This window comes from Crotalus tigris, unplaced genomic scaffold (assembly GCF_016545835.1).
Source record: "Crotalus tigris isolate CLP2741 ecotype Arizona unplaced genomic scaffold, ASM1654583v1 scf7180000018165.1400786, whole genome shotgun sequence".
Classification (NCBI taxonomy): Eukaryota; Metazoa; Chordata; class Lepidosauria; order Squamata; family Viperidae; genus Crotalus; species Crotalus tigris.
This window is the reverse complement of record NW_024096859.1, coordinates 1-72,089: the sequence shown is the minus strand read 5'-3', so window position 1 is coordinate 72,089 and position 72,089 is coordinate 1. Positions and strand designations below refer to the sequence as shown.

The 72,089-nt window shown below is 39.1% G+C and overlaps 1 protein-coding gene across 1 annotated transcript; it reads right to left on the bottom strand.

Moving 5' to 3' along the window:
- Window positions 1-43,769: 43,769 nt before the first annotated feature.
- Window positions 43,770-65,427, bottom strand: CNPY1 (canopy FGF signaling regulator 1). Its single transcript, XM_039348628.1, has 4 exons — window positions 65,303-65,427; window positions 51,220-51,423; window positions 49,351-49,447; window positions 43,770-44,616 (listed from the first exon to the last, which is right to left on the bottom strand). Exons 1-4 carry the CDS (start codon window positions 65,303-65,305, stop codon window positions 44,579-44,581), a joined length of 342 nt encoding a protein of 113 aa, XP_039204562.1. The 5' UTR covers window positions 65,306-65,427; the 3' UTR covers window positions 43,770-44,578.
- Window positions 65,428-72,089: the final 6,662 nt, after the last annotated feature.

Here is a 72,089-nt window from a genome sequence, read left to right as displayed (position 1 = left end):
TTGATAATATCCCCTACTGTGAAATCAGGAGGACCAAGCTTAAAAAGAGGTCTTTTTCCATTACGGCCCTGTTTTGTGGAACAATCTTCCATTGGGGGCTAGATTCACTCTGACCTTTTGAAGCAGATTAAAACTCTTTTAGGGGCTTTTAAATTAGTTAGGATTATACCTCTTGAACTGTGTTCTGATTACTAATGATTGTTGCTTTTATAACTTGCATTTATTGCTCCATTTTGTACACTGAATTTTAGTTTATATAAACCAGACTGGGTGTTTTACAAACTGCGTGTGACGTCCACCCCTTTGACTGCCCCTGTCTGGCCCATGGTGGTGGCAGTGGCCATGGTGGTGGTGATAGTAGGGTCAAGGGGATGCAAGGATGGGCCAAGGGACAGCGGCAGGGCGTCAGCAGCAACCATGACATAAGTTTTCACTACACACATACTGATACCTACACGCTCACTGTAGATTTCTTTTGTGCAAATTAATTACTGTATTTTCCGGCATATAAGACGACTCGGTGTATAAGATGACCCCCCGACTTTGGAGAAGATTTGCATGGTTAGAAAGTCATCTTATAGGCTGGAAAATACAGTATTTTCCGGCGTATAAGACGACTGGGTGTATAAGAAAACCCCCAACTTTGGAGAAGATTTGCATGGTTTAGAAAGTTGTCTTATACGCTGGAAAATACGGTAAGAGCCAGTTTGATCTAATGATTAAAGCTTCAAGCTAGAGCAGTGCTTCTCAACGTTTGTGTGACGGCGACCCCCGTCACACAAACGTTCTGCGCATGCGCAGCGCTGCACGCATGGGGACAGGGCCCCAATGCGCGGTGCGCATGCGCGGCGCCTCCCATGTGCGAAGCGCATGTGCGCTGCCCCCTTGCGTGACGTGCGTGCACGGCAGCGCCCCCATGCGCGGCGCGCATGCGCGGCGGCGCCCCCATGCGCGGCGCGCTTGCACGGTGCCACGAAAAATGGCGGATCGCCACCTTTGGCGACCCCCGAAAAACGGTCGATCGACCCCAAATGGGGTCGCGACCCATAGGTTGAGAACCGCTGAGCTAGAGACTAGGAGCCTGTGAGTTCTAGTCTTGCCTTAGGCATGAAAACTGGTTGGATGACTTTGGGCCAATCACCAGGAGACTCTGAGTTCTAGTCCTGCCTTAGGCACAAAAACTCAGCCCAACTCATCTCACAAGGTTGTTATTGTGGGGAAAATAGGAAGAGAAAGGAGTATTAGGTGTTTGCTGCCTTGAGTTACGTATTTATAAACAAACAAACAAGCAAGCAAACACATACATAAATACATATATACATACATACATACACACACTAGTCAAATATTTGCCATCTTTTGTTCAGACTGAGCTTCAGTTCATTAAGTTCAAACAAGATTTTCTGCAATAAAGTGAAATAATAATAGATTGAATTATTTCTGCTATGTTGTGATAGATCTTATTTATTTTCTGTTTGTCTCAGGGAAATAATTTTGCCTTTAAAGATGTGTAATTTTAGAAACACATGGTGTCCTTTGTTAGTGGCTGAGTTCTGGCCTCTTTTCCTTCTAAGATGTGAAATATTCAAATGATCAGGTCTTGCCTTTTATGAAAAAGTTCAAAGCAGCAGACAGTTCAGAAACAATAAAATCACAATTAAAAAGAGACAGAAAAGATAGCATAAAGATAGCATAACCAAAAAGAACAGAGTGGGAAAACTAAGCACTCTTGTACATAGCATGTACAATGTGTGTGGGTTGACACACCAGGGTGCCATGTCTTGACCCCGCACACATAGTTAATGTTTTTCTCATATTAATGCAACACATTTAAGGATTTCCTCTTTCCTGACCCATTTAGTTCTAAATCACATGATTTTAATTCTATAGCTATAATTAGCTATAGAATTAAGTCCCATGCTATAGCTAGGCTATGAGACTTATCTATACCATTGAATGGGCTGATTGGCACAAAAAATTATTTACTTTGAAGGTGATAACACTGGCTCCCAAGACACAGAGATCCTAGGTACATTTATTGTATGCTTTTTGTACATCATCTTAATCTACACACAGAGTAAAAATACAAAATAAAATTAAAATTAATTTCCACTCTTGGGCATCCTCTAGATCAGTGGTTCTCAACCTGTGGGTCGGGACCCCATTTGGGGTCGAACGACCATTTCACGGGGGTCGCCAAACAATGCAGTCCGCCATTTTTTCCCCTTTTCCTTAGCTGTGCTACTCCCTTTTATTCTATTGGCTTTTGAAAGCCAATAGAATAGATTCTCATGAATAGAGTCTAATTCTATTGGCTTTCAAAAGCCAATAGGAATTGTCCAGGCTGTCTCTGCCCTGCTGAGCCCACCAAAAGTTCCATTCTGCAAACGGTGCTGCAAGTTGTCTGCAGCGAAGGCGAGCTGTCTGGAAGTTTCCACCCCTCCCTGCTGAGCAACTACTAAAAATGTAAGTAAAAGAGGGCCAGGGGTGGGAGCTGGGAGGCCAGCAGGCACAGGGAGGGTTGCTGGCGCGCGTGGGGCCCGGCGAGTGCCTTACCTCCCTTGGGCTGGGCCAGCTGGTGGCCAGCCGGTGGTTGGCCTGCACCATCTGTGCCGCTTGCCGGCGCTCCCGGGCAGCAGAGGGGGTGGCACCATGTATGCGCAGCGCTCCTGGGCAGGGAAAGTCCTCGACTTATGACCAGTTGGGTAGTCCTCAACTTACGACCGGTTGGGTAGTCCTCAACTTACGACCGGTTGGGGTCGCAGCATTAAAAAGGTTGAGAACCACTGCTCTAGATGACCACTAGGAATATTCAGCCCTATTAAGGCAGAGGTTCCCGACCTTTTGTGCACCAGGGACCGGTTTCATGGAGAAAGCTTTTTCCATGGACCAGAGAGTGTGTGGTTGTGTGTGCTGCCTGCATCTTATGGATAGGGCTTTGCTTGTTTGTGTGGACCAGTTGGTGGCATGCCATGGCCCGGTACCGGTCCATGGACCGGGGGTGGGACCCCTATATTAAGGGATGGTGGAGTAGTATTGTTTAAACAACTTTATAAAATGCCAGACTTGTTATCCATGTTTTGCTAATCTCAAAATTTGGATTAATAAAATATTCATTTACGCACATTTGAACTGTCTCCAGAATTTAGAAAAATTAGCCAGTCTAAAGTATGAACTGGCAACCAGTGAAAAGTTCATATTAAAATGAAACAATTTTATTGCCTCCACAGATTTTTTAAACTTGTTTCAAAATAATGGGTCTTAATTTTTCAAGCCATATGATTTCGATTCAAAATACCTGTATAATTATCTTTTTTCACATCATTCTGCCTCTACTGGAAAGGCCATTTCCATGATTACTATCCAATAAAAAGTATTTTGATTTAGGTTCCTGATTTTAATCTTTTAAATTTTATATTTCTCTTATATTTTGATAGGATATTTATGAGAAAAATTGCCTAAAGATGCAGCTATAGAAATACATTAATATTTTCCCAGAATTAAAATATATACTTTGAACTTAACTCATTTATGATTTTATTGGTTGTTGCAATTGATTTCTTGTAGGTTTTTAAAATCTATTTGTATTGCTTTAAACAAAAAAGAACAAAAGAGCGAAACACAGAAATAATAGTGATATGATACACATTGTCAAAGAGAAGAGAAAAAGGACATAAAAAGCTATAACAATACTAAGGCAAACAATCTTAAATATCAAAGATCAAACTGAAATTGTTGCTTTCTTTCCCAATATAATTGCAAATGTTAGTGTCTAACCAGTCTCATATTTATATCATATCACAATTCCCAATTGTGGGGAATTATGTGTGAGAGAGAGCTTTTTCTTTAACTTGATTTAATATTCTTCTTATAGATGTCCTGGAAGGGAAATAGCTCTATGGTGAGAAAAATTGCAAATAAATTTAATAAATCAGCAAATAATATATATGAAATCTGGTACTGCACCTGTGATACACACAGAAATTATAGCCCATGTTCTTCTGTATTGTTTGTTCTACAGGAACATTCATAACCAGTTGATCACCCCTTTTTAATTTAAATTTCTGGGGCATTATGACAACTTTTATCTGTGCTATTTATTAAATAATTGAGATCAATATATTTTTAAATAAATTTTGCTACATTATGTCTAAATTTTCTCCACAAATGGTTGCTAATAGTTCTTGTGTTTGGGGATAGTTTTGTGTTGTTAATTTTATAGATTTGTATTTTTATTGGAAAATGACCAAAATAAAAGTCCAGCTTTCTGCCATAAAAAATGCTGCAAGAAAAATGTGAAAAATAGAACAAAAAAGAAATGTAATTATATGTTACTATAACAAAAAAGCTACAATTCTATATATAATTATCGAATGCAAATATAATTCAAGACATACATTCAAAAGTATATTTCTGATTTATATAACCATCTAGTTATAAAAAAAAATACTATATTTTGTATAACTGAGTCCTCTATTTCATTATTCTTGTCCCTATAAAGTCTGGAGAAAAATGAATGAATTGTATATAGGCAATTCATTCATAAATGGTAATTACAATCACCTCCTTAATGCATTGACTGAAAGGGGCCATACATTTATTTCTCCAATGCTGCAGTACCAGTCTTTTGGCCTTAATAAGGGAATAGATAACCCCATTACATTGTTGGGTGTCAAATTTCAAGTCCCAAGTATATAGTTCAATAAAATATTCTCTGAGAATGTTGGCTTTTGATACACAATCATTATAATAATAATTGCATAATCCACTACATTCTTCCAAAACCTGATAAGTGTAATACAGGGTCCCCAACCCCAGGTCCATGGAACAGTACCGGGCCATGGCATGCTAGCAACCGGTCCACACAAACACGCAAAGCCCCATCTGCGGGGTGCAGGCAGCACACAAAATTAGGCACACTCCGGTCCGCAGAAAAACCTCTCTCCATGCAACTAGTGGTGCCCAAAAGGTTGGGGACTTCTGATGTAGCACATTGTTTTGCATGCCCAAAGAATGGCATGTGTAACAGATTTTCTGCATGAGTCCATTGGTTGATGGTCTGCTTCCAGATCCAGTTCAAGTTGTTGGTTATGATTTCTAAATCCCTACATGGCATGGGGCCAGGTTACTTGTGGAATTGTCTCCACCCCATCCCATCGTCCCATCCCATCTAGTCAGGTAGGGAAGGTATGTCTTGGACCCAATTTTGATTGGCAGGGTCTAGGAAGAGAGCTGTCTCTGCTGTTGTCCCCTTCCTGTGAAATATTCTACTTCCCCAGGAAGTGAGGCAGGCCCCCATGCTCCTGACTTTTCCTGGAAGAGTAAAAACGTGGTTCTAAAGCCAAGAGGCTGGATAGTGCCCTGAAAGTCCTCCCTCTGCCTTAAATTAACTTTGAATTAACTTTACACTGGCTGTTAACTCATCTTTGCCTTTTAAATTCTATATACTGGTTTTATGGTTTGATTTTGCTGGTACCCTGCCCAGGGTCCCTCTGCAAGTAAGATGGGCAGTTGTAAAAATCTGGTAAATAAAAAAAATAAAACAAAATTGTAAAAACATGCATTTTAAAGAAGCGTTAACTTCATTACAGTACATCTCCAACCAAATGCTGTCGTGGACAGTCTTTTTCCATGCAAATGTAATGGAGTCCAATAAAGCAAGATTATGCAGCTGCACAATTATAATGGAACATCAACACAACTCACTTCTTTAGAGAGACCACAGCAGAATGGCTGGGCAGAGATTGGAGGGGAGGGGGGAAAAGCAGTCATGCTTGCATTAAGCTGAAATTGATAAATTGCCTCTGCTCTCATCTGCCAAGGAATACATGATTTTGCTCCTGGCAAAGTTTTAGATTTTACACATCTTGCAGTTACCACTGAATGCTGCTAGTTTCAGGGAGGAACAATATTTTAACAACCTTGCAACACAACTGTAGCCTGTCTCACTCATAGACTTAAGGAGTGAGAAAAAGAGAATGTTGTAGGGATGCAGGATTCTGCCACAACATATTTGTAATGGATTTGGGTACGAAGAAGGAAAGGCTTAAAGTCAGGTTCCAGGCCTGTAGTTACCCCTAAAACTAACTGAATTAAATGTTATTGTCTATCAGCTGCATTCTGGAGAGATTGTTGACATCAGCTACATCTTTTTTTTTTCTCTCCCTAGGATGGAGATGAAAAAAGTTAAGAATTATCCCTTGCAATTTGCACCAGGATGACAGACTGTGATAACATTTTGAATAGTGAGATGGGCAGTATATACATTTAATAAATAAATAAAAATAAAAATAATGAACTTCCGTCTTATATCTTGCACCAAGTTAGAGAAAAGGATCGAGTCTCATAACTTTATTAATCGATTGTTAAAACTTTTGGAGAGGGTCAAAAAAAGGTTCAACTTTTTCCTTGAGTGAGATGCTATATAAACTTGAATCTTTTCATTTCAGCAATTGGCTTTTCTTCTGTTTCAAGGTTCTGTAGAGAAAACATCTGTCCTTGCTTGTGTGTCACAACCTTTTAGATATTTGTAGACTATGATCATATTATTTTGGCCTGTGTAGACCAGACCAAGAAATTGACTTCATAGGAAGGCTAAAACTACCTTAAGACTAGTTGTGGTAACAGAATCACTTTGCTTTACTTCCTCCACCTCTTAACAGAATAAGAGAGTTGGAAGGGACCTTGGAGGTCTTCTAATCCAACCCTCTGCTCAAGCAGGACATCCTATACCATCTCAGACAAATGGTTGTTCAATCTCTTCTTCAAAAACCTCCAGTGTTGGAGCGTCCACAACCTCTGGAGGCAGGTTGTTCCACTGATGAATTGTTCTCACTATCCGAAAATTTCTCCTCAGTTCTAGGTTGCTTCTCTCCTTGATTAGTTTCCATCCGTTGCTTCCTATCGTGCCTTGTACTCTTATACATCTTATACTCATATGAATTAGGAAGATGTCTGAGCCGTTTTGCATTTCTGGTTATTTTGGACATACATGTTTTTTTCCTTTTATTGCTTTGGTAATTCATCTCACCCATCTCAGTCAAGGTCATTTTTTTTACTCTCTACAGCTTTCCTCTGAGTCCACATCTCCAGTCAACAGACGGAGGATGGACAGCATATCTGGGTGTACTGAATCATCAACTTGAAAACAAGAAAGCCATATATTGGTAAGATTGAAACACTATTCATTTCAGCAATGGCCTTTGTAGATTCTGTTCATGTAACCTTGCAAAGTTAGAATGATACTTCTGGATCCAACTGAACCTTCTTGCAAGGTGGACCTCAATCTTGCAAATCTGAAAGTACATCTCTCTTTCTTCACCTCCATGGTCTGAGAAATTAGGGAGGGTCCCTTCCAAGGTGCCTCCATTCCTTTTGCAGACTCAGTTGCCATTTGTCTGACTGTTGCCTAGTCTGCAGCTTTCCCTCTTCCCTCCCAAGGCCATTCCCACACACCATTACACTCTTTTAGAAAATTAAAAGAAAAATACCCACCTCTATCTATGGTATAACACAACAGTGCTAGTTATATTATAGATAATGTACTTATAATACTAACATAGTTACTGTAGTGCAAGGCACAGGTAGTCCTCAAGTAGTGACTATAATTAAGTCTAAAATTTGTGTTGCTAAATGAGACAGTTATGAATTTTGCCCCACTTTACGACCTTTCTTGTTGTGGCTGCAGTTGTTAAGTTAGTAACATGGTTGTTAAATGAATCTGGCTCCCCCACTGATCTTGCTTATCAGAAGGTCACAAAAGGTGATCACATGACACAGCAATAGTCATAAATATGAACCATTTGCCAAGCATCTGAACTTTGATCACATGACCAAGAGACCCTGCAATGGTTGTAGTGTGAAAAACAGTATGTCACTTTTTTCATCACCATTGCAACTTTGGACAGTCACTAAATGAAATGTTGTAAACTGAGGACTGCCTGTATACAATGCAAACATTTGGAGATAGTAAAGACACATCTGTGACAGCTTTTGCCATTGAACATAACATTTGCCAGGGCGGAAGATAGTTGTATATGCATATATGTGTGTATGTGTTGCTCTCTTGGAATGCACGAATCCATCAGTGCACTTGCTTTGTGCACAACCCACATCAATAGCATCACAGCTTATATAGAAGAAGATTTGGTTAGATATCCCCCCCCCCCGTGAAAGCAAGCTGTGCATTACGCAAGTACAAAATCATTTCTCTGGCTACTTGATCGCAGTTACATTCATTCATGCCGATGACACTAAGTTGGCAACTGGTTCAAGCTGTTTTGTGACCACCAGCTCATGCAGTCTGCATTTGAATAATAAACTGTCCCATAACAAATGCAGCAGCTCAAACATTATTCCCAGGAATTAACTGAAAAGTAAATCTGAATAATGTGGGGGGGAAATAGCATGGATTAGATACATCATCTAAACACAGAAAGTTGACCGGCTATGACATTTACTTAATTTTCCCCTTTAACTACCCCCAAAAATCTTCCTCTGTTCTTTTCATTTCTTTTCATCCAAATACCATTTCTTGATTTTTACTAGGAAACCCTAGAATACTATTATTCATTCACTTGAAAAATAATTAGAGAAAATCAAAACTTTCAAATTGTTTAAGAGGTGTTATGAAACCTGATCTAGTCAGATTTGTTTTGCAGAGAGCTGGGTTAAAAATCCTTTCTACTATGTCTTGTCTTTCACTTCTTCTAAGCAGTTTTCATTTCCAATTATTTCATTTCACACATATTTAGAATTATCTCCTATTCTTTGAAAAATACCAAAAATAATTATTGATTGTTCTGTACTGAAACATAGTAAATTGCAAATTTACAATAGAACCGAGTTGTGTTTCTTTCATTCCGTTTCTTCTCATCCTAATATTGAGTTACAACTCATTAAAGAACTATTGTCGTATTCTTTTATTTTAATCATTAATATTTCATTGGTGCTCTAGGATTTACTTTACTTTTACTGATCATAAGGTAAGCTTTTTATGCAGTGTCAACATCATTCTGTCCTTCTCTGAATTTAATTTAATTTGTTAAACTTGTATTCTGCCTGATTATAAATTAATTTTTACTAGTTGAGAATTTATGATGATGAAGATTCTTTAGTTTAGATATTTGTTTACTATTACAAATCTTACTTTATATTATGGCTTCAACTAAAAAAAAACCACTTAAATAGGTGTCATAGATTTTATGGAATTCGTTTCTCCCTATGTTTGTTTTTGTTATTTGGTTCTACAGATAATCTCTGAGAGAAAATCTATTTATGTGGTCACTAAGAGTCAACAATAACTTAATGACTATCAATCTACAGATAATTAACAAGAGTTAATTATTTGTGTTTTGGACAGGAAAGCCAGCTGATCAGATTTAAGGAAAAGGGATATACACAAGAGTATGAGAGCAGTTAACAAGATTTTTTTCTTTCAGTTTTTTAAAATTACAACAGAACACAAATTTAACAAGAAACATTGTATAAATAATTGCCAAAAGCCTAAAAATTGTATATGGCCACCAGAGTATTGTATTGAATATAAAGGTTACTTATATTCATGTAAGTATTTTGCTGTTTCGTGCCATGTTAATCCTATTTAATTATTTAATTTAAACAGAATATTTTTTAAAAAAAAGAGACAGAGAAGGGAAATTGTTACTGAACCCAAGTAAAATTTAACTCATGGGGAATTTAATTAATTTAATTAATGCAGATTTAGTGTGTTTAATTATTACGGAAGTAGCCATTTCAAGTAGATAGTTTCAGATACACGTTTCTGTCTATAAACATTGCAGAAGCTTAATGCTTATAGCTTTCTCCTTCCTTAAAAGTAACCATTCCATCCTTCATATTGAACTAATTCTGGATCCTTCTTGAAGATTGGTTTCACATGAATTTCATCCCCCCTCTTACCGAGTTATTCATTCTCTGTTTAGATCCACCTGACCATATCATCTGTGGTATGATGGACTTTGAAGCCTGATGAGCACGATAGCCCAGACAGATGCTGCAGATCTCATGTTTTTACTAACTCTGGCAGGCCGAGGAAGTTCCAATCAAATCACACGATACAGCCTTGTTTTCTGCCGTCCATTGTTGGACTGTTCTGGATCTGTTCCTTCTTCTCTTCATGACCAGGGATTTGGCTTTGCCCTGCATTTCTCTTTAACCTGCTTTTATATCCTTCCAATTTGCCTGAATAGCTTGTTCAGCAGCCAAATCTTAGAAAGAGCCGAAATGTCAGCACAATGTAGCTCTGGCTTTGTATGCCATTTCAAATTCTCTAGTTCTAATTCTCCCTTTCTCTCTTACCCAACTTTCTTTCAAACTCAGTGGTCAAAACACATTCTCTCTTTGACTTACTCGTTAGTGAGACAATCTTCTGCCTTCCCTGCAAATTTGCTTGGCCTTTGAGGTGCCTTTTTCATTTTTTTCCCCCCTTTCTGTTTTTCTGCTGGGCATCCTTTGGAGCATTGCAGTAGAGAGCTGGTGTCATGGGTTAGCTCATTATTGACTTCCAATCCTTCTGGACTTTTATTTTATCCTAGCATTGGCACCATATGGCAGCTATGGCAATGGAATATGTCACTGTATTCATTTTCTGCCTTGATTCTGCATTGCTGAATAACTCCACCTTGATCTGGTGTAAAAATATAGCATTTGCAAGGCGAGGCAAGCAAGCATGATGGAAACAAATTTAAATCTACTTATTTTTGAAACAAGCAACAAACCTGAGTCTATTTATCTGTTCTGCTTATCCATTCTTGTAATAATAATAGTAGTAAAGTTGGAAGGGACCTTGGAGGTCATCTAGTCCAACCCCCTGCTCAGGCAGGAAACCCTACACCATTTCGGACAAATGGCTGTCCAGTCTCTTCTTAAAAACTTCCAGTGTTGGAGCATTTACTGCTTCTGGAGGCAGGCTGTTCCACTGATTAATTGTTCTCACTGTCAGGAAGTTTCTCCTTAGTTCTAGGTTGCTTCTCTCCTTGATTAGTTTCCACCCGTTGCTTCTTGTCCTGCCTTCAGGTGCTTTGGAAAATAGCTTAATTCCCTCTTCTTTATGGCAGCCCCTGAGATATTGGAATACTGCTATCATGTCCCCCCTTGTCCTTCTCTTCGTTAAACTAGACATACCCAATTCTAGCAACCGTTCCTTATATGTTTTAGCCTCCAGTCCCCTAATCATCTTTGTTGCTCTTCTCTGTACTCTTTCTAGAGTCTCAACATCTTTTTTACATCGTGGTGACCAAAACTGGATGCAGTATTCCAAGTGTGGCCTTACCAAGGCATTGAAGAGTGGTATTAATACTTCTTGATTCTATCCCTCTGTTAATGCAGCCTAGCACTGTGTTGGCCTTTTTGGCAGCTGCAGCAGACTGCTGGCTCATATTTAGGTGATTGTCTACTAGGCGTTACATTTGCAAAGATTCTGCCTGAATCTTTGCAAACGTAACGCCCCTGGATGCAACACCACTTGCTCCTAAAATCAGGAGGAGTCAGGTACCAGTTTTATCTGATAGCATTTTTTAAACAGAAGCCAGCTGGGAAGTTTGCAAATGGCAATCACCTGACTTTGGACTTTGCAACTGTCGTAAATACGTGCCAGTTGCCAAATGCCTGAATTTTGATCACATGAGCATGGGGATACTGTAATGATGGTAAGTAAAAGGACTTGTTGTAAGTCCATTTTACAAGTACCATTGTAACTTCAAATGGTTGTGAAATGTGTGAATGTAAATCGAGGCATATCTGTATAGGAAATCATGCATCTTCTACAATGGTGCAGAATGATCGGGTGAGGCTTCCACTACTGAAGCTTTCAACCACTTGCCTCTTAAAGATTCATCATGACCAATATATGGGCCTCCCTATGTTACCGATAGTCTTCGACTTAGGACCACAATGGAGCTCAAAATTTCTGTTGTTATGTGAGACATTTGAGAAGTGAGTTTTGCCCCATTTTACGACTTTTCTTGCTGCAGTTGTTAAGTGAATCACTGCAGTTGTTAAGTTAGTAGCAGAATTGTTAAATGGATCTGGCATCCCCATTGATGGTCACAAACAGTGATCACGTGACCCTAGGGACACTGCGATCGTCATAAAATAGATGCCAGAGGCCAAATGTCTGAATATTGATCACGTGACCATGAGGGTACAGTAAAGGCCATAAGTGTGAAAAACAAGCATAGGTCACGTTTATCAGTGCTGTTGACCACTAAATAAATTGTTATAAGTCAAGGACTGCCTGCTTTTCAGGAGAGCACATTCTTGGAGTGCACTTTTAATTTAGTCGACAGCATATTATCACACTTTGCACATATCAGGAATAAGCTCTTTGGATTTGCATTAATTCATATTGATCAGATTTTCAAACATTATTCGAAGTCTGGTGAATGGCCGTATGGCTTATTCAAAAAATTGTGCATGATGAAACAATGAAGGAATTAAGTCAACAAAATACACTTAGTTATTTGACACCACAATTCATTAGTAAAAAATGATAATAAGCTCTCATTTTGGACAAACTGCATGAAGACACATTTATTTATTAAATTTATATGCGATCCATCTCACTAATAAAGCAACTTAATTGTGAAATGTACAAACCTTTGATCAACACATTGATGCTTGTGAAATGTGCTGATTTGCTATTTATTGTATTGCAATAAAGGCAACTTTGGCAATTCTTCCCTGAGGCAAATTAAACCCACAAATCAATGAAATTATATCTTAAATCTGCTGATTTATTCTTATTTCTCTCAAATAGGATTGGCCACCCATCCCACGTACCTTGCATGTGTGACACCGGTTAAAAAAAGGTGGGGTTCAAATCACATCACTATGGCCATCATCTTGACTTTTTGGGTCACCCTGTGGACACCCCATTTCCACCCAAGGACATCTTGAAGTGTGTCATCCAACAGTAGAAATATCTAGAAAGAGTACAGAGAAGAGCAACAAAGATGATTAGGGGACTGGAGGCTAAAACATATAAAAAACCGGTTGCTGGAATTGGGTATGTCGAGTTTAACAAAGAGAAGGACGAAGGGGGACATGATAGCAGTGTTCCAATATCTCAGGGGCTGCCACAAAGAAGAGGGAGTCAAATTATTCTCCAAAGCGTCTGAAGGCAGGACAGGAAGCAACGGATAGAAACTAATCAAGGAGAGAAGCAACCTAGAACTAAGGAGAAACTTCCTGACAGAACAATCAACCAGTGGAACAACTTGCCTCCAGAAGTGGTGAATGCTCTAACACTGGAAGTTTTTAAGAAGAGACAGCCATTTGTCTGAAATGGTATAGGGTTTCCTGCCTGAGCAGGGGGTTGGACTAGACGACCTCCAAGGTCCCTTCCAACTTTATTATTATTATTATACTTATTTATCAGGGGAAGAAGAATATATTCTTCATGTGTTAATTTCCTTTCAGAAAATCTCCCAAGCACCTAGAGCAGCAACTTTTAGATGTGTAGACCTCAAATCCCAGAATTTATTTATTTATTTTATTTATTTATGAGACTTATATACCGCTTTAAGTGCAAGCACTCTCTAAGCAGTGTACACCAGTAAGCAATGTATATATATATATATATATATTTACATTGCCCCCAACAATCTGGGTCCTCATTTTGCCTACCTCGGAAGGATGGAAGGCTGAGTCAACCTTGAGCTGGTGAGATTTGAACTGCTGACCTGCTGAACACAGTCAGCTAAAGTGGCCTACAGTACTGCACTCTAACTGCTGTGCCACCTCCAACCAACATTATTCTCCAACCAACATTGCTAGTTGGGGGATTCTGGGAGTTGAAGTCCACAAATCCTAGAGGTGTTGAGGTTGCAAAAACTAGCATAAAAAATGTTATCTTATTTTGAGGTTTGGGGCTGTTTTTTCCCAGATTCATCCACATCCCCTATTTGAGGAAAGAATAATGATCAAATTTTACTTTTCCCAAAACTTTGTGCATGAAATCTTTAATATAATTTCTGCATATGAAAATATCATCCAGTAAACAGATATTTACCCATTTTCAGATATGTATTTAAAACCATATAATTCCAAGTACAGATAGTTCTCTACTTACAACCATTTTTTTAGTGACCATTCAAAGTTACGGCACTCAAAAAAGTAGCTTACAAACATTCCTTGCGCTCTCAACCATCACAGCATCTTCACAATCGAGTGATCAAAATTTAAGTGCTTGGCAGCCAGCATGTTGTAGTATGCAATAGTTGCAGCATCCTGGAGTCATGTGATGGCCATTTACAAACTTCCCACCTGGCTTCTGGAAAACAAAGTTAATGGGGAAAGCCAGAATTTTTTAACAATCACACAATTCACTTAACTGCAATGATTTGTTTAATAACAATGGCAAAAAATGTCATAAAACTGGGCATGACTCACTTGTTTGGGAAGAAAGTTCTAATCTTTACTCATAGTCTATGATTTATCTGTTGGAATTATTGATTATCTGGCCTGTTAGGCTGAGTCATCAGCTGCAGTAGGCCAAGGTATGAGGAAGTCAGAAGTAAAAAAGATTTTGTTGGTGCCGTGTGTAACAGCTGTATAGTAGCGTGTGCAAAACAAAGTTAGCACGTGTAATATGCTAATATGCTGTGTCATAACAAATGTGGTTGGTGTAAGGTGGTCACCAGGTGCCTATAAACCCGCCTTCTGATAACACAATAAAAGGGATGCTTCGTCTTTGTTCGAGGCTCCCATCCCGAGGAAACCACATGTTCGTGTCTGTTCTTCAACACCCATGGGAGACCGCTAGGCGCGAGAAAACCCACAACTGGTGACCCCGACGTGATTTGGTACCCTCTTACTCACTCAGCGGAAGAGCTTACTGCAACTCAGGGCTGGTCGTCAGAGCTAGACGAAGCACCCTCCCAAAACATTACCGTGAGTATGGGGACAGGATTCTCTAAGCCTCAGGTTGCGCACCTCCCAGAACTTAGGGAATTGACCAAGTCATCAATAATTGTTTTGAAAAACAATGGGAAAGATTTGTTGCTTCCCACTAAAAGGGATTTGATCCTCCTCTTAAAATATGTATATCTAAATTGCCTTGCATAGCCCGAAAGAGGATCCCTAAAAATGTCTGTGTGGGTTAAATTAGGAAAGTATTTTCATGAATGACCAGGATGTGTAAAACTGTGACTGTTAACTGTTTCAAATCCAAAGGAAAAAGAATTTTAAAGTCTGTTAGAAATTCTGCTTAAAATAAGCCACAAAAAGGAAAAACCTCACTCTGTTTGTCTGGCCAACAGAGTGAAGAAAAAGAAATGTGTTTGTTTGTTTGTTTGTTTTCCTCTTTCTCTCTGTGTACTCTCAAGAACAGCCTTAAGTTAGTAGGAGGGATTGTTTTAAGTTTATCTGTTGGAAAAGTTTCACTTGCATTTACTGTATGTGTTTTATCTATCCTTTTTTCGTATCCTATCACTTATTGGTGATGCTACTATGAAACTTTTCTTATCCCAAATATATAAGCATTTCTCAATCTCTAAAATGATGTGGTCTATTTTAGAATAAATGTTCTCCTACCCTTGGCAAGTTGCACACCTTAAAATATTAGGCTTTTAAAATTATTTAGAGTTTTCAGCATTTTCAAACTGCCTGCAAGCTACCCCCCTTCCAATTCTATTCCTGTCTTTTGTTCTCCATACCTTTTGTCTGCCTCTCCTGGTAGAGTCCACCCAGAAAAGGGAAGGGGAGACCTTGTTCTTGTATCTTTCAGCCCTGAAACCCTCTCCCAAGCCTTTGGAAGCAGAACACATAGACCCAGATGCTGCCTCCATCCATTTGAGCCACGGAATTGAGTTTGAATCCAGCCATCCACTAAAAAGCCACCATGCATCTTCCCAAGTCCTACCATTTCCCCAGATGCCTGTGAGAGCTGCAGAAGGAAGGTGGTGCCATGTGAAGCCTCAGAAGAGAAAATTAAGACTGTGGGGGGAGGGTGGAAACTCATTGTAAACTTTTCTTTCTTGCCCCATTTGTATTGTAACAAGCCAATTGAATGTATTAATGGAGAGATGGCATTTAGGAATAGTGGCAGAACAAGTACTGAACACCTTGGACTTCTATCTGGTGGGAGGGAAAACTTTTCCAGAATGTTTGTATTGCCTGTTTTGTAGAAATAGCTGCATATGCACACATACACCATTCACACCATTCAGAGTCTATCCCCTCCACCTACCTTTAGTAAAGTTCCCCCCAGGCTGATTTTTGCTCTATTGCACCAAAGCTTTGTGGGACCAACTTCCAACAGATAACAAGGGGGAGGGAACTAGGCCCCCTCAGGTGATTTGCAATTCATATGCCCTGACTAAGGAAGCAACAGGAAAAATCCCAAACTTCAGCCCTGAATATCTTGCACTGTTGAGCTCAGATTGGGATTCCTAGAACTCATTATGTGCAATTTAAAGAAAATTTGATAGACTGGCATATTGGACATTACAAACCTGGATGCACTGAATTAAGAGCTAAGGCAGGAAACAACCCTTGAAATTGGGCAGCCAGTGGTCATGGACTAAGGAAAACCATGGCTGTGAAGAATTTTGGGAGGTATGCAAACCTGACTGGAAGCTAAAGGTGACATCCAACATTTGAAAATGATTGGCACAGAATATTGGATACTATAAATTTCTTTTCCACCTAACAAAATTTTGCCCTGACTTTTAGAACTTTATGGGTGCAAGCTCCCCTTTTGGGAGCCACTAAAGGGATCTTTTTCTGCTGCCTCCATTAATGTCTTATTTTTCTTTTTCTTTTTTTTGCTTAACAGTTTAAAAGCTTGCCTACCAAGTTTCCCTGACCAGATCAATTTTAATGTCATACATTTACACACTTAAGGCACAAAGTGGGGATATTGATGGAAGTTAGCCCCCCCCAGAAGGAAATATTAAAAAGGGCAGAAAAATATATTTTTCCTCAAAAGGACTTTTTAAAACCAAACCTGGCCCCAAATCTATCTCTCTGCCCCAAGCAAGAGCTAGGCCCATACAAATGCAAATGTAATACCATCAGAAAGTTGAAGCCAGAGCAATCAAGAAGACAAAAGAGAAGATCTGCATACCCCACCCAAACTCTAGGAGTCAGCTCCATCACCTGGGAAGCCTACTGCCCCCATGTGCTCTCTCTCTCTCTCTGCCCTTCTCTCTCCTCTGCACTTTCCTGAAGAACCATCTTTCTGCAATAAACTGTAATCTTCAGGAACTGTCACCCACCAACAGGTCAATTTAGTAACTACACCTATCACTGCAGTTCAGCAACCCCTGCTAACCAAACCAGCCTTCACTTTGCCAAGCGACACTGAGGATGACTTCCTATAAAGTGCTACCTCCTTATTTTAAATAAAACAGAAAAGTAGGAGATGTTGGAATTATTGATTATCTGGCCTGTTAGGCTGAGTCATCAGCTGCAGTAGGCCAAGGTATGAGGAAGTCAGAAGTAAAAAAGATTTTGTTGGTGCCGTGTGTAACAGCTGTATAGTAGCGTGTGCAAAACAAAGTTAGCACGTGTAATATGCTAATATGCTGTGTCATAACAAATGTGGTTGGTGTAAGGTGGTCACCAGGTGCCTATAAACCCGCCTTCTGATAACACAATAAAAGGGATGCTTCGGCTTTGTTCGGGGCTCCCATCCCGAGGAAACCACATGTTCGTGTCTGTTCTTCAACACCCATGGGAGACCGCTGGGCGCGAGAAAACCCACATTATCACCTTGTTGCTTGTATGTATAATGAGAGCTTATGCACCGGAGACAAATTCTTTGTGTGCCCAATCACACTTGGCCAATAAAGAACATTCTGTTCTATTCTATTCTGTTCTGTTGTTCCGTCCCGTCCCGTCCCATCCCATCTCTTTCCATTGCATTGCATTGCATTCCATTCTGTTGTCATAACTTGAGGACTACCTGTATCATTCAGCTTTAAGACATTCATATTTAGACAAGATTCTGAGAAGGAATTTTCAGGAAATATCCTACCTCTAAAAATTTCCCACCTAGTGCAGGGATGGCTCCCTTTTGTTGGGTCCTCGGTGTTCTCAGAGCTTGGTTGCTTTTTTGCAGATATTTTATTACCCAATTAGGTTAACTGCATCAGTGCTAAAAGAGTTTGGTCTTGCCCCACTTCCTTCAAGCACTGATGATGTTACATAGTTGGGTAATGAAACATCACGTGAAGTGTTAATACCACTTTACAGTGCCTTGGTAAGGCCACACTTGGAATACTGCATCCAGTTTTGGTCACCACGATGTAGCAGTCTTCCAATATCTCAGGGGCTGCCACAAAGAAGAGAGAGTCAAGCTATTCTCCAAGGTGCCTGAAGGCAGGACAAGAAGCAACGGGTGGAAACTGATCAAGGAGAGAAGCAACCTAAAACTAAGGAGAAACTTCCTGACAGTGAGAACAATTTACCAATGGAACAACCTGCCTCCAGAAGGGGTGAATGCTCCAACACTGGAAGTTTTTAAGAAGAGACTGGATAGCCATTTGTCAGAAATGGTATAGGGCAGTGGTTCTCAACCTATGGGTCGCGACCCCATTTGGGGTCGATCGGCCATTTCACGGGGGTCGCCAAGCAAGGCTGTCCGCCATTTTTTTCCCTTTTCCGGCGGGTGCCTTACCTCCCTTGGGCTGGGCCAGCTGGTGGCCCAGCCGGTGGTTGGCCTGCTCCATTTCTGCCGCTTGCCAGCTGTGCCTCAGCTGGCGCAGGGGGCAGCACCACGCATACGCGGTGCTCCCAGGCAGGGAAAGTCCTTGACTTACGACCGGTTGGGTAGTCCTCAACTTACGACTGGTTTAGTCCTCAACTTACGACCGGTTGGGGGGTCACGGCATTAAAAAGGTTGAGAACCACTGGTATAGGGTTTCCTGCCTGAGCAGGAGGTTGGACTAGATGATCTCCAAGGTCCCTTCCAACTCTATTATTATTATTGTTGTTGTTGTTATTATTATTATTTATCGGAAAACAACCATACTCAGAGAGCACCAACCATGAACTATAAATATTCTCTTCTATGGTAACCTTTTTACTGTTAATGATTTCATATAAAAAAAACCCCAGGTGTAGTGTATCAGTCATGTAGCACCCCCAGAGATGTGGGTCTAACATTCTAGCTCTTTTAATCTTTTCATTTTCTCAAATAAATGAAATCCAGACAGACTGCCAAATCCAACATGCCTTTCCCCCCACCATTTACGATAAGCCCCACTAATGTGGTAGAATGCCAGTATTTTGTCACTGAATTCCAGTGAAGTTTTGGAGCTTAATTAGCCCCAAATTAAATCCCAATTAAGTTGGGAGGCCAAATGTACCTTGCAGGTTGCAAGTTGCTCACCTTGTCACTTATCTGGATACCAAGTGATGGGGAAGACCCCTGGGAATTCCCCCCCCCTCATCCACCCACATCATTCATTGGACTTCACTGTCCCCAAAAAAGCAACAGCTGCTTCATTCTAGGGCAGGGTAGCCGGAGAGTTTCTGCCTAATTCCTCTGAGAAGAAAAGACCCCTGGTTTTCCATTTCCACCGCACCTCTCAACCACTGAACTCTCAAAAAGAAGGGCAAATCTTCTGAATGGGGGACAATTGGGGACAAAACGCCATGAAATGAGGGACACAATGGGAGACATCAAAGTTTCTCCCAACAGTGAAAGAAACTGACCTTCCGTGGCACGTTGAGTGCAGCTGAGTCCTTCGTATGTATGAGGTAAGAACATTATTTCCTTAAGGATTGGGAGAGGGGGAGAGCAAGGGACACTTATTGATAGGAAAATGTAGATGAAGCTTTGAGAGCTGCTGAAGCATTTAATAGATTGTTAATAGATTGATCGACCACATTTTTATTGGGATTTTTTTTTTCCCCTCAGGGAAGTGTTCAGGGGTCTGATGTTAGGAATGAAGGCTGTATCTCCGGGGATATCTGACAGGGAGGACATTTGGATAAATGTGTGTGGGTTGTGCTGAAAATGTTAAAGACACGGCCTTCCTAAATAACAGAATAACAGAATTGGAAGGGACCTTGGAGGTCTTCTAGTCCAACCCCCTGCTAAGGCAGGAAACCCTATACCATTTCAGACTAATGGATGTCCAGTCTCTTCTTGAAAACCTCCAGTGTTGAAACATTCACAATTTCTGGAGGCAGGTTGTTCCACTGGTTAATTGTTCTAACTGTCATGAATTTTCCCGTTAGTTCTAGGTTGCTTCTCTCCTTGATTAGTTTCCATCCGTTGCTTCTTGTCCTGCCTTCAGGCGCCTTGGAGAATAGCTTGACTCCCTCTTCTTTGTGGCAACCCCGAGATACTGGAACGTTGCTATCATGTCACCTTTCACTGCTGTCATGTCCTTTCTTACAATGAGCGACTAGGGATAACCTACTGAGTTGTCAAATCTTGAATGTCTATCAAGCCTTGAATGGTGATCTTGATTGTTTACCAAACCAGCTTCCTGTTTCCCTTGATTTATTGTAAGGTGTTTCTGAAAAGGATTCGTGCTTAGTTTTTGCAAGAAGCTAGCTCTGTTCCTTGCTCTTTTTCTTTTTTTTAAAAAAACCAAACTTCATATTCTCTGAAAATGCAGGAAGGAAGCTTGGATGTAGGCAATATCTGGAATATTCTTTGTCTCCTTAATTCTCACTGTCAGGTGTGGAGGAGAAGCAGACGGTTCCCGTAACAAAGTGAAATTGTTTACAGAGACATGAGAGGTTGGGGGGGGGTTGGCCAGAGAGATTATTGTTAATTCTATGAGTTGCTGTCTGGGAACCTCAGAGCTAATTTTGCTTCGACAATGCCATGCCATGTATTCAATAAACAGTAAGATTTTTGGAAATGGAATGAACCTGGTGATTTATTTGGATCTCCGAGCTGGATGTTGACACCCACCTTATGTTGGCTCTTCTACCTGTTTCACATTTCCCCAGAGTGAAAGTAACCAGTTCCAAGGCATCCTTTCCCCCCACTCCAGTTATTTCTGTAGTTTCACCCTTTGGTCTGTCCTAAAACAGGGTTATCATTCTGGGCTGTCTAACCAAAAGCGGAGAAGCCGAGCCCCTTGAAGGGAATTCCTAGAGCTGGATTCTTTTCACAGCAAGTTTACTTTTGATCAGGAGAGGTTGGCGATCCTTGCAATTGGAATTCAAGGCTTCGAAGTGTTACATTTTTTTTGTGGCAACTCTGCTTCTCAGGTTGTCTTAGGTCAGTGATGGCGAACCTTTTAGAGACCGAGTGCCCAAAAACTGGCCCCGCCCCAGCTCCGCCCCCTGCCCTGCCTGCCCACAGGGCCACTCACCACCTCCAGGGCCTGCCGCAGATTGCCCAGCAGCACCATTGTGGCCACGCCCTCTGTCCACGTCCCGCAGCATCAACTGTGCGCAATGGGGCGTGAGGGCAGAGTCTTGTCTATGCTGCTATATCCTTGGCTGCACTGCTCTGCGTGGGCCACGCTTGGGGGCGACTCTCCTCCAGGGGGGCTGCTGGTGAGGAGGGGGTTGCAGGGCGAGGCAAGGCTGGGGTAATGGCACGTGTACCCATAGAGAGGGCTCCGAGTGCCGCCTCTGGCACCTGTGCCAAAGGTTTGCCACCACTATCTTAGGTTAATGGGGAAGGCAGCACAAAATAGAGTTTGCAGCTCTTAATAGGTTACCTGGATTTGCAACTGAAATACCAGACATCATGATAGCAGAATGCAGATAGCATTCCTGGATATTTTCCTTCTTGCAACATTTTAGGCTATCTGTCACTTTAATATAGACCAGTGGTGGTGAACCTATGACACGGGTGCCCGAGGCGGCACTTGGAGCCCTCTCTGTAGGCACATGTGCCATTGCCTCAGCATTGCCTCTCGCTGTGACCCCCTCCTCTCCAGCAGCCCCCCTGGAAGAGAGTCGCCCCCAAGTGTGGCCCACGCGGAGCAGAGCAGCCAAGGACATGGCAGCCAGGCAGCATAGACAAGACTCTGCCCTCATGCCTCATCACGCACAGTTAATGCTGTGGGGCTCAGGCAGAGGGCGTGGCTGCCATGGCACTGCGGTGGGCTCTGGAGTGGTGAGTAGCCCTGTGGGCAGGTGAGGTGGGGGCAGAGCGGGGGCGGGGCAGGAGATGGAGCTGGGCGGGGCCAGTTTTGGGCACTCAGTCTCTAAAAGGTTCGCCGTCACTGATATAGACAGTCCTTGACTTATGACCACAACTGCCAGCAGAATTTCCCTTGCTAAACAGGTGGTTGTTAAGTGAGTCAAGGCCTGATTTTACCACAGGCTTGTTGTTTTTTTGCCGCATGGAATTTGTGAGGTGGTTCATTCCTCCATTTCTGGTAAGTTGTGCCTCGTTTCCCATCCCAGTCTTCAGTGGCTCTAGCAATTCCTTCAAGGGGAATGGTGGATTGTTAAATAAATCCCCTCTGTGAGGAAGATGGGTGGTTAAAAGTTTGATATATAAAATAAAATAAACCACTGCAGTGTTAAGTGAATCATGAGGTTGTTAAGCAAATCCATTTCCCCTATTGATTTTGCTTTTCAGGAACTGGCTGGGAAGTGCTGATTGATCACACGACATCCTGGATGCTGCAGCCATTGTAAATACATACTGGTTGCCAATCACGCAAATTTGATCTCATGATTGTGGGGATGCTGTGACTGTTGTAAGTATGAGGACTGGCTGAAAGTCACTTTTTCAGTGTTATTGCAACTTCAAACATGCAGTAAATGAATGGTTGCAAATTAAGGATTGCCTGTAGTCAGGTTTTTAAGTTGCCCTGTTGTTATACATATGTTTCTCCAAATAGTTTGCAAAGGAAAAAAAAGAGAGAGCCAATTCTTTGTACTTCTTCCCGTGGAAAAAAAAGAATCTAGGATTATTATTTTTTTTTGTATACAACCAGACAATGTACAAAACATAAAATAAGGCTATGTATGGGAAGTGATGGCCCTACAGGTAATTTATTTTATTTCCTTTTGTGTGCCTTTACCTGTTGTGTGGATAAATAAAAATCCAAGCAGTTCTTCTGGAAGAAGCTGTCAAGCTGCAAGTCCACCATTCCCCTTGAAGGAATTGCTAGAGCCACTGAAGACCGGGAGGGGAAACGAGGCACAACTTCCCAGAAATGGAGGAATGAACCACCTCACAAATTCCATGCGGCATTTGAGAAGAAACACTAGTCCTACCAGGCTTTTGAGTACACTACATTTGACACAGAAGTAAACTGGCTGAGCGACTGATCATGGGCAATGCTGTAGGATCATCACAGTCTGGAGCTGCTGCAGTATCTCTATATCAGGGGTTCTCAACCTTGGCAACTTTAAGACTTGTGGACTTCAACTCCCAGAATTCCACAGCCAGCTGGCTGTGGAATTCTGGGAGTTGAAGTCCACAAGTCTTAAAGTTGCCAAGGTTGAGAACCCCTGCTCTATATGAATGTGTCCTAAGAGACATATTTCAACAGCCTGAGGAGTGTGAACTAATACATGTTGAGTTAGAATAATGTATTTATCGGATAGCAGACTGAACAAGACGATTATGCTTGAGAGTGAGGGAAGGTATCCTGCTCATGTTATGCCTGTCCTCATTAGGGCAGAGAAGCTGATCCATGTCCTAAATGCTACTGTCCATGTACTCATGAGAAGTCTAATACAAGATTTTTATCCCTTCTTTATTACTTAATAGAGAACTCAAGGCAGCAAACATACCTAATCCTTTTTCCTCCTCTTCCGATTTTATCTACAAAAACAACAGCCCTGTGAGGTGAGTTGGGCTGAGAGAGAAGGACTGGTCCAAAGTCACCTTGCCAGCTTTCTTGCCTAAGATGGAACTCCTCAGGATTAGCCCAAAGTCACCCATCTGGCTTTCATGCCTAAGGCAGGACTAGATTCACCTATAGAAGATAATTCATTCTGTACTGATCTGGATACTTTAAACCAGGGCCGGCAACCTCGGCTCTTTTATGACTCATGGACTTCAACTCCCAGAATTCCTGAGTCAGCATAGCTGAATTGAAGTCCATGAGTCATAAAAGAGCCAAGGTTGCCTACCCCTGTTAGATCTTACATTAATGCTGGTGAAAAATCAATATTCTTGTTTAAAAGCAAGATATTATATGTATTTAGTCAATTTATATCAGTGGTTCTCAACCTGTGGGTCGGGACCCCATTTGGGGTTGAACGACCATTTCACGGGGGTCGCCAAACAATGCAGTCCACCATTTTTTCCCCCTTTTCCTTAGCTGGGCTACTCCCTTTTATTCTATTGGCTTTTGAAAGCCAATAGAATAGACTCTCTTGAATAGAGTCTAATTCTATTGGCCTTCAAAAGCCAATAGGAATTGTCCAGGCTATCTCTGCCCTGCTGAGCCTGCCAAAAGTCCCATTCTGCAAATGGTGCTGCACCAGTTGAGTAGTCCTCAACTTACGACCGGTTGAGTAGTCCTCGACTTACGACCGGTTGGGGGTCGCGGCATTAAAAAGGTTGAGAACCACTGATTTATATTGATGATCACCTCAACAAATATCACTTAGGGAGGAGAACAACATTAAAAGGATTAGGGTATCTAGCTAGTGTTTCAATGTATTATAGTTTTTGTATATTTTTTATAATCTGATTTAATAATCCTGTTTGAAAGCCAGAATGTCAGAAACCTATGGACTCTCAATTGCCATTTTGGTAGGTTTAAAATTCACTTTGTCATAAATTACCATGTTCTATTTCCTTTCATCCCTGCATGGTGTTTCTGAAATGGCAGGTAGACGAGGAATAAAGTGAAGACAACATTAAAAAAGTATGCTGAGATACGAGCTTCTAAAAATTTAGAAGCTAATAATGTTGATTACAGTAATGTTATTCTTTAGCTTGAATGGAAAACAAAATGTCAGGTGAGAAAATTAAACACATTATTTTTCATGTTTGACTCTTTCTCATGTTTCTATTAACACTGAGCAACAGATAACTTTGCTCGATCAAGCTAAAATATGTTGACAGGTATCCTGATGATTAAGATGGGAAAATAAGCCATATTCAGCCAAATATTAAAACAAGGCAGGCACAAAGCTCATAACAAAGCAGGCATGGAAGGAGCAGATTAAGCAGAAGACCAAGTTGAAATCTTGAGCAGGCAGCGAAACACCATTAGGGAAGGACAGAAGCCCTATATATCTCCCGTTTAATCAATCGGGTAACTGATTCATCAGTTCATAAAAGGACAGTTAATCAACTGAATTAATTAACTGGTTAATCAGTTAAAACTGGACAATTCATCAACGGGGGATGAACAATTAATTTGCTTTTGTAACAGCTGCTTTCTTATAGGATGGAAAGGAATCGGAGTTTAAACAAGGATTTGCATATGTCGAAGATTGCAAATTCAGCGTATGAAGCTGTGATTCCTAGCAGATTAGTGAGCAGGAAAAAGGGTGAGAGAGGTCACACTTTTGCACCGGCATGATGTGAGGCTCCTGTTGTTGTTTTTTCTCAGTTCACAAACTTGTGTCTTTGATTCGCAGGTAGGACAAAGACTGAAAATCATATTTGTGCTTAAATCTTCAACAAAGCTCTTGTGAGCAATCTGGACCAGGACCCTCCACTGAATTTCCTTCTCTTCTGATGAGCAGCCACCAGCCTAAACATAAAAATGGCAGGTACTTTGATTCTTTTTCTAAGCTGATGTTTTGTCTGCAGCAAATGGACCAAGAGTGGCCTTGATCCTCAAGAACCACTGACTGAAACAAGTGCGGGACTGGAGTTGCAGTATTTGTGGAGAACACCATTCTTCGTATCAAGGACACATTTTCTTCCACTCATGGAAGGGGTTGAGACATTCACTCAGCCGCTTTCTTGAAAGTCAGCTCTTCATCGTCTTGCCTTCTATCCTGAACACTTTTTAGCTGCTGCAGATCTAATGGGAAAAGCTTAACAAAGTACAGGTTTGCAAAATAGTTGCCTTCAGACAAATGTGGCAAACACCTTTTTGCTTCTGACCTGTGATCAGCTGTCAAATATCCTGGACTGCGAAAAAAGTATTAGCTCGTCTAATTAATGCAACAGCCCCTGAAGGTCTTAAAATGATAGGATAAATTTGCAGGCGCTGCTCTTAAGACATTTTCCTCTCCTATTCCTCTCTGGGATACTCTCTAGAAGCCTTCTGGTTATGGCTGCCTAATTTTATTTTATTCCGCCTGGCATGATAATGTATTAAACTGAAACCTCTGATTTTATTTCTTTCTAGATTGCTTTCAACAATAACAGGAGAGGTAATGATAATATTAATAATTAGGGCTGTTTTTACATCTTGCAATGATACCTCAACACCATCAACAAACACATCTGCCTATCCCAGGTCCTTGGGAAGAACTCAATAGGTGGACAAAAATATCAAATCCAGTCTAAACACCTGGCTGACTGTGTAATGGGCATAATAAAAAATTAAAAAGTCTAGAAGAGAAAGAATGGGAGAAAATCATATAACACAAAGACCTGCAAGTAGAATTAGAATGACTGTGGCAAAAGAAAGCAAAGACAGTACCAATAGTAATTGGTGCCTTGGGTGCAATCACAGAACAACTGGAGCCACACTTGAACACCATTGTCATTGACAAAACTACCATCAGTCAATTACAAAAGGCAGCTCTACTCAGAAAAATGTATATGCCGTGGCAATGCTTTTAAGATCATCAAATATCCACATCTGCCTATCCTAGGTCCTAGGGAATCACAGTATAGGTGGTAAAAATGCCACACCCAGTCTAAATATCTGGTTGATTGTGCAGCCAGCTATAATAATAATGTGCACAACCAGCAGATGCAACAATATGAGAAGTTCAAAAAAAAGCAAGCAATTCTTGAATCTCCAGCATTGCGGGAAACATGGAGAAGTTGGCAATCTTTCCTAGTATATTAAACAGAAGAAAAAGAGACCAGATGGAGATGTTTTTAAGATTGGGATTTAAATAACAGCCCAGAAAAGACTTCCCATTCTAGTTGATTGCAGAAGACAAGTGCCCAGTAGACATCCAGTAAGCTTCAGAACATCAACTAAAAAGATGTTTTACAATGAGAAGATCCGTATTGACGAACAGAATCATGCGGGAGAAATGAGTTTTAGTTTCTGCATAAAACTAAGCACCCAACCCAGCTACAGGTAATCCTTGACTTACAACCATTCATTTAGCAACTGTTTAAAATTATAACTGCACTGAAAAAAGTTACTTACAAATAGTCCTTGTACTTACAACCATTGTAGCATCCTCAGAGTCATGTGATCAAAATTTGGGCACTTGGCAAACCAGCGTAGCCATAGTAATAGCAATAGCACTTAAACTTCCTTTGTACTTTATAGCATTCTCTGGGTGGTTTACAATGTCAGCATATTGTCCCACCCAACAATCTGGGTCCTCATTTTACAGACCTTGGAAGGATAAAAAGCTGAGTCAACCTTGAGTCCCGTTAGGATCGAACTCCTGACAGTGGGCAGAGTTTGCCTGCAATGCTGCATTCTAACCACTGCACCGTCAGTATATATTTATGACAATTGCAGCGTCCCAGAGTCATGTGATCACCATTTGTGACTTTCTCGGCCAGCTTCCAACCAGCAAAGTCAAGGGGAGAGGGGAAACCTGGATTCATGTAATGATTCCATGATTTCCAACTACTACTTCTTCTTCTTCTTCTTCTTCTTCTTCTTCTTCTTCTTCTTCTTCTTCTTCTTCTTCTTCTTCTTCTTCTTCTTCTTCTTCTTCTTCTTCTTCTTCTTCTTCTTCTTCTTCTTCTTCTTCTTCTTCTTCTTCTTCTTCTTCTTCTTCTTCTTCTTCTTCTTCTTCTTCTTATTATTATTATTATTATTATTATTATTATTATTATCCAATCCTGGATGTGTTCCTTGAGAAAGCCAAATTTGAAGCCTTCTAAAAATACATTTTGGATCTTCCTTTTCACAAAGATTTACTTCATGTATGTCAGAATCAGGGTTATAAAAGAGGTGATGGATAGTGGCATGAACTGCCACTATCATTTAGCATTTATGGTTTGTCTATAATTTACTGAATGATGGCTAATTTTGGCATTAGGAGGGGAAACTAGTAAGGGAAGATGAATCTTTATTTCTTACAAACATGCCACAAAAATTATTAACTTAAATGTGTAAAAATCTGTCTTGACTAAAGTAGATTTCCATAATCTTTGGTTAAAACAAAACAAAACTGTGGAACAACCTGCCTCCAGAAGCGGTGAATGTTCGAACACTGGAAGTTTTTAAGAAGAGACTGGACAGCCATTTGTCTGAAATGGTATAGGGTTTCCTGTCTGAGCAGGGGGTTGGACTAGATGACCTCTAAGGTCCCTTCTGACTTTATTATTATTATTATTGTCGATCATCGCACAGTCAGCCAGATGTTCAGACTGGATTTGGCATTTTGTCTACCTATCGAGTCCTTACCCAGGACCTGGGATAGGCAGATGTGGATGTTTGATGGTATTACAGATATCGTCGCAGGATGGAAGCAGTTCCTAATAAGGCCGCCTTTTGCAATTGACTAATAGCGAATTTGTCAATGCCAATGGTGTTCAAGTGGTGCTCCAGTTGTTTTGGGATTGCACCCAAGGAGCCTATGACTATTGGTACTACCCTTGCTTGCTTTTGCCACAGTCTTTCTATTTCTATTTGTAGGTCTTTGTATTTTGTTATCTTCTCCAGTTCTTTCTCTTCTATTCTGCTGTCTCCAGGCACTGCCACGTCCACTATCCAGACTTTTTTGTCTTTCTTATCGACAATTGTTAAGTCTGGGGTGTTATGTTGCAGGTGCTTGTCTGTTTGAATTCTGAAGTCCCAGAGCAGTTTAATTTTATCATTTTCTATGACTTTCTCTATTTTATGATCCCACCAGTTTTTGCTTACAGGCAAATGATATTTTTTGCAGATCTTCCAATGCACCATTGTTGCTACTTTGTCATGCCGCTGCTTGTAATCAGTTTGTGCAATCTTCTTGCAACAGCTTACCAAGTGGTCCACTGTTTCTTCAGCTTCTTTGCATAGGCGGCACTTACTGTCTGTTGCTGTCTTCTCAATTTTGACTTTGTATGCATTTGTCCTTAAGGCTTGGTCTTGTGCAGCCAGAATTAGTCCCTTGGTCTCTTTCTTCAATTTTCCTGCTCTTAGCCATTGCCAGGTTTTATTATTATCTGCTTTCCCAGCTATTTTTTTCATGTATTGGCCATGTAGTGCTTTATTATTATTATTATTATTATTGATTGATCATCGCACAGTCAGCCAGATGTTCAGACTGGATTTGGCATTTTGTCTACCTATCGAGTCCTTACCCAGGACCTGGGATAGGCAGAAGTAGATGTTTGATGGTATTACAGGTATCGTCGCAGGATGATGATGATTATTATTATTATTATTATTTACTTGACAATTGCAGTCATTTGCTTAACAATCATGACAAAAAAGATACAGCCAGGTGGAACTCACTTAAGAATTATCTGCTTAGCAATGGAAATTCTGATCCCAATTTTGGTCATAGGTTGAGGACCCTGTATACTATTTAAAGAAAACCAGCTTTTAATTGCTTAAGGCTGGAATATAGAACTATTTCTATCCCAAAATCTGAGGGGCCTTTAGTTTCCTCTGAACTTTTCTTGCAGACATTTCATTACCCAAACTAGGTAACACCATCAGTGCTAGCATGAAACGTCTGCAAAAAAACAACCAAACTCTTTGGGTTTGTCTGCAAGAAAACAACCAAACTCAGAGAGCACCCTCATTTCAATCCTGTGCTACAAATATTCTCTTTTATTGATCCCAAAGCTGACTTAACCTCTTGGATAGTTTTCTGCTGTCAGAATTTGGAGCGAAAATTCTTATTCATGTGCAGACACAAACATACTCTTTGTGGGTGAAAGCTAGGAGGATCAGTTCAGAAGGAAGTGGGAAAATCTGACCAACTTTAGAGGGAAGCTGCATGCATCTTTCGATGAGCACAGATAATTAAAGGGGTGTTTCTCAACCTTGGCAGCTTTTAAGATGTGAGAACTTCAGCTCCTAGAATTCCTTCCCTGCAAGCATGGAGTAATAATCTGTCTTAGAAGAAAGGCTTAGAAGCAGATATTTTCGTGGAGATAGAGGTTGCATATCCCTTTACTCACATAGATGACTGGCATAAGTGTGGCATTGATATCAGCAGTGAATTAAGCTAATTCTTCGGCACCTTATCCATCTACTATTTGCTACTTTTCACTTGTATAGAAGCCTTTTTTTCCTATAATTGCAATGTTTACAATTTAGCATCTCATTTGTGATTCCAGTTTGAAACTGCCTTCCAAGCAAGAATTTCACTTTACTAAAGACAGTCTTTGCCTACTGGCTTGCTATAATTTACCTGTTCAACTTTACCCTTAGTTTGAAGACTTTGCCTCCACCAAAGAGCTAAGCAATGACGCTGTGACTATAGCTTTAGAGCTGGTGTGCTACTCACATGGGCAGTAGGCACCTAAAAACATATTAGATGGCCCTGCAGGTCAGAAGCATCACCCAACCACATCCTTTGTGGAAATGGATGGTGACCCTAAAACAGGAGAATGCATGTGTGGGAATGGGGTGGGATATAGTCTTTGGAAGAGGGACAAGCTAAGAGATTATTGAATTGCCTCTACTTTACGCCCTCTGTACCTGTTGCTGTGACAGCTGCTTCAGTTTACCTAACAGCAGAGTTAGGCCTCCCGAAATAATTTGCCATCGAAAGCAGCGGGATGCTTAATGCTAATTAGCTTTATGGAGTCCAGGCTGCTGGAGAAGAATTTTGCCTCAGAAACTTCTTTGGATATGCAAATAGTCACCTTGGAAAAAATCCTGCTTAGTATCTTATTTTGCAAGGACACAATTTTTATCCACTGGGCTGTTTCTTCTTAAATGTGTAATCCCACTCAATTAGAGATCATGTGGTGAATGGAATTGCATATATATGACAATATTATTGGAAGTCTGGTGAAAGGAACAATTGGCAAACAAATTTGGTTACATGTTCTACAGGATTCATTGAGGACAGAAGAGCAACCAAGAATGAGAGAGGGAGACAGCAATTTCAAGTAATAAATGAAATTTGCAATGAATGCCAAAAGTATGTGCTGTGGGAGATTTCTTTCTTTCTTTCTTTCTTTCTTTCTTTCTTTCTTTCTTTCTTTCTTTCTTTCTTTCTTTCTTTCTTTCTTTCCTTCCTTCCTTCCTTCCTTCCTTCCTTCCTTCCTTCCTTCCTCCGTCTTTCTTTCTTTCTTTCTTTCTTTTTCTTTCTTTCTTTCTTTTTTCCTTCCTTCCTTTCTCCCTCCCTCCCTCCCTCCTTCCTTCCTCTCTCTCCCTCCCTCTTTCTTTCTTTCTTTCTTTCTTTCTTTCTTTCTTTCTTTCTTTCTTTCTTTCTTTCTTTCTTTCTTTTCCTCCCTCCTTTTCTTTTTCCTTCTTTTTCTCTCTCCCTCTCATACACACACACAGACACACACACACACACCATGCAGTTTTGCATCCATTAAAAAATAAATGCCAAGTAAAGAATGAGCAAACTTTTATTCATTTCTGATGTAGTTAATATTCTTGGATTTCTTTTGATAAAATTGGAATGTATTTTTTAAAAAAACACCTCTGCAATTCTAGGAATCCTTGTTCTCTTCCTCCAATAATCTCTGCATCGTTCCTCCTTTGCTTTGCTATCTGCCTTTTTTTCAGGATGGGTGGGGGATATATATTTTCCTCATCTCTCTCTTTCTCTCCTGCACAGACATTGTTATCTAAAATATCAAAATATTATATCCCCATCTCTGCTCCTCTGCCACAAAGCCACTTCCTCAGGAAGTTTGAAATGGATATTAATATTTAACTTCTAACTTTTGAGATCTTTTATATCCACTGCCTGATTTAATTAGATCCCAATATTCTGTTGCACCAACAATGGAGTGTTAGGTGCTAGTTTATTAGCATTCCCACTTTAGAGGAACTAAGGCAGCTTCAAGGTTCTTTTATGACAAGTTCTTGAAGGCAGCCAAATTCCTTTCTGTAAATATATTTAAAAGGACCAAGAAGCTCTTTGCATCCCCAGGATTTTCAAATAAGGTTTGTAGGTTGTACCTTCACTGTCTCTTTATGTTCTTCTCAGTGCAAATTACTTTCCTCAGTGGCACTCTGTTCATCTTTACTACAAATACATAAAACAGCTTTCTTCGGGCATTCTGAAGCCTTCCAAAACATTGTTGTATCCCAGGAAATTAAGGGGTTTTAGTCCTTCATCTCTGCAATCTTGCCTTAGTTAAGATGATTTTTGTGGAAACCTTCCAGAAAAGATCCTATGGGACATATTTCAGCTTGCCTTGTTTTGAAGGTAGACCTATAAGAGGAGTATGGCTTGTTGGATACAAAGGCTTTGTATTCTAGTGGGGAAATCAAAGGCTCCTGTTGGCTTTTCAGTTCAACTAGATATTCTGGTTGGCTTATTGCCATTTCTCTCACTGTTTGATCCATTTAAAAAGTGGGATGATCACAAAGTCTGGGAAATTAAAGAAGCTGGAAGGATGGGAAAGGGAGAGAGAGAGACAGAGACAGAACCCCATTTATAATGGACAAGATGCAGAACATTTGTGAGAAAAAAGAAAACTTTGTGAAACTTCTGGAAAAATTAGACAGAACAATTGATCCCTGATTATTTTCCAGTGTCCTATCCATTTTTCCACTGTTATTCTTTTATTTGCCTTGAACAGTTTAGCCCAAACAGGTAGGGATGTTAGAGCTTTTAAAAACTTTATAAATTGACTTTTATCCTCTCTCATCTGCATCTTCATAAATGCCTACATATACACCTGTACTGTAATAAAGACACATGTCAACAGATAGACTCCATTATGCAAATACAAAAGTTTTTAAAGCTAAGGTTAGATGTTGAAGAAAATTTCCAGTTTAGATAATCTCACCCATACAGTTTAGCAGATCAGACTTGGAGATTGATAGTGTAATTTTTTGCAGATTTGTTTTGATCTAAATCCCTTTATGGAGTGTCTCCTTTCAAAGAATTTAATATATAATTAATTTAACCTGGTGATTGAATTCACCTATTTTTTAGGTTTGTACACTGAATTAATCAGTTTTCTAAATGAGTTAGTCACCTCCCGAACCTTTTCCTTCGTTACCCAAAGTTGCTTACCTAAATGTCTTGTCAAACTTTGAGGACTAATCACAAATCCTTTCCTTCAGCATCAATGTCACTTTGAAACCTGGCTGAAGGAATGGTCATAACTTGAGGACTGCCTGTATTATAAAAACAATATCACTGAATAATCTTCGTGTCATTTCAATAAATTACAATTGGTAATAACATCAATTTTTGTCTTAATGGAAATTCTTTTGGAGAATTTTGAATACCGTACATTTTGGTTCATATCTAAGTCAATTTAAATGTCCCTATTGTGATGAGTAATTAGTTTGTGTGTTGCTATCTAAAGAAAAACCACTTTTATTCAATTTTGGATAATTTCCCAGGTTTGGAAAGCACTAGTCTAGCATGATTTTCCCAAAACCTGCTGGATCAAACACTAATCAAACGTAGCATGTTGAGTGAAAGCATCTACTAAGTCTTTACCTGATCTGCTAGGTCAGAGATCCCCAGGCCCCGGTCCATGGAGCAGTACCGGGCCGTGGCATGCCAGCAACCGATCCACACAAACAAGCAAAGTCCCATCCGCGGGATGCAGGCAGCACACAAAACCACGCCTCCTCCGGTCCGTGGAAAAACCACTCTCCACGGAACCGGTCCCTGGTGCCCAAAAAGTTGGGGACCTCTGTGCTTGGTGAGTTGTGTGAATTCAATTCAATTCAATTTGCCCAAAAATACATGCAGATTTTTTCAGGATGTTCTAGACATTTTTTACTTACAGCTAGTTCTCAACTTTCAACCATTTGTTTTGTGACTGTTTGAAGCTATGGTGCTGAAAAAATGAGTGTTTTCACACTTACAACCATTGCAACATCCTTGTGGTCACATAATCATAATTTGATGCTTGGCAATTGGCTCATATTTATGATGGTCACCGTGTCCCGGGGTCATATGATCCCCTTTTATGATTTTCTGACAAGCAAAGTCAATGGGGAAGACAGATTTACTTTACAACTCTGTTACTAACTAAACAATTGCAGTGATTCACTCAACAACTGTGGCAGGAAATGTAAAATGTGGCAAAACTCATTTAACTGTTTCACTTAGCAGCATAAATTTTGAGCTCTATTGTGGTTGTAAGTCAAGGACTACCTGTATTATCCTTTGAAGATATACTTTAATGTAAGTATGCATGGGAAAGGGTCTTACTTTTCCTTGTGTAGAATTTTTCTTATTAGAGAAGTTTCTTTTATCCCAACTGTCAATGCAGGCCAGTTGAGCTAATTCTGTAGCACAAGCCAACAAATTCTTGCAAAGCTGTTAGAGGCCCACATATGATACCCAACAACTGAATATCTTTAATTCTAATTATCTAGTTAAACTACCATAACAAAAACATGCTGTATGTGGTTGTGTTCAGGATAATTACAGAATATTTCACACAGAAGTGTGATTAATAGTATTTCATTACATTTCGACGCGGCTTCCCTAGTTTGTGATGAATTGAAATGCATGTTGGATGTCTCTTCTACAAGTTAATATTCTCATCATCAGATTTGGACTTGTGTCTCTAAGATGCAAAAGTACAGCAGGATTGATATACATTTTCTGAGCATTGTTTTGGCATCAAGTGAACGCACATATGAGACTGTGCGTGATCATGAATGCATGTGTGTGTGTGTTTGTGTGTGCATGCGCCTGTGAGAAAGAGAGACATGAAGTATGTACTCACAAGGAGACGAATATGAGTAGAAAAATATGATTTGTTTTCGAAGAATATTATTTGTAGGTTTATCTTAGTAATTAAAGTATTGATTCTTCCAGTGGACTGTTCAATTTCACTATTTACCCCCTCAATGATATGTAGAGAGTAATTGCAGCTTATTCAGACTAGCTCTCACTTTGTTGATTTTCAGGAAAACCACTAAAGCTTGTTTTTTTAAGGGGGAGTTGAACTGATATGAACAGAAATCCCTCTTTAAGAGTCATGTTCTGATGTTTACGTGCTCCCCAGATGCCAAAATGTTCTGTAATTTAAATCATAGATAGTTGAGGTAGTCCTCAACTTACAGATTATTTGTTAAGTGACCATTTGAAGCTTCAATAGCATTGAAAAAAGTGACTTATGTGTGTTTTTCACACAACCGTTGTAGCATCCTCATGGTCACGTGATCAGAATTTGGATGCTTGGCAACTGGGATGTATTTGTGACGGTTGCAGTGTCCTGGGTTGACGTGATGACTTTTTGTGACCTTCTGACAAATAAAGTCAATAGGGAAGCCAGATTCACTTAACAACCATGTTACTACCACAACTGCAATGATTCACTTAGCAACTGTGGCAAGAAAGGTCAATAGCTGCCTTGTTTAGCAATAGAAATTTTGGACTCGGCTGTGGTCATAACACTAGGACTGCTTACAGTTAAGAATTATTTGTAATTGTTTTATTTTTAATCTCCTTACTTAAAAATGAAGAATAGAAGTCATTCAGAGTCCTTGCCTACTGGAGTGCAATTTAAATTCTAACAGGTAAAGCAAGCAAGCAAATAAATACAGAAATATTCCAATGAAATAGGATCATTCCTGTTAAATGTAATACCCATCATAGCAACCTGGACTCCTAATCTGATAGACTTGATGAAGAAGATGAAATAAAAAAGTAGGTAATTTCAATTCCATTACCCTTTTGCAAGGAAAAAGAGTTGCCATGTGGTGAGATGGGCAGCTAAATAAAATAAATAAATAAAAACAGAAATGTTACATAACCTGAACCAGACTGTTATTTCTGTGTCATATAATATATGTGGGTACATGCATAATTCTGTGTTTGTTTGTTTATTTATTTATTTATTTATTTATTTATTTATTTATTTATTTATTTATTTATTTCATATTTATGTACTGTATTTCGGAGGTGGTGATCCTTTGAGAGCTGGATGCAATCAATGACATTTCATTTTAATGTATGGTGATTAGTGTACATTCAAAGTGACAATGAAGTTTCTATTCTATTCTATTCTATTCTATTCTATTCTACTATATACATTCTATTCTATTCTACTATATACATTCTATTCTATTCTATTCTATTCTATTCTATTCTATTCTATTCTATTCTATTTTGTTCTGTTCTGTTCTGTTCTGTTCCATTCCGTTCCGTTCCATTCTATTTTCTATTCTATTCTATTCTATTCTATTCTATTCTATTCTATTCTATTCTATTCTATTCTATTCTATTCTATTCTATATTCTATTCTATTCCATTCCATTCCATTCCATTCCATTCTATTCTATTCTATTCTATTCTATTCTATTCTATTCTATTCCATTCCAATCCATTCCATTCTATTCTATTCTATTCTATTCTATTCTATTCTATTCTATTCTATTCTATTCTATTCTATTCTATTCTATTCTATTTTTCTATTCTATTCTATTTTCTATTCTATTCTATTTTCTATTCTATTTTCTATTCTATTCTACTATATACATTCCATTCTATTCTTATTCTATTCTATTCTATTTTCTATTCTATTCTATTCTATTTTCTATTCTATTCTACTAAATACATTCTATTTTGTTCTATTCTATTCTATTCTATTCTACTATATACATTCTATTCTATTCTATTCTATTTTCTATTCTATTCTACTATATACATTCTATTCTATTCTATTCTATTCTATTCTATTCTATTCTATTCTATTCTATTCTATTCTATTCTATTCCATTCTATTCCATTCTATTCCAATGCTCCTTTCTTACACGATCCTCTAGTGACATAATTTTTTAAAATTGTATTCTTCATTTTTATTTTTACAATTGATATATGGTTTTGCTACAAGGACATATTTCCTGTATATCATATTTGTAAAGGAACTTTTTTAAAAAAGAAAAATAACAATTATCAGCATTCAGTCCAACTCAGTATTTGTCACAAATACAATGGATTATTCTTCTGTCACCTGAATCGTGAGATGGGTGGCAAATTAATTTGATAAATAAATAAAAAATACAAATGGCTAATTAAAAAGAACTGGTTAATCAAATGATTATTTTTTTATGATATTAAGAACTATGTAGATCAATCAGGTTATGTTTGCCAGAAAATTTTATTGATTTCAATATAAATAAAACAGAACAGAACAGAATAGAATAGAATTCTTTATTGTATGATTGGACATACAAGGAATTTGTTTCTGGTGCATAAGCTCTTATTGTACATATAAGCAACAAGTGATAAATCATGATCTTACTCATAAAATACAATCGTGATAAATCATAAGGTAGAACCCTCAGTGATAGTCATACTAAATAAAAGCAATCAACATAAATCACAAGATACAAATAATAAAGTTATACTCATAAGATGCTAAAGGAATAAGTAATAGGAAAGATGAGAATAGTAATACTGCCCTGCTACATCCCAGGGCATAAGAAAGTGTTGTGGGAATTAGTTGTTTTACAGAGTGATGGCATGGGGGGAAAAGCTGTCCTGGTGTCTAGTTGTTGTGGTGTGCAATGCCTATAGCAGCGTCCTGAGGGGAGAAGTTGAAACACTTCCGTTGAAGGCTCAATAGTATTTCAACTTCTCCCCTCAGGATGCCGCTATAGGGCATTGCACACCAGAACAACTAAACAGAAGGACACAATGGAAGGCCTTCCATTGAGAACCTGCATACTGCAAGAACCAGAAAGAGGGCTTACAACTATTGTTTAATGAAGTTACAACAATCCTGGAAAAAAAAATAACTTACAATCAGTCCTCACACTTACGACTTACTCAACATGCCCATGGTCATATGATAAAAATTCAGGTGTTTGGCAACTGACATGCATTTACAGCAGTTACTGTATAGTGTCTTGGGGTCACATGAGTCTCCCTTTGCAAACTTTCCAGTCTTCTTCCAACAAGCAAAGTGAATGGGGGAATCTAGATTTGCTTGCCCACTATATGATCCGGTGAAGAACTTCAGTGATTTGCTGTAGCAAACTCCAGTGATTTACAGCAGCAAAAAAGTCATAAAATTGGGTGCAACTCACTTAATGACCAACTTCTTTACCAATCAAAATTCTGGTCATATTTCAAGGACTACCTATAAATGCACTTATAGACCAGATCTACTTAGCTTCCAAGCTGTGTGAGGTCAGCCAGATGCTGCCACTTCTATGTTATACGTTCCAATATTTTAATATAATTATTATCTAAACTAACATTAATATGAAAGAAACATATCTTTTTATCACAATGTCTGAGATGCCATGATCAGACATTTCCAGGGTTGTCATAAAAACTGTCAAAATGGCAGCCATGATGATGCAATTGAAGCTCCGCCTGTTTATGCGTAGTGGAGGTTAAATAAATGATGCTTCTTTAATGCTTGTGACTGCAACTGACTTTTTCACTCTGGGGATTTCTGTCATTTTCAGATCTGTGTTCCCCCACCAAGGGAAATGCAACATGGCGCAGGAATATTATTGCCTGCTAACTTTTTCTTTATTAATCACAAGGAAATTAATACAGTAGTTTCTCATCTTTTCTCATCTTTCCTGGTATCTTCTCCTATTGGTTTCTTAATATTTATCAACTGTTGTTTGCAACTGTTGATTAATGATTGTAACTTTGATTTATGATCTATGACCTATTACTGTTTATATGTACACTATGAGCTTATGCACCAGAGACAAATTCCTTGTATGTCCAATCATACTTGGCCAATAAAGAACTCCTGTTCTGTTCTGTTCTGTTCTTTCTGTTCTGTTGTAGTCCATTCCATTCCATTCCATTCCATTCCATTCCATTCCATTCTATTCTATTCTATTCTATTCTATTCTATTCTATTCTATTCTATTCTATTCTATTCTATTCTATTCTGTCAGCTGCAGACTTATTCTTGACAAGGTTTACATTCTTTCCAAAGGCAAAAGCTATAAGTACAGGTAGCCCTGAACTTACAACCATTAGTTTAATGACTGTTCAAAGCCACAATAACACTGCAAAAAAGTGACTTATGACTGGTCCTCATCACAGCATCCCCACAGTCATCTGCACAAAATTTGGTGCTTGGCAGCCAGCATATATTTATGGCAATTGTACCATCTTGGGGTCTCTGATTGCCATTCACGATTTTCCCAGCCAGCTTCCGACAAGCAAAGTCAATGTGCAAAGCTGTATTTGTTTAACAACCATGTGATTTACTTAACAACTGCAGTAATTTGCTTAATCGTGGCAAAAAAAGATCTTAAAATTGGGCATGATTCACTTAGCTAGCAGATCTGGACTGCAAAATCCAGATGATGACCAGATGGCAGCAAAGAGTTAGGTCTTTCTGTACCTGCTAATGGTTATTTTGATTTTCCAGCCCAGATCTGACAGCTCTGGATAAGGGGTTTTGTTGAAAGGCAAGCTATAAATGCAATAAGCTAATAATATAACATATAAGCATTAGGAATTCATTTTCCAACAAGAGTGTTCCAAAACGTCTGGACTGTTCATATCTTGCCAAGCTACAGGCAAACAAGTTTGTTTAAAATGTGAATGCGCACATTTAAGTTATAAATTCTTTGTAACTGTATCCCAGCCTTCTTACTCATGGGTGACTAGACTGTAAATGGGTATATTAAGGAGTATCCTATTCAATATTTAATATAATATGGCTCAAAGCTGAGTCAGTACTATTTTGATTGAACTTCTGATTTGCCAATTGATTAGTGTAATCATTTATAAGGCCTGATGAAAGTCATCTGGTGATGCTCGAAGAGGACAATAATAATGGTCTGAGGGAACTCTCAATTTACTTTCTTCTCCAGTTTTGGCATTTTAAAGATATGTGGACTTCCACTCCCAGAATTTCCCTGCAGCATTGGGAGTGCAAGTCCACATATCTGGAAGTTGCCAAGATTGAGAAACTATTTACTTCAATCAAAGCTGCATGGAGATATCACAACAGGCTTAATTTCAAGGTAATATGAATGTATGGTGATGCCATAATAAAGAAAGCAAACCTAGTATTAGATTTTCATTAACAGCTAGCGCATACAGACACACAAACTTCACCATTTACACAATAAACAAAGCAAAACAGAGCACCAAAGTGCTAAATGTAGAGTTGAAGTTAGTTGACACACAAACAGTTTTACAGATAATCCTCAACCTACAGTCACAACTGAGCCCCAAATTTTCATTGCTAAGCAACCCAGTTGTTAAGTGAGTTGTGCTTCATTTTACAACCTTTTTGTCACAGTTGTTAAGTGAATCACTGCAATTATTAAGTAAAATATACAGTCGTTAAGCAAATCTGGCTTCCCCCAATGACTGCTTGTTGGAAGTTGGCTGGGAAGTTCACAAATAATGATCACATGACATCAGAACAGTACAATTGTCATAAGTACATGTCAGTTGCAAGCACTCAAATTTTGATCACATGACCATGGAAATGCTACAATCGTCATAACTGTAAAAAACAGTCATTAGTTGGGGCTATTGTAACTTCCAATGGTAACTGAATAAATGGTTGTAAGTTAAGTACTACCTACACTGCTGAATTTCATTTACTGAAAACAATAAATAGATACATCAGAGAGATATTGTTAGAATTGTCAGAAAAAGGGGGAAAAGTGTTTACAACTATTCAGATCAGCCTTCCCTATCTGGTTGTCCACCACAGAAGTCTTCAGGTTTTAGAATTTCCAGCCAATATGGATCTTACTACCTTAGCAACACAGCAGAGGGATATTTGGTTAGGATAAGCTACTTTATTGCTCTGATTTATATGTAGTCCTCCTACATCCAAAGGCATTTCCCTAGAATGAGGTATCAAATACTTCAAGATGACAGCTTTTGCCAGAAGACTGACACTCCACCATTTTAGAAAGTACACTGAGATGTATAAAATGGCAGGGACTTCAGCTGTAGGGCCCAACTGCTCTCTTGACTGTTTTGAACTTCCAGAAGCTCCTGCCTTCATGCTATTTCCTTGGTTTTTGATGATATGTGCAGTGTTGTTTACAGGGAAAAAGTGATTTAGGAGTTCCACAAAGTACAGTTTTTGAATGAAAACAAGGTGAACGGCTCAGATATTGATTGCGTTACATGTTCTTATGGATGCATAAGAACCATCTTCTTATTCCATGAGATCTAGGAGCAAAGACTTGCTGATGGTCTTCTCCCCAAAGGAATACCATCTGTGGGTACTGTTGTGTCCTGAGCCTGCAAAAGCAGGCTTTGGATGTTGCAATGGTCCTGGGCTGTTGCATGCTGCCCGGGACCAGACTGAGTGGCACCAGCCTGCGCGCATGCGCAAGGCTCAAAAGCACACCATTCTTTGTTACCTTTTGCCCAGGGATTCTATTTAGAGGCAGAGAGGCCTGCAAGCCTCTGAGTTGTGTTGGAGAGAACTGAAGAGAATAAAAGCTGTTATTACCACCAGAATGTGTGCTCTTCTTTCGCCATTGACTCGAGGACTCAATAGGTACCCTATTGACAACTCTATTAATGTGGAATAATGAACAATCACTAGAAAAATTATGTGTCTGCATAATTACTGGAATAGTGCTGTGTTAGTAGTATGTAATGCGCATTACACTTAGATACAATGTATGTAGCAAACCCTCCAATGTATGTAGCAAACCTAATGTATTACAATGTATATTTTAATATGTGTTCCTTTGTTCCTGAGAAAAGGAAAGTATAAAACTGAAGTCTGAACCCGCCCTCAGGGTTCAGAATCACTTGTTGTTATAGCTTCTGAACCTGCACAATAAATCTCTCTGCTAAAACCCTCTGGAATTCGTTAAGAGTCCTTTCGTTTTTCCACAAGACTATAGGTAGAGTCCATTTTTGTGATCCAGTTTTCATAAACCTGGAACACTGCCTCTCTAAAGAGCTTTCATAGGACTATTGAAATCATGGATGACATTAAGATTTGGCCTACCCATGTGGATTGTTTTGGAGTTTAAATGGTTGGAAGTATGTGCTATTTTAATTTTTCCATAATAATGTACGATATATCTCTGAAAGTTGCAGGACTAGAGCAGCATGAATATTACACATTCACACTAACAAATATCTACTGAGTGATTTGGGGGTAACTTATTAGTATTACCCTAAAAATCAATAGTATTTACAAAAGTAAACAGTTTGACACTTTCCATTAAATTTTCTATGTACTAAGTAGGGACCAGATTTCTAACTCTATTTGTCTAAATGAATCCAATTGAAAATCCTTTTTGCTTCTTCTTCATATTTTGGTGGTGTCTAAGCCTAAATTTCAAATTAAAATTCAGGTCTTCAAACAGACTGAAATATTCATTTTTATTCATCAACAGACGCAAAACCATATTATGTAGTAAAAGTATCTAGTTTTTAACAAAAGAAAGTCAATTTTTAACAATGGAAAGAAATTTAATGAGATAACAAATTAGAAAATATTGCCAATGCAAGTGTATTGATGTCTATATTTATATCGACATTGCAGTCCAAACAGATATATTCAGAAGAAAAGCACACAGATTTGATTAGGATTGTACTATAAAGCCATTAATTCTGAATTCATTGAGCAATGAAGGTTTTTGTTTGCATAGAAAATCACTTTCCATATTCAGAAGTATTTCCCACTAATTTAATATATCATATTTAAATATTAAAGCCATAAGAATTAGAGCTCATTGCTGTAAACCTGCATTACCACATTAAGAAAAAGTTGGTGGAATTAAGTTTTCAGTCCATGTGTGTTATTTAAGGCAAAAAAATACTATCCAAACTTAAACATACTAGTTTTAAATTACCTACTGATCTCAATCGGGATTTTCTTATATAGTTTATTCATGTTTATTCATGTGAATAAACCAGGTTAATGATAAAAGAATTTGTTCTTGGTCATAATACAGGTGGCCCGTGACTTACAACCATTTGTTTAATGACTGAAGTTATAATGGCATTGAAAAAGTGACTTCACTATGGCCATTTTTCACACTTATGATCACTGCAGCATCCCTGTAGTCATGTGATCTAAATTTGGATGCTTGGTCTCTGGCATGTATTTATGATCATTGCTGTGTCCCAGGATCATGTGATCCTCTTTTGCAACCTTTTGACAAGCAAAGTCAATGGGGAAGCCGGATTCACTTAACAACCATGTTACTAATTTAACAACTAGAGCAAATCATTTAACAACTGTGACAGAAAAGGTCATAAAATGGGATAAAACTCATTTACCAACTGTCTCACTTAGCAATGGAAATTGTGGTCGTAAGTCGAGGACTTTCTGTACAAACATCCTTACTTTTAACATTTTAACTGTCAAAACAAGTCCACTAGGTTCCTAAGAATCTCACTGCCAGCCTAAACTTTGTAAATATAAAAACGTGTAACAGCTGCCATAGAAAGTTGATTCTATGGCTTTGCCTTTAAAAAAAAAAACAGATTGAAAGTTCATATTGTGACTTTAAATAAATGTCATCTTTTTTCATAATCGTTTATTGTGTGGAAGTTTTCATGTTGACTCAAAAAGACTTGATATACAATGGAAATTTCTCAAACATATTTTCCAATGGAAATAATATAGCCAAGTGTGTGCATGAAATGTTAAACATGCTGATGCATTAGTAGGAAATTACTGAGAAGTAGGAAAAGGAATTGAAAGTCACAATCACTGAAATGAGGAAAACCTTTTTATTATACAGTGTAAGAAACAATAAACAAATATATTCCTGAGTTAGTAATACCTTCCAATCAAATTATTAGACACGGTTTATTGGCGCTAGAATCATGTTTTCCTACCTAAGCTGCCTACTTACAAAATGATTTTTTAAAAAAATTATGACAAGGCATAAGCAGGTACCATATGAACTGATTGGATTGCCCAGCTAGATCAGCCAACTAGATCAATTATTTCATTTTCATTATTCATTCTTTTCCCAAATCCAGGATATAAAACCTGTTGGTGACCCTTTGCTCCTAAGTAAAACAATTTTATATGAGGCACATCAATTTTGAAGGATGGCTTGCATACCTGTTTAGAAAACTGCCCTACCATTGATCTAAAGCTACAGAAAATAAATCAGGAGATTGGTTGCTAATTAGAAGGAACCCTAAACATTTCTCATTTAAAATGGGCGATTCTGTCTCTGGAGATAAATTAGGTAATCATAATCAGCACAAAGTTTAGAAAAATACAACTCACATAGATTTGTAACAGCATTTTTACTCATAATTAACAGTTTTTCCTATGAAAAGCACAGGGATTTTGAGTAGAACTGACACAGCAGCTTTATAACTGAGGATTTCCCCCCCACTAACTCAGTGCAGTATCCGAAATAGACAAGACAAACAGGCATATTAATTTATCAGTCTATATGAAGGCTTGTTATGAAAATTAATGGAAGGTAGAGAATGTAGAATTATTTTAGTTTATATTCTTCATCCAGATGCTGATAACAACAACAACAACATTTGCTGCCTTTTAGAGTTCACTGTGCATCTCAGCTTCTTGACAAAGACCTATCAAGAGAGGACAAAATTAGACACCAATAGAAGGTCAGACAATTAGATTATCTCACAACTACATGTTTATATTTATTCAGGTTTCAGACGCCCTTGATCATGATAGTGCAACAGATTATTCACCATTGTTCAAAAAACCTAAAAACAAAAAACGTATCCTGATACACATTTTGAAACAGAGTTATTGATGTGTTTTTAATATCATTAATTTCATTTTAAGGTTGGCCCAATATATTGGTTTGACACAGTATTTTAAAACAGAGCAACCATATTTTTAAATATAATTTCACGCATAATTATAGGTGTGTTAAGATAAAAAAAAATCTTTGAGGTGAACAGTATCTGTCCATATTTTGGGCAAATTGCTGGCATTAAGACAACAAGCAAATATCTGATGATTGAATCACTATTTAACATGATTGTTCTCTTTCTTTATAAATTAAACAGAATTGTCTGTTCTTATATACACAGCACACAACTTTTCCTTTCAGTATTTTGCTTTGTAGAAGCTATCAAAAAGCTATTTCAATTTAATAAACAAAGAACTTTGGTATAAAAATATTAAATGCTCTTTGTAGAAGAGTCCTGCCCATTTATCTAAAAATCACAGCCCCAGTCTTTAACCAAATTATTGGGAAATAAATCCCCTTTTTGTGCTGCTTGTTTCTGAATCAACAGAGTTAATACTGGCATCTAATCTCTGAACATAAATAGCCTCAGCTTGAATTTGATTCTGTATTTGGCGACAGGAATATGTTTCAGATACCTTAGCAAAAGAGAATAAACAGGGTGTTTTTTTTTCTTTTGTGACATACTTGGGTTTTTCTTATGTAGTCTATTAAAGAGCTCAAAACAGAGATCTGAATAATAAACTAAAATCAGAGTTACAAAATGCCATCAAAGAAAAAATAAAAAGGGCTATCTGAAAGAGATTGTCCTCAGATGACTGCTGCATTTATTCCTAGAAGTTTGAATTTACACAACCCATCACAGAGAAAGATTAATAAAACTCAGTATTTACTAGAAATTTCTGGGCAGGAGGGAGAAGAAAAGATAATTATGAAACTGTAAAGGCTCATTAAAAATAGATCAGTGGAGAGTACATCTTTATCTTCAAATCCCAGAGAATGTTATTAGACTACAGTGAAAATGTTAGCATCATTTGTATACTAACACTGAGATATTGTGTAGGACTTGGTTGTCCTGTCTTGGGCTGACAACCCATTTTGAAGGATAGTCTTAGCAAGCTGCCTAGAAAACCGCTGAATTTGAAAGCTGTACTTTTTGGAGAAATAATAGATGTGCCAAGCTGAGCAAGTGAAATGGAAGCAAAAACATCAGGCTTTTATAGAATAATAGAAGCATTTTTCTACCCTTGTGAGACTTAAAAATGCATGAATGGCTTCTGCTCAAGCTTTCTACATACATAAATAAATTCACCTTTGGGATGAGAATGAAAAATTTCAGCCAAAGAGAATAATTTTTCAGAGTTATGAGCATGTGAAGCTGATTAGAATAATGGAAACTTCTATATTACCTTAAAGATAATCATGGGTTGGGGACAGATAGACATTATGGCAGTCTATTATATTGTAGAAACAAATTAACTGATACAAATCCAACAATACTACATTCTTGACCAACGTCTTAATCCTATTGTTTATAATAGTGGGGCAATGAAAATTGCCCTTTAGGTAAATTAATGTCCACCCAATTTTGTTTAAGTAGACTTCACTGGCACAACATAAATGCTGAGTTATACATTTATACTGATGTCACTGATCCTACAGCAAATTTCACTTTCCAGCAAATGACTACAATGTCTATTAACTTTAGAAACAATTCCTTTAACTGGGGGGGGGGAAATATCCTTGTAAGAACTGTGAAAAAGAATAGATAAATGCTGCTTGGCTCTTTTGATTTCTTCCTGGCAGAAAGAGGAATATAGAGATTTTAAGAGAGATCAAAGAAATCTTTTGACAGATAACTGATCCATGGTTGTCTGTATCAAAAAAAACCAAAACACCCTCATCTTTTTAACATAGCATATGGAAGAGTTTTGGGCTTTTTTTAATGAAACACCAGATGCCAACATCATGTAAACATGGAAGAAACAACACATATTTTCCACCTAAAGGTTGCCTCAGTTTGACAGATTAAGATAGATTCATAATTTATCATATATTGATTTTAATAAGGTTGTGGTGCTCTGCATTTTCCCCTCTCCTGATGAAAGAGGTACATAGATCAGTAACTGCTTTGCAAGGCAACTTTTTTGTAGACTATCGCAAATATGTCACAGCTGCTAAAGTGTACCTTGTAAAACATTTCACACAGACTGTTTATCTTTTGTGCTGCAAAGAAATGCAGACTGACACAATTATGTAGTTACTTCAACTAAGTCAATTTTTTTTCCACAGAAATTTCATATTGGTATGTTATATATTGTTCATTTCAGACCATAAGCTGATGGAAATAACTAATTGCATTTAAAGAAACTTATAATCAAAGCTACGGTATAATATGATTTGTAGAGATGGGAAATGAGTTAGAAACACCCACAGGGTTTCTCTATATTCTACTACGCTTTTTTATTTCTTACATTTATGGGGCAATTTCTGGAAAATGTGATTTTTTTTTCCCCTACTAGTTTGGAGGCAGACATTAGCAATTAAACACAAGTGTTTGGTTTGCTAAAGCTGAACATTTTGATTACAGTAGGATTGGAATGAATACCTATATTTCCTTTTTTTCCTTTTTTGAAACCCTCTCTATGTTTCAGCATTTGGAAGGGGGTGTTTTAAAAACTTTCTACTTACTGAAACAATAGAAAGAATGTATGATTGTTTACTTTTCTTTCTGAGTTTTCTCTTTAGCATGTCAGCCATATTTATAATCCTGTGAGATTTTACAAGGTCAGACAGAAGTACTGATCTTTTCTATTATTTGTTTTTCCTTGTTTTGTGTAAATAACCTGTGCAGGCACTAACAGGAAACTACTATGATGGTCGCCTCCTCCTCCTCCTCCTCCTCTTTCTATTTAGTTCTTCAAGAAGACATTTAGTTCTTTCTATTTAGTTCTTCAAGAAGGAAGGGGGAAGTGAAGAGATGAGAGGGGGATGCGGTCTGGGGGGAAATGGGTGAGCAATGTCGGAATTTGTGTTGTATTTTAACTTCTTATGTATCTGAATTTTTTTTCTTATGATTGTAATGAAAATAAAATAATAAAAATTGAAATAAAAAAAAAGAAGACATTTTGAGGTCTGACAGACTTTCTCATCCTTTTTCATAGTCATTGCAGAATTTTGCCAAAATCCTAAACACGCTTTAGACTATGTAAACTGGCTTAGAGGAACAATCTAGCATCACCGTTCTAAATATTATTAGAGGGAAATAAGTCTCATAGCTTCTAATCAAAGCTCACCAACTTCTCAAACACTATTAAATTGCAGGGAGCTACACTATCAAAATGGGAATACTGCAGTTGTCTTGAATTATGATTTATAGTCAGATAGATGATAAGACATATAGGCAGGCAAGCAGACAGATAGATACTGACCTAACCGAAAGAGCCTTTGTTTTCACTATTAATTGAGAAAGACCACAACTTAGCCTCAGCTTGATTCTATCACATTTATTTATTCATTTATTTTTAAATGAATCCTTTTTATTTAAAGTCATCACCTTGATAAGTGTGCATACAATGCATCCTAAGAATCCAATATATCACATCTTATTTTGTCAAGAATAAGAGAAAGAAAGACAACTGAAAGGATATAGATTGGAGAAAAAGTGCCTTAAAACAAAGGCAAATTTCAAAATGAGATTAACATGCTGGAGGAAATTGACTCATACTATTCTTCTCTTTCTTCCTGCTTATTTCTACCCTTTTCTCTTTACTTTCACGTTGCTTGAAAACTATGGAAGGAAAAGGCAAACTGTACATGAGCTTTAAAAGTGACCATGTGGGACGATTTGTTTCTACTATATTAAGAACATCAATTATATTGTGATCAAGTGACAGGTGAAATTTAAATACTTTTATCATTTATTTGCAATAGAAGATTTTTTTAACAATTACAAATTTCCAGACCATGTAATTATTAATTCCTCTTCTGTATTGTTATGAAATCTTCTAGTACCCATTAATTTGCCCTGTTAACATTAGAACTTATCATCTATTTAAATCAGCTTTTTAAAACATCCAGTCACTCGCCTATTTTTACAATCTGCTCATTCAGATGTGATGGTTTAGCAACTTCATCCTACACATATTTCCTGCTAAGATTCAGCTTGTTTTGTGGTCTTATGCGAGTAACTATCCATAGCATTTCAGTTTACGTTTATTTAGGATTTGGCACAAGAGATTGGATAGTCCTAAAACAACCTTCTTGATTTTAGAATCAACTGCATAAAACTGGAACTCTAGACCTATTAAAGCCCAGAAATAAACGCTTCTAAAAATATACTTGCCTATTCATCCAAAAGAAAACAAATCTTGGTTTGGATTTATTTCCTTTTGGATAAATAGGCAAATATATTTCTTAATTCTTTCACCAACTTTTCTTGGCAGGGCAATGTCCATGCACCTTCAATATAGAAAATATTATTTTCCAAAGTGTTTTTGCTGCATCCCAGCAACACAACATGGATTGTTGGGGGTGGGGGAGGGAGACAGGTGGGGAAGAATTGCTGTTGAGAAAGAAGCACATGTTACATCAGACACAGTACCTGATTTTTCAGTGCACAGCTTGTCAGCCAGAGAGTGTGACTCCCGAGTGATAACTGACATTATTTCATCTTCATACTGTTCTATGATAGTTTCACACTGTAAAGAGGAAAAACAGCAGAAAAGAACTAAACAAGGCCATTTACACAGAGCAACCAAAGGAATATCACGTCAAGAGAGACAATTTGGGGGTTTTTTTTGTTTTTTTTTGCCAAGGCAGCGTGCTTGCCTGATCAGTTGTCCTGTAACAGTATTTAGCGTTAACAAAAAAATAAGATTTCATTATAGGCTCATTCAAATTTCATCTGCTAAAAGCAAATGATGAATGATTCCGCTTAATGCAGGTTGTTTTATGACACAGTTGGTTGAAACGGTTCTAGGCATTGATGCTAATGCTTTGAAATGGATGGATTATCCATCATATATCCAGACATATATAGTATGTGTATATGGAGAAAGAAATTATTTCACTCATCACCAAATACTATTATTTTTTTCAAAATGAAGAAAGCATCAGTGACTTTATATAGCATAAGTTTTATTTCTGATTTTGTCAGCATTGGGCCTCCTCCTCTCACAGAAGCTTTATTTGATTACTTGGCCTTAAGCACTGGTCATAAGCTGCTGTCCCCAAAATCTAGAGAGGATCCCAGCAAGGGAGAAACATTCTATAAGATGCCCTTAAAAATAATCAGGAAGCCAATTTTTATCACAAAAGGATCTGATTCTAACATAAAATTCTACCCCAAAGAATCCAGTTCTTAGGTTCAAATTTCATTCGTGATGTGCATTCGTAAATAAATACTGCTTCAGCATATTAAGTAAGTCTCAATGGATTTTATAATGCAAAAATTGCCTTTGAAAAGTGAAATTTCAAATATAAGTTCCTTAACATTTTTACATGCTCTTTTATGTTTATTTAGAATTTGGCAAAATAGCTTGGATGATCCTAAAACAACCTTCTTGGTTTTATAATCAAATAAATGAAATTGAAGCCAAAATGAGTAAATGATGAGATTTCTGCTGAAATTCTTTATTTGATCATTGTGATAACTGTTGAAGATCAGTTGTTAATTTGGTTAAAGGAACCAACTTTTCTTGGCAAGGAATTTAATTGGCATCAAAATACCCTACAGAAACTCCAGACCTATTAAAATCCAGAAGTAAATTCTTCTAAAATAAGAAGACTTGCTTTCTTTTCCAGAGGTCTAATTTTGGAAGAACAGGCCAATATATTTCCAGATTTCTTTCTTTTTTCTTACAGGCTCATGAGTATTTGTTGATATGTTTGAGGCATAGGCCAGCTCAAGAACAAGACTTTTCTGTCAACTTATTCTAGGCCTCCATTTGAGCTGAGCAAAGTCCAAAGGAAGAAAAGTGGGAAAGATACAATAATTAAACTCCCCACTATTTCAACAGCTATCAGTATTTGAATTAGCAATCTTTCAATCTGAATGCAAAACCTAGCATCACAATTTCATGTTTTCTTGCAGAACAGAGTAGCCAGTTTTTGTCTTTAGATTTATATTGCTGAAAATCATGGAAGGTAAATCAGTAGATCTGTTTCGCTTTTTTATCTTTTATTTAAAAATGATTTTAACTTAAATGTTTGATAATCCAAAGTGAAAACAGAATGGCATTATCCATGCATACTGAGAGAAATTGAGATCTGTATTCCATGGTGTTTCTTTTGCTTTAACTATCCTGTCCCTTTTATTATTATTAAGACATATTAACTCGGGGTCTGAAAAATACCCAAATACTATAAAAGCCTTAAATTTAGATTCAGGGAAGCAAATTAATCTACAGTATTAAATGCAAGGGTCAAAAGAGTTCATCCTCCAAAGTCATCAGTTTATTCTGGTTCTTACCGCATATTTCAAGGGTTTATAAGCATCAGAATAAAAGAAATATTGTTTATATATTGGATATATTTCCTCATCCTTCCTCGGAGCATATCTCTTGAATATCTTTTTCTTAGTTACAGGATCATCCTCAAGTTTATAATCATTCATCCGATCGCATATATTTTCCAAAATGTCTGTTAAGAAGGTCTCTGACTTTGCAAAAGGAATCTAAAGAAAAAAAAAATTTACAGACAAATAATTTTTTCAGATTTTACCAAAGCAAAATCCTGCAGGCATACATAAACACAGAATCCTTAATCTGGATTGACAGTACAGAACAATGCCTCCAGATCTCCGTATCTACATAATTATTGTCTGATATTGTATTACATATATAATTAAAAATGTCAGCTAAATCTAGGATGAGTCTGGAAATAATTAAACGTTTAAGGTGCTAATAAAATATGCTTTTTAGCCTGAAAATATATGTGCCATTGTAAGCTGATTTTTAAGCGCAAGATGTGTTTAATTTTTTTTTTTAAATTGCAGTGGTATATTTTATGTTCAAAACTCAGCCTACAAAGAGAGAAACTTTGTTTTTCAGTTCTCAGTGAAGTCTTAATAGATTCCTTCTTAGAATATGCTTGGTTTCTTTAACCAAAGCAAAGTTTCCAAACGTTCTGCTCCCCCCACCCTCCCCACACTTACGCCGGGCACACACACACACACACACACACACATCCATCCTTCAGTTAGTCTGACTTGCTGTTCGTCAAGTCACTTGCAGCTGTTTAATGCTTCCCAAGGGTTTGGGCAAAGAAAATAATCACTTACAAAACTGTACTTCTCCCAGAATCTACTATTTCAGGTTTTCTTTTCAAACAGCTGGTCCATGTCTTCGCCCTTTCCTCTTCCTTCAGAATTAAGCAAGAATTCAGGGGACACATTTAGACACACACTACCTACGTACTTAGCGAGGGTCTCAGCAGTCAATGCTACAAGGGTCAAAGAGCACCCCTTGCTCTTGGTAACAGAGACAAAAAAACTTCTCTCCCGTCTAGACAGGTCAAGGTGCACGATGCGCCCATCTCTGGAGCTCCTTCCGGAAGAGGGCGTGAATTGAAGCCAAGTGCACAGTAAACAACAGAGCTGCATCTTTGGGCCTTTAGAAGATTTCCCCTCTTCACCCTCTGCTGATCAAAGGAGGAAGTTATCATGACAACCAGAGTCAAAGAACCTGAATCACAAATGAACTAGGTTTTTTCAGTGTTGATATATCCCATCCCTATTGTCTCTTTTCTCACGCAGTATGAACCCTTCCGGTCTCAACGATTACATTACAGAAGGACTTTTATATGTGTGCTCATTTACACAAAGGGGTCCCTTCCTTTACCACCATCTGGCCACAAATCGGGGAAATAAAAGCAGAATTAAAATTAAAGTCCCTTCTTTCCAACCCCTTGTGCATCTCGAAGTAGGCCTTTTTACAATAGACTGTTCTTTTACCTTGTCCTACCTTATAGTTAGAAACCTAAGACCTAGGGAAATAAGATGGCTCAACATTAAAAAGAGAAAACGATTAAACAACGTTCTCTTCCTTGCTTCCATCCTTCCTTTCTTCTTTCTCTTCCTTTATTTGGCAGATGTTCAGAGATAGATTTTGTGTGCCATATTGAAGGCTAAATCATAAATAAAAATTGTTCTACACATGAGCACAGGCATGAACATGGACATGTGTTTGCATGTTTGTGTGTGTGTGTGTGTGTGCATATTCTCATATCTCAAAAATATATTCCTCCCCTATAATATAGAGAATACATTGCAAGTTTCCAAAGACATCAGGTGAAATGTATAGTCTGACACAATTTTTATCCAGCTTTAGGAGTAGGAATGGCAAAGCTGGGTACTTTGATATTACTTGGAAGAACTTCCTGCTAATTTCAATGGAGACTTATTTTTTTTACATGTAAAACATTTGCACCAAGTTGAAACAAAAGCCTTGCCTCCCCCCCTTCATGATACTTTAATGTTTTAAAGGGATGCACTTCTTTATTTTACAAAGTTGGTCTTGAGCTCATTGAGATGAATGATTTGATTTAAAAGATGCCTACTACAATAATGACTTAAATTTAGGAAGTTTGAACTAGGCTGCATCTACAGTATACTCAGATGTTTTTTAGCTATGCGGGTCTTAACTGACTTGACTGCAAATAAATAAGATTAATAATATTTAGGCCCATTTATCACAATGCTTAAACATATCTTCTTCCTGTGTATTGATGGTGAGCAAAGCACTTAAGACTTACTTCTAAGTAGAAGTAAGAGAAGATTGAGAAATTAAAATAGAAGGATGAAGCTATTACACAGAGTGGCTTCAAACTGTGCTGTTTTTCAGAAGACTATTTTAAACAAAAAAAAAGTGTTTTCTGAAAAAGCAGATAGGGTATTTAGCTAAGATTTGGGGAAGAAGGATATTTTTGATGCATATATCCAAGCCAATGAAAGGCGCTGTGGTATCAAACATAAGGGAAAAGTACAACAAACATTTGAGAATTGCTTTAGGCTTGAAGCATATAATTGGATACATAGTAAGGTAATCAGAATATAGGTAAGGCTATACTTCAATCTGAACCTAAAAATCTTTGTATTCCTTTGAAATAAGCATGTATCAAGAGATGCTGAATTATACCAAATACATTAGCACATTTCTGAATATACAAAGTCTTCAAGAAACAGTGAATGATCTAGTCTGATGCCCGACATGTATAAAAGAAAGTTCCTACTCCAAAAGAATGTTTGGTGATACTGATCCTATATAGATATAAGATATGTAAGAATAATTTGTGCAGGCATACAGAAAAAAGAAGTATACACTTTACACACCCCAATATATTTCTGAGGGACTTGCTTGCTTTCATGGCCATTTTCAATAACCTATTTTTATATTTAACAAAGGAGCTATAATAAATAAAATCCTAACGTTTCTTCTCTTCTCTCATCCCCAACTATTTAAAACGACCATAACTAAATTTAACACAAGATATCCAGATGGTTTTCTTGTTTTAAAAAAAAAACTCCTAAGGAGAGTAAACTCTCTGTTAGCAGAGTTTTGCGTGCAAGGAGATACAGCAGGCCAGATTATATCCTCACCAAAATTCATACACACATTAATAGATGAGGTTCTTATACCAATTCAAGATGGGCAATAGCACCCCTGCTTTTGTATAATTTTCTTGGTTCCTGAGTTAAGGGGGCTTCCCTAGAAGGCCACTAGAATTTATATTTCTACTTGTATAGAGTTTTGAGAAAGATATATCAAATAACCACCCGTGCAAAACCACCCCTCCCAAAGTTAAATATACTTTAAAATTGCTTTAATAATAAAATAGAAAGGGAGAGTTGGACAAGGGGCAGAAACCAAAAGCAATTCTATGAAAGCCCTAAAGATTCTGAATGGTGCTTGTCAATAGACAGCTCCCATTGTAATCACCCAGGAGATGTGGGGGCCTCCACCCTGAAAAAGCTGCCTCAGAGATAGTAACCTCATTAAAATATGAATAACAAGTCAGCCGTCATTCAAAAGAAAGAAAGGCATCTTATTCTGCATCAAATTTCGCCATCATTTCAAACAACCACAACAGAACAACACTCCCCTCCAAAAAAAAACAAAACAAAACCCTCCTCCATTTCCCTAACTGGATGTTTGTCGCATGTGGAAACAATGTTAGCAGCAGAGTGGATTAAGCCTAAACATTTTCAAAGAAATCACTTGTGTTGCCAATCTTTTAGAGCATACCCATCACATCTTTTAAAAAAGGGGTTAAAAAAAAAGGAAGACTCTCAAACCAGCGGTCAGATGGTCTTTCCAAGAACGCAAAATGTAAAAGAAGAGGAAAAAAGTTAACATCAACACACCTCGCGGGAGGAAGAATGGAAAGACACAACAATTCCAAGATATTTTAGCCAATTTTAAGCCGCAGGATGGAGAATTCATTACAAGCAACAATGACACCTTCATAACAGTCAATTACATGGAAGCTCATGATCCAGTTCATTACTGTGTCTCTCCTAATCTCATTGTAAATTTCTGCCTTGATAGAGAATGCAACTCGCCAAGAATGCAATTGGGATGTGGAAAGAAAAATAAAAACATAACTGCTACAGATGGACAGCTTCCAAAACCCAGATAGTCCATCAAATATTTCTGAACACTATTTTCCATGCAAGAATTTTTTCCTCTCTTCTATCTAGGTTTCACTATATATGATTTATGCATGCTTGCGAGTGTGTATCTCTACAATCACCTATAAGTAGGCACATCTAGAAGTAGATCCATACAGAAGTGAATAGAAATATACATCTACATTTATCTTCCACGCAGATAAATCACCAGCTTTCTCATTGGGAATAATATTCCAATTTTCAATATTTATTAAGGGTCAGTATTTAAAAATGAAAACTCAATCGTTCACCACCCCCTATTTGCTTTAGGCTAGTGCAGGAGAAACATGAATGCTGAACCACTCAAAAGGCTGATGGGATATATAATTAGCTATTATGTTAATTGAATCCACTGTGAGTTTATTGTATGAGATTTCTTCATATAATATGCAAATGATCTCTAAGGTTTAGTTTTATTAGACAATATAATTAGAAATCCTTTTAAAAGAGAGAATTCTAATGAGGTACAATAAAGGTTAGGAAAATATGTTTGCTATGTTGAGTTACCACCTGGGCTGGCTTAATTAAAATGAAAAGAGAGACAAAAACTTTTGCACACCAACCAAACCACCTCCTGCACATACACATTACACAAATAAAAGTTTAAAACCTTAATTGTTACACTTTAGAAATTTAATTTAAAATAAAATAAATCATTTATTTGTCTTTTACAATCTTTTACCATTGATTCATAATCCAGCAAGGTTTAATTCATTCTCCATCTATATTCTCTAGATTTCTTCTTAAGAGTCCAAGTCATTGGGTTATGACCAGAAAAAATTCTTAGTAATACCTGTTTTCCTATCCAGCTAAAGAGATTCTTGGAAATCCAGACTATATCAATTCTTGACATTGGATGAGAAATGTTTTGACCTGTTTGAGCCTGGCATTTTTAATTTTCATGTTCAATTTTCAAAATAAAGCCACAGATCCAGCTCTATATGCAAGAATAACGGATAGGGGATTCATCTAAAAAACCTATTATTATCCTGTTGATTAAGATATATGATCCAAATAAAGGAAGATACTTTAGTAACCTGAATCAGTTCATTTCCAGTTAGAAATACTGTTGTTTTAAGAACTGGAATTAAACATCTTCCTGAAGATAAAGTAAGCCTGTCCTTGGCTTAGAGTTTCTGGGGCAAACTTTATCCCACTTCATGTAAATCAACCTATCAGTCTTAGAGATGAAATCTTTTGACTTTTCTGTTTTCAATATTGCAGAAACATTACACCAATAACGTTAAGACAGAAGATACAGGCAAAATATATGCTGTTTAAATTTGGGCCTCCCGTAACAGCACCTACGCTGAATTTTATGTATCTGATAAGCATGATATATAAGATGCTGTTATCTGATTTATTTAATATAATATTGGCCATTCTTTGTTTTTAATAAGTACCCTCTGCAAAAAGAAGCTGGCAAACCTAGGAAGAACTATTCCTTAATTTTGGATGCAATGTTTGAGTGGCTTAATTTTTGGTAAGAAGCAATAATCCTGTTAGCATAAAATTCAATTATTGTTGGCAGGTAAAATGAAAGAATCTCTCCATGACTCACACCACGCCATAAAGTGATCCCCTGCTCAAAAACAAAATTGAATGAGTGTGAATATCCTACTGACATATACTTCACATTTTTTAAATTTATATTTGACTTTTTTGGGTAGCATGTAGTACTTATATCAAGATAATCTTTTAATATGATTCATGATCCAACTAAGTAAAATAAAAGTTAACCATTCTCAGCCCAGACTCAACCATAAAATTCCACTGGCTTCTACTGTATGATATGTAATATCCAGTAAGTAAAGATGTAACACATTAAAGAAGAATTGTTTCTTTGCAATCAAGTGGGCAAAGTAATTTAATTATCAGCATCCTCAAATGTACATGATCAGTTTGCAACAGGAAAAACTTCCGAATTTCCAGGTCAGATTTGGACAATAATAAACAGTGAAACACTGATTTACGTGACAGGTAATTTAATTTGGCATAAGAAGACTATCTTGGCTTTGTCTGGAAGCTAAATGTATTCCAATAATACAAAATTCTGCATTCTAGAAGCTGCTAGTTTAAAGAAAAGTAGAACTGTTTATAGTAAGAAAGTTGTGGTTTTCATTCTGTAACAAAAGGTATCACAGCATTACAAACTTTCTCCTCTTTGACAGATTATTTAGAAGTTGCCTAGAAATATTCCAGTTTGTGTATTTTGAAGAGCAATAGGTAATATGTGCATAATAATTCTAAAAGTCCTGGTGTGAGAATTCCATCTAAATTATTTACTTCAACCCTCTACTTCACAATAGCTGTTTAATTCTTTAAAGAACCATACCTTATAATTGCATATTATGGTTTTCTCTCTATAGAGCTGATTCCATCCAACTAAATCAATTGAATACCATACAAAGCTCCATCCATGATTCTATCTCTCTTCCCAGTCTTTATGGGGCCTTTTTCAGTGTATGAACAATAAGGAACAATAATGGTATATCCTTATCGATAGTAGATTCTGCAGTATCAGCTACAAATGGTATCTTAGGGTGACCCATGGCCCTGGCTGACAACTTATAGGAGGCTCCTATCATTTCCAAGAACGAAAGTGAGGCTATCTGATCAGATTATTGATTAGAATAAAGTGAGATTGATTGGTGCTATCCAGCTACAGTGAATGGAATTTCGGTTCCACTGATCGAACATGAGACAAATTAGATTTCACACTGAAGTCTATGGGATATAAAGTTGGTTAACTTTGACTAGTTATGCTGCTGTATTGTCAATACATTTTAACAGCTGATAACATAAAAGTTGTACTGTTAATGTACTATTACACTTGAATAGGAAGGAAGGAAGGAAGGAAGGAAGGAAGGAAGGAAGGAAGGAAGGAAGGAAGGAAGGAGGGTTCTTCAGCCCAATACAGGTAGTCCTTGACTTACACCAGTTCATTTATTGACCATTCAAAGTTACAGCAGCACTGAAAAAACTGACTTATGTTAGTTTTTCACATTTATGATCTTTCCAGCATCCCCATGATCATGTGATCAAAATTCAGATGTTTGGCAACTGGAGTGTATTTATGATGGTTACAGTGTGACAGGATCATGTGATCTCTTTTGTGACCTTCAGACAAGCAAAGTCAAAGAGGAAGCCAGATTCACTTAAAGCTGGTAACTAACTCATCAACTGCAGTGATTCACTTAATAACTGAGGCAAGCAAGGTTGTAAAACGGGGCAAAACCTACTCAATAAAATTCATTCTCACCTAACAACAGAAATTTTGGGCTCGGTTTGTGATCCTAAGTTGAGGACTACCTGTGTACAATTACACATAGCAATGTCTACTTCAGCTGAAATTCAGTTTATTTCTTTCCTGTGCATTGTGGTTGATTAACATACTTACTATCTGTAGTTGTAAGTTCTCTAATGTGAAAAATAATCAAATGAAAACCAAACCAAGTAATAATCCAAATGCAGACAATTTTTTTTCTGCTTCAGCTTTCCTCTTCTGCAAATTTAACATCGATGTTCCTTAAGAGATTTGCTGAAGAGGTCTGAAGTCATCTTTGAATACAAGTAAGCAGTTCTCAGCTTTTGATATCCTCAGGGTTTCTAGGCCAGTGGTTCTCAACCTGTGGGTCGGGACCCCATTTGGAGTCGAACGACCATTTCACGGGGGTCGCCAAACAATGCAGTCCGCCATTTTTTCCCCCTTTTCCTTAGCTGTGCTACTCCCTTTTATTCTATCGGCTTTTGAAAGCCAATAGAAGAGACTCTCTTGAATAGAGTCTATTTCTATTGGCTTTCAAAAGCCAATAGGAATTGTCCAGGCTGTCTCTGCCCTGCTGAGCCCGCCAAAAGTCCCATTCTGCAAACGGTGCTGCACCAGTTGAGTAGTCCTCAACTTACGACCGGTTGAGTAGTCCTCGACTTATGACCGGTTGGGGGTCGCGGCATTATTCTAGGCAGAAGGGCTTCAGGGAACATTACAGCACTAAGTTACTGGGATTCTGAGTGTCTAAAAACCAGCAGATTCCAGACTCCCCATAGATAAGCCACCTACTTACTGTTAAAGAAAGAAAGGGCAGGTAAAAAGCACCTGTTGCACCTTGCCAAATTTCCATATAATACAGTATTTTTCTTTTTGTCATAGTTTTCTTGTAGATCCAGTTAATGATGTCTATGTGGAAATAGAGCCATCTGAATGCACAAGAGAGGTAGGAAACCTTACAGTAGGTGAATTTATTCTAGGCTAGCCCTGAGATTAAAGAAGAGCTCTACAATATATAAAAATTCTCTTAAGTTAAGCTTGATGTTCTGTGATTACACCAACACATCCATGTAGTTTTTTTCTTGCAACAATACAGCAGTGATCTTATTTTTAACAAGAGGGAATTGATTTTACAATCCAGTTCATAGTCTTGCAATTCCTTGTCTTCTCCCATTGGACCTGATCCTGCTTAGCTTTTGAACCCTGGCAAGGCCAATTTGAGACTGTTCCTGTCTGTCTGTCTGCTATCTAGCTATCTACATACTATCTAACTCAGGGCTTTTCAACCTTTTCACCCACTGTACCACCTTTAGGATATGGCAACATCCATGTACCACTAATCGCCTAGCAAGGTGTCAAAAATGATGACCCAAAAAAAGAAAAAAGTGATGAAGTACAGGTAGTCCTTGACTTACAACAGTTCGCTTAATGACTGTTCGAAGTTACAAATGGCACTGAAAAAAGTGCCCCCCAAGCCACAGCTGAGCAAGACACCTGCCTGGCCGCCCGGCCACACTCTTCCTCCTGTCTGAGGTTTTTATTGTTGTGAGCATTTCTGTTGAGGATTGGCAGCGGGGGTGGGGTGGGGGTGTTTGGTTTTTATTCCCCCGTCTGCTGGGTGGTTGCAGCAGGTTTTGGTCACTTCATATGACCCTGGGACACTGTGACCGTCATAAATATGAATCAGTTGCCACACATCTGAATGTAAATCACAAGAGCCTGGAGATGCTACAACATTCCAGCTGATTGGTGCTTCTTCTGGGCTCAGCAGAAGCACCAGGATCAACGCAGAGCTCCAGCTGGAGCCTGGCGCTGATCCTGGTGCTTCCACTGAGCCCTGACAGGGCCAAAGAAGTGTCGATCAGCTGGAAAGCGGCACTGATCCTGGTGCTTCTGCTGAGCCCTGACAGTCCTACAGCTCCAGCCATCTCTCGCTCAGGCTTGCGCGGTGGGGCCACCAATTCAGCTCATTCCCCTCCCCTGCTACCACTTTTCTAGGATGGTCGCGTACCACCTGCCAGGTGCCAATGTACCACAGGTGGTACCCGTACCACTGGTTAAAAAGCCCTGGTCTAGCTATCTACATACATATGCACCTCTTTCCTGATCTGTGAAAGCATCCATTAATCCCTGCATTTATTGGTCCTGCAGAAAAATAAGTTCAGCATCCAATTTTTCCATACTCCAACAAATGACATGGACGCTATAGGAGAGCCTGAGCATGGCCTTCCTTAGTGTAAGGCAGGAGTGTCAAACTGGTGACCTGCGGGCCGTATATGTCACATGCAGGCCACACCCACCTCAGGCAAAAAAGTCATGATACGTCACAATATGTCACATGACATGATCGAGTTTGATACCCATGGTGTAAGGGTTGTTATAAGAAGAAAATGATGAAACCTAAGTATAAAATAACAGAATAACTGAGTTGGAAGGGACTTTGGAGGTCTTCTAGTCCAACCCTCTGCTCAAGCAGGAAATCCTACCATTTCAGACAAAGATTGTCCAATCTCTTCTTAAACACCTCCAATGTTGGAACACCACAACTTCTGAAGGCAAGTTGTTCTGCTGATTAATTGTTCTAACTGTTAATAATTAAAGACCCTTTCATATGAGGACTTCACAACTGTTGCAGAGCTGTTGACCTTGGGCTGAACTAATTTATTTCTTATGGTATAAGTAAATAAGTAAATCTGTCTGTCTGTCTGTCTGTCTATCTATCTATCTATCTATCTATCTATCTATCTATCTATCTATCTATCTATCTATCTATCTATCTATTTATCTATCTATCTATTTACTTATCTATCTACTTAAAATACTTTTATTTTAATGGAACTGTGCAATCAGCTTCCCCTTTGCAGGACCTTCCAGCTTCTTATTTTAGTGGCCATAATTGTTTTTTAAGAGGAAGGGTGACTCGGCAGTTTTGTAACCCTCCTTCATAGGAAATACTTGGATTATTTTTTAGTATGACCAGAAAAAAGCATCTAATGTGAAATTTTAAAAAAAGGTTAAAATTTCTTTCATTTTCCTTTTGAAGGGAAGAGAAGATTTTTGTTACTCTGGGAACTGTGACAGCTAAGAATGGAGCAATGACTAAATGACATGCTTGTTTTTAATATTTAGCATTCATAGACTGGCAGAAAAAAAGATAATTACCAATAATATTCAAGCTGCTTTTGAAAGATTTGTAAGTGGAAATGGTAGCAATGCATAAATGCCAGAGACTAGATGTTGCAAATAGTATAATCTGGAATATAACCATAATCTGTTTGCAAAATCTTTCCTATATTCCAATTTTACCACTGAAGTATCACTTCATTAGCAGTATTTTTCAAACCTGGCAATTTTAAAATATCTGGACTTCAACTCCCAGAATTCCCCCAGACAGCATGCTGTGACTTTTACTAACAACATATTTATTTTCGTAACATGCTGGCTAAGGAATTCTGGGAGTTGAAGTCCACACAACTGAAAGTTGCCAAAGTTGAAAAACACTATTTTACAAGATTCACCATCCTTATGTAATTAGAGATACACATTGTATTGCAAACATAAACAATCCCAGCAGTTACATAGTACAATACTTAGGCTGTGCTCAACGAATGAACCAACTAGTACAGGTTTTTGAGACACACAAATGGCTGACCTGCCCAGTGAAAAAATACATCAGAGCAAAACAATAGTATTTGCGAGAAGACTTAAGATTTTTTTTCTAAAATAGACAAAGCAACAATAATATTTTCAAGAAGTGGCCTGCATTTGGCAGCTGCAGTAGCCAAAGGGCTGAAAGGGGAAGGAAGAACAACATCTAAAGAAACAGACGCAGAAGCAAGTAAGGGGAAAAGCACAAACAGAAGAATATAAAATTATGCATGGTACGGTATGAAGAATGTAGGGAGAAAGCAATTTCTCTCTTTTTCTTTCCCTGAATATTAAAACTTGAGGTCATCTATTAAAACAAAGTGTCAGGAATACATATGTATGTGTACAGGCGCACATCCACACACACACACACATGCACACAAAGGCACATGCATTTTCTCACCAGTTCTGACCTATCCCAGTTCACATCTGGCCTGCGATGGGCTCCACCTTCTGGCCTTCCTTACGAGGCATGGTATTTTTTGAAATTAAATGTTCTCAACCCCAGCCTTCCATGGGGAGATCGCAGGCCCCACTCCTTCCTAAAGACACAGGGGAAAGAGAGGCCAGTCCTACGTTGAGCATATTGTGATAGAAATCTTCTGGCATTTTCCTTCTGCAAATGTAGAAAGCAAATGCCCACTCTTGCCCATTATGCAGAAGGAGCCAGCTGGCCATGGATGTGAAAACCCAATCCAGGATCTTTGTATGGCTTGTGGATAAGAACACAGACAGCTGAAAGGAAGAGGGATGAAAGGTTTGCTGACATTCCACTCAACCTTAGCCATCCTTTATTCACCAAAAATAATGGTGAACTGCAGGGGACTTGGCGCATGACCCCATTCATCCATCCCCTTTTGCTAGAGAGAGAGAGAGAGAGAGAGAGAGAGAGAGAGAGAGAGAGAGAGAGAGGGAGCATTTAATGTGATTCTGGTTGCCAGCAAACTTTCTTCCGGTGATCACGCATGAAAGAAGAGGAAAAAGAGTTTGCTCCCGTAGGCATTTGCATAGCATTAGGTAGAGCTTGTTCAAAGGATTACGTTCTTGTTCGAGACTGAGCATTGCAGACCTACACTGGAAATACATCATGAATGAGAGGAAGGCAAATCATTAATAGCAAGACATTCGCCTAATGGCACCTATATCTCCACCAGAATCTCATCTTCCAAAGGATTCTCATTTGGCCTGCCTTGCACTTGGTTAAAAATAGCAAATCTAATGGATTTTCGAAATTTAGATATTTAGAAAAACAGAATAAATCACACCTTTTGGAAGAAATGTGACCCCTTGGAAGAATGAATTCATAAGCTTGTGAAATTTGATCATAATAGTCAATGAGATAGAGAATAATAAATTTTCATCTGCGGCATCTCAAGGACTCCTGTCCAGATGATTTATAAAAATATTTCCTTGGAAAAGGTGACGGAAATATTGGCTCAATACAGAAATTATATTTAGTGTCTTTGAGTGCTGTTCCTAAGTTAAAAGCTTATGGACTCTGGTCATAAGCCATCAAAATCATTTTGGGTTATTTTGTCCCTTTTGATTTGTTTGTGTTTGATTAACCTAAGGCTTAGAAGAGATCCATTTGGGGAAAAAAATCATTAAAAAATCTTAATCAGTCACCATTTAAAAGAAGAAGAAAAATAATATGCCTATAAATAAGAAATGGTGTGAAAAGGGCTGAAACTCAACATGGCAAAATAATTCACTGCAAAAAGAACTGCAGTTTGAAATTTTTAAAATGCTTCTAAGGTGTATTAATTTTCTTTAGTTTTAATGTTCATTTTTTTACATGAATTGTTATAACTAGTTCATGTGTTAAAGCAAACTCATTTTACCAAAAGCAAACTCTTTCAGTGTATTACATATGTTGTTGAATTGAGTGTTTTAATATTGCAAGCTGCCTTGAGAAAAATACAGTATTAAAAAAGGAGTTAAAATATATATTTAACAAGAAAAATCATAGGAGAAAAGAAGGAAAGCTGGTGGAAAATAACTTATAAAACCATCCTTTGTAATGTACTAGAATATGAAAATCCTTGGGTGTTGCAATTTGTAATGTATTTGAGTGTCGGTGTGTAATCTATTCATTGTTACTATTTTATTGATGAAAAAGCAAGAAAAACATCCTATAAATAAAGTTATCCTATTTCCTTCATTATAATAGTCTTGGGATTTCTTTAGCTACTATTATCATTCTTTTTCTTAAAGTTTTACCATTATGTCACATTATGTCATGTTTATAACTATTGTTTTCTTTTACTAGTTAAAATTTCCTTTTTTGTGGGCATATCATTTGAACATATATAGTCTGCAAATAAATAAGCTTGTGACAAAATATTGTGTCTCCCCTCTGTCTGTGGCAAAAAAGTGTAAATATATAAAAGAGAAGGGAAAAAGCCACCTACTTTTTGTGATTTTCTCTTCTGCAAAAACTTTCTATCCCAAATGCAATTTCATTTTAAGACTTCTTAAATTGTAACCTCATTTGGAAAATAGGCATCTGACTGCTTCAGGTTACCCCTTCCACTCTTTCAGCTTTTGCTAAATTGGATGGGAACAACTCCTCCATTCCCTTTTAGAATAAATATTTTGAACCCAACTTGCATTCCTTCACATTCTCCTGGAGAGAAAAATACAGCCAACATTTCTGGACAGACTTATCAGCTATCACTTAAGAGAGACAAAGCGGATTATCACCCCAGCTGTCAAGGAAGGCAGGTGTCTTACACAACATTTACAGGTAGCAAAGGTCATGTTCCTATGACAGCCTTGGGGACTGGACATATTTCTCCAAAGAATTATGTCCTCTGCCGAAATAAACAGAGACTAATGATTGATTTAAACACTGAAAACAACTTCATGAAGGAAGAGAGGGAAAGAAAACCCCAGACTGAAAGAGAAGGAACATCAGAAAAAGATTTCTATAAATGCATTGATCTAGAATTATTTTTTTGCTCAGATTACCATCTCTTCTTCTGAATTGTCCTCTTTGCCACAGGAACATTAGTTTTCCAAAAGCCAGGCAGGTAAACAAGATATAAACCTCTCCAACCTTGTAAATATGCATACAGGATAGTTGCACAGCCAAGTTCTCTCAGGAGTGAGCATCTGAGAGTTTCTCCCACATCTATGATTCATAGTTTGTGTAGGTACAACCCTCCACACCCATCAGTCCTCTCATAAAAGCTTTTTCCGAACTACAGGAGTGCTCAACTTATGACCACAATTCAGAACAACATTCCTGTTGCTAAGCAAGACAGTTAAGTGAATTTTGCCCCGTTTTATGTTCATTCTTGCAGTTTTTAAACGAATCAATGTAGTTGTTAAGTTAGTAAAACAGTTTTTAAGTAAATCTGGCTTGTCAGAAGGTTTGAAAAGGAGATCATATGACGCCGGGACAGTGCAATCATCATACCGTATTTTCCGGCGTATAAAACAACTTTCTAAAGCATGCAAATCATCTCCGAAGTCGGGGGTCGTCTTATACGCCGAGTCGTCTTATACGCCGGAAAATACAGTAGTTTCTGGCATATAAGACGACTTTCTAATCATGCAAATCATCTCCGAAGTTGGGGGTCGTCTTATACGCCGAGTCGTCCTATATGCCGGAAAATACGGTAAATATGAATCAGTTGCCAAGCATCTGAAGTTTGATCACATGACCATGGAGATGCTGCAGAGATTGTAAAGTGTGAAAAACAGTCATAATTTTTCAATGCTGTTGTAACTTCGAATGGTCAGTAAATGAACTGTTGTAGGTTGAGGACTACCTGTATAATTTTTCAATAAGACAGAAGGGGCTACTGTTAAATATGTGGAAAATAGCTGTAATTATTCCTTCGGATTTATTGAATTTAACCTAGACACGAAGATTACCAGATTCAGGTTTTGTCTTCTTGACCCCATCTTTGGGATTGTAACTTTTGGTCCAACACAACAAATGAAAGTTAAAGATGATCTTTCTGGCCTCTTCAAAGTTGATCCCCCCAGATTTAATGGTTGATGGGAGAATTGGTGCATATCACCAGCTTTGGTCTGGTTTATTTTTTTTTAATCCAGCTCTTATTCCAAACATTTATAAGAATTCCAGCTGAATTATTTCCCGTTTAGAACCAACACATCACTGTGTACATTATGGGGGGGGGGGGAAACCTTGTTGATTTTCTTTCTGACCGCCTTTCTATGTTCTGGGATCCCTCAGAGATTTTCAGAAGAAGCAGTATTTTGGCATTTGGTGAACCCAAAATAAAAAAGATTTGCTCCACCAACAGGCTGAATGTATTCCAGATGGTAGCATCCTGGTTCTTGTTCCTTCTGTAAAGAACCTTATTCTTGATAGACACTCGTGTGTATTCCGTGCATATCTTCAACAACAGCGCTACTGTTGAGTCCGTGGCGGGAAACAGACACGAGAAGCAGCTGGAGTTCTCAGTTTCTTTTATTCAGCGTTCAGCTTACAGGAAGATGGCTTCAGCCTCGCCCAAACGCCTCGCAGCCTCTTATATAGGCAACTCCCGGGTAAATGGGTTACTTTTCCCGCGCCAGCACCCGCGCATGCGCACGGCGCTGGCGACAGCCTGTCTGGTCCCGGGCAGCTTTGCACCTGCCCGGGACTGCCTGCAAACGCCCGAGCCGTTTGCAAGGCTCGGGACATAACACCCCTTTCCCCCGGGCTAAAACTACTACCAACATACAACATTTATTTTATACGACAATTTGCTCCCCAGTGCTCCCACTGTTTACTGGCTTTTGCCTTGCCAGCAATGTTATGTAATCTTCTAGGTACTTAGGAGATTTCTTTGCTCTCTGTGACCTTCTTAGCTCTGGGTTACTGGCATAAGTCCCCTGACTGGAGGGAGGCGTGAGCCTGTTCTCTCTACTGTGCCCTGGTGTCTTCCAAGGACTGTGCCCCGATGCCTGGCCTGCTTGCTTGCCCACCGGGCTCGTCAGGCCAGGGCTTCTGTTGCTTTGTGACCTGGTTGTCCTACCTAGCTGTAGACCCTCAGGCCCCTTGAAGTGATAGCCACTGCTGGGCGTCTCTGTAGAACCTCCTAGGTCAGTCCAAGACCTGTCAGGAGGCTGTCCATTCCCTGAACCCCATTCTGTGCTCGGGCTCGTGTGGGTTTCTGTACTTTCCCAAAACTCAGGTGTTCCCTGATTTGTGCTAGGGGTGTTGTAGTCGGGACTTGGCTCCTCGACTAGCTCTGTGTATGTTTGACCCCCTGTAGGATTTGGGGTAAGGTCAGGCCAACCTTGGGAATTGTGTGCCAGCTCTCTTGCGGGGAATGATTTGTTGGGATGCCCCCGGGTATCCTCCATTGCTGGAGTGCTGTGTGATGTGTGTGGAAAGTGAGTATGCCCCCGGGGTGACTCCCTGGCTGGAGTAGGCGTGAGTGCCTGTTGTGTGGGTAAGCTCCATGACTTTCTTTTCGGAGCAATTGCAGAACCTTGGGACGAGCCGTTTGTGGCTCCCTCAGTGGAGATGGGCAATAGCTCTTGCCCTTCCCTTTGCTCCAAAGGGTCCCCCTCCCCCCCTGGAAAAGACCCAGGAGTCTCAGCAGAAAAGTCTCACCTAGAGCGAAGTTGGTCGATGTGCCGACGCAGGACACGACCGTTGTCCAGGGCAACCTCGTAGGAGAGATGACCTGTGACCCTGGAAATAGAAGCGGGGACCCAGGTATGACCAGGCCCGTAATTGCAAGCCCAAACCGGGGCACCCACAAGTAGTTGTCTAGGTGCCCTAGGATGTGAGGTAGATGAAGGCAGTCTGTCCGGATGCAACCGGTCAAGTCTAGTAGTAAGTTGGCGCCCCCAACGAAGTTCAGCTGCACTTCTCCCTGTAGAAGTGGACGGTGTGGTGCGATAAAAAAGGAGAAAGTCAGCCAACCTGTGATGCCAGTCCCCGTAGGTGAGTCTCTTCAAGGCGTCCTTTGCGATGCGCACCATGCGTTCAGCCATACCGTTGGTGGACGGGTGAAAAGGCACAGACGTGGCATGACGAATCAGGTTTGCCTGTAAGAAAGCTTGGAATTCGGAGGAGGTGAATTGAGGGCCGTTGTCGGACACAATGACATCTGGCAGCCCGTGTGCAGCAAAAATCCCCCTCAGTACCTGAATAGTCTTTGCAGTGGTGGTGGATGAGACAGGCACAACCTCAAGCCATTTTGAATGGCTGTCACAAGGACCAAGAAGAACTGGCCCTGAAAGGGCCCAGCGTAGTCAATGTGCACCCTAGACCATGGGGACTGTGTTTCCTCCCATCTATGCACAGGAGCTTGGGGCATCTCTGGGCGAGATCGTTGGCACAGGTGGCATGCGTGTACCTTAGCCTCAATATCTTTATCTAAACCAGGCCACCACAAGTGGCTGCGTGCAAGAGCCTTCATACGAACAATGCCAGGATGACCCTCGTGGAGGGATTCTAAGACCCTAGTCCTCATTGAGGTGGGAATGACAACTCTGTTTCCCCAAAGCAGACAACCCTGAGAAAGGGACAGTTCGTTCCTTTTGGACCAGAAACTCTGAAACTCAGGACTAGGGCAGTGCTCAGGCCACCCGGACAGGACCCAGGAGCGGACACGTGAAAGTGTGTGATCTGTACCTGTTTCAGCGGTAACATCCCTGGCACTAAGAGGAGCTCGGGCAAGGCTTGGATTGATAGAATGTTGACAGCTGGCGCGGGGTCAGCTTTCTACTACTGGCAGAGGCAACCTACTGAGGCCATCAGCATGGCCCATTTCTTTCCCAGGCTTGTGATTAATGAAAAACATATGCAGACAAAAAATAGACCACCTAAGCATTCTAGGGGAAATGATGTGGGGAGTCTGCTTACGTGTGGTAAACAGTCCCAGCAGAGGCTTATGGTCAGTGAAGACCGTGAAATGCCTGCCATATAGAAAATCGTGGAATTTTTTAATTCCAGCAACAACAGCCAGAGCCTCCCTGTCTATCTGAGTGTAGTTGCGCTCGGCAGAAGACAGTGTTCTGGAGTAGTATGCTATAGGAACCTGAGTTCCATCAGACCTGAGGTGACTCAGGACAGCTCCAACCCCGTAGGGGGACGCATCACAAGCGATGCACACAGGGAGAGACTCGTTGAAATGTGCAAGAACACTGTTAGAAGTGAGCAAGGCCTTGACTTCTTTAAAGCAAGCCTCATGTGCTTGTGACCACAGCCACACAGCTTGTTTGTCTAGTAGCCTGTGAAGAGGCTCAGCTACACTAGCTTTATGTGGAAGAAAAGAATTGTAGAAATTCAGGAGGCCTAAGAAGGCCTGAAGTTCGGCCTTAGACTTTGGCCTGGGTGCTTCTAAAATAGCAGTTAGTTTGGATTCAGCAGGATGAATCCCAGCAGCATCAATTTTGAATCCCAGAAATTCAGTAGAAGGCACCCCAATCTTGCATTTGTCTTTTCTGAGCTTAAGGCCTGATTTCCTGAATCTTAACAGGACAGCCCTAAGCCTTTCAGCTAGAATGTGTGTGGAGTCTCCTGCAATCAAGACATCGTCAAAGTAGGGGCAGACCATGGTATACCTCGTAGTGTGTTTTCCATTACGCTTTGGAAAATCCCAGGAGCGACATTCACTCCAAACTGTAGTCTTTTTACTTTAAAGGCACCCCTGTGGGTCACAATGGTCTGAGCTATGGCAGCATCATCATCAACAGGCAGCTGTTGATATGCTTGAGCTAGGTCAAGCTTTGCAAAAAACACGCCCCCCCTTGAGAGAGGCCAGGATGTGACTGACCACAGGAACAGGATAGGCATGTTGCTGCAATGCCTTATTGAGTGTGCATTTGTAATCAGCACAAATGCGAATGTCCCCATTTGCCTTTAGAGGCGTGACAATGGGGGTCTCCCACGGGCTGGAATCAACAGGTTCTAGGATTCCATGTTGGATTAGTTTGTCTAGTTCAGTGTCAATCTTACTTTTTAAAGCAAAAGGGACCCTTCTTGCTTTAATCCTAATGGGAGTGACAGTGGGGTCTAGCTTTAAGGACACAGGTGGTCCTTTGAATGTGCCCAGCTGGGGGCTGAAAACATTTGCAAATTCTTTGCAGACTTCCTGTAGGTCGAGTGTTTGTAAGCTATTGAGTCCTGTGACGTGTATCCCCAGGGCCTCAAACCAATCGAGTCCTATGAGACTCGTTCTTTCACCCCCTACTACTAACAAGTCTAGTGGACCTTCAAAACTCTTGAATTGCACGTTAAGGGTGGCCTCCCCCTTAACACACACTCTTGAGTTCTGAAAATCAGTTAATACAATATCAGAAGGCCTTAACTTGGCCTTAGTCCCACTACTGGAACAAATCTTCCTAAATGTATGCCATGAAATGATGGAAAGGGCAGACCCTGTGTCTAGTTCCATAGATAATGGAACCCCTTGTAGCTTCACGTTGAGTGACAGCTTTTTCTTCATGGGCTTGTGTGTGCCTGTCCTACAGATGCTTCTTCGCAAAGCGCAAAAACCTACCCTATTCTGGCTGGGGAGTCTGGTACCCTTCAGGCGTTCTTCTTGGGGTTGTGCCTTTCGTCGGCCCAGACACACAGCTGCAATGTGCCCTTGTTTCCCGCATGCCCGGCAGGTAGCAGAGCGGAACTTGCAGTCGGTTCTCCTGTGGCGACCTCCACAGCCGATGCACTTGAGCGGAGCCAAAGAGCTTCCCTTCTGGTTTTCTTCCTTCGCGGGGTGTAGACGGTCGACTTCTTCGTCCGGATCCTCCTCGGAGTTTCGTCGGACGTCTTCCTGGTGCACGGACGCACCCTCTGCACTGCTTCGGATCGGCCGCATGTTCTTGACGGCGCCGCCTGCTGCTTCTTCTGCGGTGACTTCCCTTAAGGCGTCTTGGAAGGATAATTCTTCCTTAGCGAAAAGTCTCTGTTGTAGCTCTCGATGCCTTAACCCGCACACGAATCGGTCCCTCAGTCAGTCCTCGAGGTCCTTGAACTCGCAGGGCTTGGCGGCCTTCCGTAACGCGGCGATGTATTCCTTGGCTGACTCACCGGACCGTTGATCCCTTTGTTCGAAGGTGTGGCACCATGAGATAACGGACACCTTGGGGTTGAAGTGCTCCTTCAGCAGCTTCTTCAGGTCTGCGTAGCTTACAGACTCTACTGGGACAGGTGCTGCAATGTTTTCTGCGATTTCGAAGGCGTCTTGGCCGCAAACGCAAAGCAGGGTGGCCGCCTTCAAGCTATCTTCCCTCACTTGGTTTGCCTTGAAGTAGTTCTCCATTCTGGATACGTAGGACTCCCACCGCTATGGATGTGAGACGTCGAATTCCGCAAGCCTTCCGATTTTCGCCATCTTCGGATCTTCAGGAGACGGGTCTATCAGCCAGCCTACCCCCGAATGCGCACCGGATTGGCGGGCAGCTGCCGAGTCGACGCCGTTCCTCTTCCGCCGCTCAGGATTCCTTGGGTAAGCTTACACTTCTTCCTTTCCAGGTAGTGCAAGGCATCCCACCCTCGTCGCCAGTGTTGAGTCCGTGGCGGGAAACAGACACGAGAAGCAGCTGGAGTTCTCAGTTTCTTTTATTCAGCGTTCAGCTTACAGGAAGATGGCTTCAGCCTCGCCTAAACGCCTCGCAGCCTCTTATATAGGCAACTCCCGGGTAAATGGGTTACTTTTCCCGCGCCAGCACCCGCGCATGCGCACGGCGCTGGCGACAGCCTGTCTGGTCCCGGGCAGCTTTGCACCTGCCCGGACTGCCTGCAAACGCCCGAGCCGTTTGCAAAGGCTCGGGACATAAC

Bases quoted from the DNA above. Each gene is read 5' to 3' on its own strand.
- CNPY1 (XM_039348628.1), bottom strand. The intron at 49,448-51,219 runs GTAAGAACCAGA...TCCTCTTTACAG, and splicing joins ATAAACCCTTGAAATATGCG to TGTGAAACTATCATAGAACA. The intron at 44,617-49,350 runs GTACTGTGTCTG...CTCTCTTGATAG, and splicing joins GCTGTGCACTGAAAAATCAG to GTCTTTGTCAAGAAGCTGAG.